The 72,089-nt window shown below is 42.3% G+C and overlaps 1 long non-coding RNA gene and 1 pseudogene across 1 annotated transcript; one reads left to right on the forward strand and one right to left on the reverse strand.

The window, feature by feature from the left end:
• Positions 1 to 18,296: 18,296 nt before the first annotated feature.
• On the forward strand, positions 18,297 to 18,364 carry LOC149119965 (U6 spliceosomal RNA; annotated as a pseudogene).
• Positions 18,365 to 21,115: 2,751 nt separating this feature from the next.
• On the reverse strand, positions 21,116 to 44,650 carry LOC149119966 (uncharacterized). Its single transcript, XR_016227077.1, has 3 exons — positions 43,985 to 44,650; positions 43,368 to 43,500; positions 21,116 to 21,246 (listed from the first exon to the last, which is right to left on the reverse strand). It is a non-coding gene; the product is annotated as an uncharacterized LOC149119966 (long non-coding RNA).
• Between the last annotated feature and the right edge of the window lie 27,439 nt (positions 44,651 to 72,089).

Genomic DNA, 72,089 nt, shown 5'->3' on the forward strand with positions numbered 1-72,089 from the left:
TGTCATTTTCCAAAACACAGAATCTCATCTTGGTTGTGTTGCCTATGGATTTCTAATCATGAATGGTAAATTTGCTGTGTTTTTTTTTTTCTTTCATAATGGCTACTCTGTCCAAAATTTTACTTGTATTGCATCAGAATACAAAATTTGGGAAGGAAGAAGGCAAAACCAACTCAGACCCAGAAAACATTTAGGAAATTGCCACACAAGAAACCACAAATCAGCTGAGGCACCCAAAACAATGACAGCAAGCCAGAAGTGGAGCAAGCCAACAGCTGTGCCCTGATTGAAAAAGAACCTTCCTCTTGTGTCCTGAACTCAATATGCCAGCCTCAAAACCAAAGCTCACATCAGAAAATTCATTACAAACCATGATAAATAAGAAAAAAGAGAAAAAAGCCAAAAAAATGCAAGAATCCATAATGATAGTGGGCTTGATTTAGTTGCTAGGAAACCGGCTGTTCCCAGATTCATCCACCCCTCCAGCTGACTGCCTGTGGAATTCTGACTGAATTAACCTGACAATCACTGTGAAACTCAGTTTGGAGGCCATTAATATCTGTCACCTCAGCCAAAGTGTTCCATTTTATTTTCATAAACACAAAAACTCACCTTGGTCATGTTACCTGTAGATTTCTATGCTTCAAACACCTATTTGTTGTGTTTTTTCTTTCATAATGGCTATTCTGTACAAACTCTACTTTGCATTGCATCAGAATACAAAATTTGGGAAGGAAGAAGGCAAAGCCAACTCAGACCCTGAAAACATTTGGGAAATTGCCACACAAGAAACCACAAATCGGCTGAGGCACTCAAAACAATGACAGCAAGCCAGAAGTGGAGCAAGCCAACAGCTGTGCCCTGATTGAAAAAGAACCTTCCTCTTGTGCCCTGAACTCAATATGCCAGCCTCAAAACCAAAGCTCATATCAGAAAATTCATTACAAACCATGATAAATAAGAAAAAAGAGAAAAAAGCCAAAGAAATGCAAGAATCCATAATGATATTGGGTTTGATTTAGTTGCAAGGAAACCGGCTGTTCCCAGATTCATCCACCACTAAAGCTGACTGCCTGTGGAATTCTGACTGAATTAACCTGACAATTGCAGTGAAACTCAAGATACCAAATTTCAGCTGAGGCACCCAAAACAAAGACAATAGCCAGAATTGGAGCACACCAACAGCTGTGCCCTGTTTGAAAAGGACCATTCCTCTGTTGCCCTGAACTCTATATTGCAGCCTCAAAACCAAAGCTCACATCAGAAAATTCATTACAAACCATGATAAATAAGGGAAATGTGAAAAAGCCAAAGAAATGCTAGAGTCCTTTGTGATATTTGGCTGGATTTAGACACAAAGAAACTGGCTGTTTCCAGATTCATCCCCCCCTTCCACAGATTGACTTTGGAATTCTGATTGAATTCACCTCAAAATCGCACTCACACTCATTTGGGAGGGAATTAGAATCTGTCCCCTCAGCAGAAGCGTTCTATGTCATTTTCCAAAACACAGAAACTCATCTTGGTTGTGTTGCCTGTAGATTTCTAATCCTGAAAGGGCAATGCGCTGTGTTTTTTTTTCTTTCTTTCATATTGGCTACTCTCCAAAATCTTGCTTGTATTGCATCAGAATACAAAATTTGGGAAGGAAGAAGGCAAAACCGACTCAGACCCAGAAAGCATTTAGGAAATTGCCACTCAAGAAACCACAAATCGGCTGAGGCACCCAAAACAATGACAGCAAGCCAGAATGGGAGCAAGCCAACAGCTGTGCCCTGATTGAAAAAGAACCTTCCTCTTGTGCCCTGAACTCAATTGCCAGCCTCAAAACCAAAGCTCACATCAGAAAATTCATTACAAACCATGATAAATAAGGGAAATGTGAAAAAGCCAAAGAAATGCAAGAGTCCTTTGTGATATTTGGCAGGATTTAGACACAAAGAAAGTGGCTGTTTCCAGATTCATCCCCCCCTTCCACAGACTGACTTTGGAATTCTGATTGAATTCACCTCAAGATCGCTCTCACACTCCATTTGGAGGGAATTAGAATCTGTCACCTCAGCAGAAGCGTTCCATGTCATTTTCCAAAACACAGAATCTCATCTTGGTTGTGTTGCCTATGAATTTCTAATCCTGAATGGCAAATTTGCTGTATTTTTTTTTCTTTCACAATGGCTACTCTGTCCAAAATTTTGCTTGTATTGCATCAGAATACAAAATTTGGGAAGGAAGAAGGCAAAACCAACTCAGACCCAGAAAACATTTAGGAAATTGCCACACAAGAAACCACAAATCAGCTGAGGCACCCAAAACAATGACAGCAAGCCAGAAGTGGAGCAAGCCAACAGCTGTGCCCTGATTGAAAAACAACCTTCCTCTTGTGCCCTGAACTCAATATGCCAGCCTCAAAACCAAAGCTCACATCAGAAAATTCATTACAAACCATGATAAATAAGAAAAAAGAGAAAAAAGCCAAAGAAATGCAAGAGTCCTTTGTGATATTTGGCAGGATTTAGACACAAAGAAACTGGCTGTTTCCAGATTCATCCCCCCCTTCCACAGACTGACTTTGGAATTCTGATTGAATTCACCTCAAGATCGCTCTCACACTCCATTTGGAGGGAATTAGAATCTGTCACCTCAGCAGAAGCGTTCCATGTCATTTTCCAAAACACAGAATCTCATCTTGGTTGTGTTGCCTATGGATTTCTAATCCTGAATGGTCAATTTGCTGTGTTTTTTTTTTTCTTTCATAATGGCTACTCTGTCCAAAATCTTGCTTGTATTGCATCAGAATACAAAATTTGGGAAGGAAGAAGACAAAACCAACTCAGACCCCGAAAACATTTAGGAAATTGCCACACAAGAAACCACAAATCAGCTGAGGCACCCAAAACAATGACAGCAAGCCAGAAGTGGAGCAAGCCAACAGCTGTGCCCTGATTGAAAAAGAACCTTCCTCTTGTGCCCTGAACTCAATATGCCAGCCTCAAAACCAAAGCTCACATCAGAAAATTCATTACAAACCATGATAAATAAGGGAAATGTGAAAAAGCCAAAGAAATGCAAGAGTCCTTTGTGATATTTGGCAGGATTTAGACACAAAGAAAGCGGCTGTTTCCAGATTCATCCCCCCCTTCCACAGACTGACTTTGGAATTCTGATTGAATTCACCTCAAGATCGCTCTCACACTCCATTTGGAGGGAATTAGAATCTGTCCCCTCAGCAGAAGCGTTCCATGTCATTTTCCAAAACACAGAATCTCATCTTGGTTGTGTTGCCTATGGATTTCTAATCATGAATGGTAAATTTGCTGTGTTTTTTTTTTCTTTCATAATGGCTACTCTGTCCAAAATTTTACTTGTATTGCATCAGAATACAAAATTTGGGAAGGAAGAAGGCAAAACCAACTCAGACCCAGAAAACATTTAGGAAATTGCCACACAAGAAACCACAAATCAGCTGAGGCACCCAAAACAATGACAGCAAGCCAGAAGTGGAGCAAGCCAACAGCTGTGCCCTGATTGAAAAAGAACCTTCCTCTTGTGTCCTGAACTCAATATGCCAGCCTCAAAACCAAAGCTCACATCAGAAAATTCATTACAAACCATGATAAATAAGAAAAAAGAGAAAAAAGCCAAAAAAATGCAAGAATCCATAATGATAGTGGGCTTGATTTAGTTGCTAGGAAACCGGCTGTTCCCAGATTCATCCACCCCTCCAGCTGACTGCCTGTGGAATTCTGACTGAATTAACCTGACAATCACTGTGAAACTCAGTTTGGAGGCCATTAATATCTGTCACCTCAGCCAAAGTGTTCCATTTTATTTTCATAAACACAAAAACTCACCTTGGTCATGTTACCTGTAGATTTCTATGCTTCAAACACCTATTTGTTGTGTTTTTTCTTTCATAATGGCTATTCTGTACAAACTCTTCTTTGCATTGCATCAGAATACAAAATTTGGGAAGGAAGAAGGCAAAGCCAACTCAGACCCTGAAAACATTTGGGAAATTGCCACACAAGAAACCACAAATCGGCTGAGGCACTCAAAACAATGACAGCAAGCCAGAAGTGGAGCAAGCCAACAGCTGTGCCCTGATTGAAAAAGAACCTTCCTCTTGTGCCCTGAACTCAATATGCCAGCCTCAAAACCAAAGCTCATATCAGAAAATTCATTACAAACCATGATAAATAAGAAAAAAGAGAAAAAAGCCAAAGAAATGCAAGAATCCGTAATGATATTGGGTTTGATTTAGTTGCAAGGAAACCGGCTGTTCCCAGATTCATCCACCACTAAAGCTGACTGCCTGTGGAATTCTGACTGAATTAACCTGACAATTGCAGTGAAACTCAAGATACCAAATTTCAGCTGAGGCACCCAAAACAAAGACAATAGCCAGAATTGGAGCACACCAACAGCTGTGCCCTGTTTGAAAAGGACCATTCCTCTGTTGCCCTGAACTCTATATTGCAGCCTCAAAACCAAAGCTCACATCAGAAAATTCATTACAAACCATGATAAATAAGGGAAATGTGAAAAAGCCAAAGAAATGCTAGAGTCCTTTGTGATATTTGGCTGGATTTAGACACAAAGAAACTGGCTGTTTCCAGATTCATCCCCCCCTTCCACAGATTGACTTTGGAATTCTGATTGAATTCACCTCAAAATCGCACTCACACTCATTTGGGAGGGAATTAGAATCTGTCCCCTCAGCAGAAGCGTTCTATGTCATTTTCCAAAACACAGAAACTCATCTTGGTTGTGTTGCCTGTAGATTTCTAATCCTGAAAGGGCAATGCGCTGTGTTTTTTTTTCTTTCTTTCATATTGGCTACTCTCCAAAATCTTGCTTGTATTGCATCAGAATACAAAATTTGGGAAGGAAGAAGGCAAAACCGACTCAGACCCAGAAAGCATTTAGGAAATTGCCACTCAAGAAACCACAAATCGGCTGAGGCACCCAAAACAATGACAGCAAGCCAGAATTGGAGCAAGCCAACAGCTGTGCCCTGATTGAAAAAGAACCTTCCTCTTGTGCCCTGAACTCAATATGCCAGCCTCAAAACCAAAGCTCACATCAGAAAATTCATTACAAACCATGATAAATAAGGGAAATGTGAAAAAGCCAAAGAATTGCAAGAGTCCTTTGTGATATTTGGCAGGATTTAGACACAAAGAAAGTGGCTGTTTCCAGATTCATCCCCCCCTTCCACAGACTGACTTTGGAATTCTGATTGAATTCACCTCAAAATCGCTCTCACACTCCATTTGGAGGGAATTAGAATCTGTCCCCTCAGCAGAAGCATTCCATGTCATTTTCCAAAACACAGAATCTCATCTTGGTTTTGTTGCCTATGGATTTCTAATCATGAATGGTAAATTTGCTGTGTTTTTTTTTCTTTCATAATGGCTACTCTGTCCAAAATTTTACTTGTATTGCATCAGAATACAAAATTTGGGAAGGAAGAAGGCAAAACCAACTCAGACCCAGAAAACATTTAGGAAATTGCCACACAAGAAACCACAAATCAGCTGAGGCACCCAAAACAATGACAGCAAGCCAGAAGTGGAGCAAGCCAACAGCTGTGCCCTGATTGAAAAAGAACCTTCCTCTTGTGCCCTGAACTCAATATGCCAGCCTCAAAACCAAAGCTCACATCAGAAAATTCATTACAAACCATGATAAATAAGAAAAAAGAGAAAAAAGCCAAAAAAATGCAAGAATCCATAATGATAGTGGGCTTGATTTAGTTGCTAGGAAACCGGCTGTTCCCGGATTCATCCACCCCTCCAGCTGACTGCCTGTGGAATTCTGACTGAATTAACCTGACAATCACTGTGAAACTCAGTTTGGAGGCCATTAATATCTGTCACCTCAGCCAAAGTGTTCCATTTTATTTTCATAAACACAACAACTCACCTTGGTCATGTTACCTGTAGATTTCTATGCTTCAAACACCTATTTGTTGTGTTTTTTCTTTCATAATGGCTATTCTGTACAAACTCTTCTTTGCATTGCATCAGAATACAAAATTTGGGAAGGAAGAAGGCAAAGCCAACTCAGACCCTGAAAACATTTGGGAAATTGCCACACAAGAAACCACAAATCGGCTGAGGCACTCAAAACAATGACAGCAAGCCAGAAGTGGAGCAAGCCAACAGCTGTGCCCTGATTGAAAAAGAACCTTCCTCTTGTGCCCTGAACTCAATATGCCAGCCTCAAAACCAAAGCTCATATCAGAAAATTCATTACAAACCATGATAAATAAGAAAAAAGAGAAAAAAGCCAAAGAAATGCAAGAATCCGTAATGATATTGGGTTTGATTTAGTTGCAAGGAAACCGGCTGTTCCCAGATTCATCCACCACTAAAGCTGACTGCCTGTGGAATTCTGACTGAATTAACCTGACAATTGCAGTGAAACTCAAGATACCAAATTTCAGCTGAGGCACCCAAAACAAAGACAATAGCCAGAATTGGAGCACACCAACAGCTGTGCCCTGTTTGAAAAGGACCATTCCTCTGTTGCCCTGAACTCTATATTGCAGCCTCAAAACCAAAGCTCACATCAGAAAATTCATTACAAACCATGATAAATAAGGGAAATGTGAAAAAGCCAAAGAAATGCTAGAGTCCTTTGTGATATTTGGCTGGATTTAGACACAAAGAAACTGGCTGTTTCCAGATTCATCCCCCCCTTCCACAGATTGACTTTGGAATTCTGATTGAATTCACCTCAAAATCGCACTCACACTCATTTGGGAGGGAATTAGAATCTGTCCCCTCAGCAGAAGCGTTCTATGTCATTTTCCAAAACACAGAAACTCATCTTGGTTGTGTTGCCTGTAGATTTCTAATCCTGAAAGGGCAATGCGCTGTGTTTTTTTTTCTTTCTTTCATATTGGCTACTCTCCAAAATCTTGCTTGTATTGCATCAGAATACAAAATTTGGGAAGGAAGAAGGCAAAACCGACTCAGACCCAGAAAGCATTTAGGAAATTGCCACTCAAGAAACCACAAATCGGCTGAGGCACCCAAAACAATGACAGCAAGCCAGAATTGGAGCAAGCCAACAGCTGTGCCCTGATTGAAAAAGAACCTTCCTCTTGTGCCCTGAACTCAATATGCCAGCCTCAAAACCAAAGCTCACATCAGAAAATTCATTACAAACCATGATAAATAAGGGAAATGTGAAAAAGCCAAAGAATTGCAAGAGTCCTTTGTGATATTTGGCAGGATTTAGACACAAAGAAAGTGGCTGTTTCCAGATTCATCCCCCCCTTCCACAGACTGACTTTGGAATTCTGATTGAATTCACCTCAAAATCGCTCTCACACTCCATTTGGAGGGAATTAGAATCTGTCCCCTCAGCAGAAGCGTTCCATGTCATTTTCCAAAACACAGAATCTCATCTTGGTTTTGTTGCCTATGGATTTCTAATCATGAATGGTAAATTTGCTGTGTTTTTTTTTCTTTCATAATGGCTACTCTGTCCAAAATTTTACTTGTATTGCATCAGAATACAAAATTTGGGAAGGAAGAAGGCAAAACCAACTCAGACCCAGAAAACATTTAGGAAATTGCCACACAAGAAACCACAAATCAGCTGAGGCACCCAAAACAATGACAGCAAGCCAGAAGTGGAGCAAGCCAACAGCTGTGCCCTGATTGAAAAAGAACCTTCCTCTTGTGCCCTGAACTCAATATGCCAGCCTCAAAACCAAAGCTCACATCAGAAAATTCATTACAAACCATGATAAATAAGAAAAAAGAGAAAAAAGCCAAAAAAATGCAAGAATCCATAATGATAGTGGGCTTGATTTAGTTGCTAGGAAACCGGCTGTTCCCGGATTCATCCACCCCTCCAGCTGACTGCCTGTGGAATTCTGACTGAATTAACCTGACAATCACTGTGAAACTCAGTTTGGAGGCCATTAATATCTGTCACCTCAGCCAAAGTGTTCCATTTTATTTTCATAAACACAAAAACTCACCTTGGTCATGTTACCTGTAGATTTCTATGCTTCAAACACCTATTTGTTGTGTTTTTTCTTTCATAATGGCTATTCTGTACAAACTCTTCTTTGCATTGCATCAGAATACAAAATTTGGGAAGGAAGAAGGCAAAGCCAACTCAGACCCTGAAAACATTTGGGAAATTGCCACACAAGAAACCACAAATCGGCTGAGGCACTCAAAACAATGACAGCAAGCCAGAAGTGGAGCAAGCCAACAGCTGTGCCCTGATTGAAAAAGAACCTTCCTCTTGTGCCCTGAACTCAATATGCCAGCCTCAAAACCAAAGCTCATATCAGAAAATTCATTACAAACCATGATAAATAAGAAAAAAGAGAAAAAAGCCAAAGAAATGCAAGAATCCGTAATGATATTGGGTTTGATTTAGTTGCAAGGAAACCGGCTGTTCCCAGATTCATCCACCACTAAAGCTGACTGCCTGTGGAATTCTGACTGAATTAACCTGACAATTGCAGTGAAACTCAAGATACCAAATTTCAGCTGAGGCACCCAAAACAAAGACAATAGCCAGAATTGGAGCACACCAACAGCTGTGCCCTGTTTGAAAAGGACCATTCCTCTGTTGCCCTGAACTCTATATTGCAGCCTCAAAACCAAAGCTCACATCAGAAAATTCATTACAAACCATGATAAATAAGGGAAATGTGAAAAAGCCAAAGAAATGCTAGAGTCCTTTGTGATATTTGGCTGGATTTAGACACAAAGAAACTGGCTGTTTCCAGATTCATCCCCCCCTTCCACAGATTGACTTTGGAATTCTGATTGAATTCACCTCAAAATCGCACTCACACTCATTTGGGAGGGAATTAGAATCTGTCCCCTCAGCAGAAGCGTTCTATGTCATTTTCCAAAACACAGAAACTCATCTTGGTTGTGTTGCCTGTAGATTTCTAATCCTGAAAGGGCAATGCGCTGTGTTTTTTTTTCTTTCTTTCATATTGGCTACTCTCCAAAATCTTGCTTGTATTGCATCAGAATACAAAATTTGGGAAGGAAGAAGGCAAAACCGACTCAGACCCAGAAAGCATTTAGGAAATTGCCACTCAAGAAACCACAAATCGGCTGAGGCACCCAAAACAATGACAGCAAGCCAGAATTGGAGCAAGCCAACAGCTGTGCCCTGATTGAAAAAGAACCTTCCTCTTGTGCCCTGAACTCAATATGCCAGCCTCAAAACCAAAGCTCACATCAGAAAATTCATTACAAACCATGATAAATAAGGGAAATGTGAAAAAGCCAAAGAATTGCAAGAGTCCTTTGTGATATTTGGCAGGATTTAGACACAAAGAAAGTGGCTGTTTCCAGATTCATCCCCCCCTTCCACAGACTGACTTTGGAATTCTGATTGAATTCACCTCAAAATCACTCTCACACTCCATTTGGAGGGAATTAGAATCTGTCCCCTCAGCAGAAGCGTTCCATGTCATTTTCCAAAACACAGAATCTCATCTTGGTTGTGTTGCCTATGGATTTCTAATCCTGAAAGGGCAATTTGCTGTGTTTTTTTTTTTTCTTTCATAATGGCTACTCTGTCCAAAATCTTGCTTGTATTGCATCAGAATACAAAATTTGGGAAGGCAGAAGGCAAAACCAACTCAGACCCCGAAAACATTTAGGAAATTGCCACACAAGAAACCACAAATCAGCTGAGGCACCCAAAACAATGACAGCAAGCCAGAAGTGGAGCAAGCCAACAGCTGTGCCCTGATTGAAAAAGAACCTTCCTCTTGTGCCCTGAACTCAATACGCCAGCCTCAAAACCAAAGCTCACATCAGAAAATTCATTACAAACCATGATAAATAAGAAAAAAGAGAAAAAAGCCAAAGAAATGCAAGAATCCATAATGATATAGGGCTTGATTTAGTCGCTAGGCAACCGGCTGTTCCCGGATTCATCCACCCCTCCAGCTGACTGCCTGTGGAATTCTGACTGAATTAACCTGAAAATCACAGTGAAACTCAGTTTGGAGGCAGTTAATATCTGTCACCTCAGCCAAAGTGTTCCATTTTTTTTCCAAAACACAAAAACTCACCTTGGTCATGTTCCCTATAGATTTCTAAGCTTCAAATGCATATTTGTTAGGCTTTTTATTTCATAATGGCTACACTATACAAACTCTTCTTTGCATTGCAAAAGAATACAAAATTTGGGAAGGAAGAAGGCCAAGCCAACTCAGACCCTGAAAACATTTGGGAAATTGCCACACAAGAAACCACAAATCGGCTGAGGCACTCAAAAGAATGACAGCAAGCCAGAAGTGGAGCAAGCCAACAGCTGTGCCCTGATTGAAAAAGAACCATCCTCTTGTGCCCTGAACTCCATATTGCAGCCTCAAAACCAAAGCTCACATCAGAAAATTCATTACAAACCATGATAAATAAGAAAAAAGTGAAAAAGCCAAAGAAATGCAAGAATCCATAATGATATTGGGTTTGATTTAGTTGCAAGGAAACTGGCTGTTCCCAGATTCATCCACCACTAAAGCTGACTGCCTGTGGAATTCTGACTGAATTAACCTGACAATCCCAGTGAAACTCAAGAAACCAAATTTCAGCTGAGGCACCCAAAACAAAGACAATAGCCAGAATTGGAGCAAACCAACAGCTGTGCCCTGTTTGAAAAAGACCATTCCTCCGGTGCCCTGAACTCTATATTGCAGCCTCAAAACCAAAGCTCACATCAGAAAATTCATTACAAACCATGATAAATAAGGGAAATGTGAAAAAGCCAAAGAAATGCAAGAGTCCTTTGTGATATTTGGCTGGATTTAGACACAAAGAAACTGGCTGTTTCCAGATTCATCCCCCCCTTCCACAGACTGACTCTGGAATTCTGATTGAATTCACCTCAAAATCGCACTCACACTCATTTTGGAGGGTATTAGAATCTGTCCCCTCAGCAGAAGCGTTCTATGTCATTTTCCAAAACACAGAAACTCATCTTGGTTGTGTTGCCTGTAGATTTCTAATCCTGAAATGGCAATGCGCTGTGTTTTTTTTTTTTTCTTTCATAATGGCTACTCTCCAAAACATGCTTGTATTGCATCAGAATACAAAATTTGGGAATAGGAAGGCAAAACCGACTCAGACCCAGAAAACATTTAGGAAATTGGCACTCAAGAAACCACAAATCGGCTGAGGCACCCAAAACAATGATAGCAAGCCAGAAGTGGAGCAAGCCAACAGCTGTGCCCTGGTTGAAAAAGAACCTTCCTCTTGCGCCCTGAACTCAATATGCCAGCCTCAAAACCAAAGCTCACATCAGAAAATTCATTACAAACCATGATAAATAAGAAAAATGAGAAAAAAGCCAAAAAAATGCAAGAATCCATGATGATATTGGACTTGATTTAGTCTCAAGAAAACCGAATGTTCCCGGATTCATCCACACCTCCAGCTGATGCCTGTGGAATTCTGTCTGAATTAACCTGAAAATCATAGTGAAACTCATTTTGGAGGCAATTAATATCTGTCACCTCAGCCAAAGTGTTCCATTTGATTTTCCAAAACACAAAAGCTCACCTTGGTCGTGTTACCTGTAGATTTATATTCTTCAAATGCCCATTTGTAATGTTTTTTATTTCATAATGGCTACTCTGTCCAAACTCTTGTTTGTGTTGCGTCAGAATACAGAATTTGGGAATGAAGAAGGCAAAGCCAACTCAGACCCAGAAAACATTTAGGAAATTGCCACACAAGAAACCACAAATCGGCTGAGGCACCCAAAACAATGACAGCAAGCCAGAATTGAAGCAGGCCAACAGCTATGCCCTGTTTGAAAAAGACCATTCCTCCTGTGCACTGAACTCTATATTGCAGCCTCAAAACCAAAGCTCACATCCGAAAATTCATTACAAACCATGATAAAAAGAAAAAAGAGAAAGAAGCCAAAGAAATGCAAGAGTCCTTTGTGATATTGGGCTTGATTTAGTTGCAAGGAAACCAGCTGTTCCCGGATTCATCCACCCCTCCTAGCTGACTGGCTGTGGAATTCTGATTGAATTCACCTGAAAATCGCACTCACTCTCGATTTGGAGGAAATTAATATCTGCCCCTCAGTGGAAGGGTTCTATGTCATTTTCCAAAACCCAAAAACTCATCTTGGTCATGTTGCCTATGATTTCTAATCATGAAAACCCAATATGTTCTGTTTTTCAATTTCCTGATGGATCCTCGTTCTAAACCCTTGTTTGTATTGCATCAGAATACACAATTTGAAAAGGAAAAAGGCAAAACCAACTCAGACCAACAAAGCATTTAGGAAAAAGTCGCTCAAAATGAAAAATTGCCTGAGGCACCCAAAGCAATTACAGAAAGCCAGAATTGGAGAGAAACAACAGCTGTGCCCTAATTGAAAAAGACCATTCCTCTGGTTCCCTGAACTCCTTAAGCCAGCCTCAAAACCACAACCCACATCAGAAAATTTATTACAAACCATGATAAATAAGAAAATGTGAAAAATGCAAAAAAGAAAAAGAAATGCAAGAGTCCTTCGTGATATGGCGCTTGTTTTAGTACAAGGAAACCAGCTGTTTCCGGATTCATCCACCCCTCCCAGATGACTGACTGTGGAATTCTGATTGTATTCACCTGAAAAGAGAGAACATTTATAAGTATATTGGGACTGTGGAACCTGTCATTTACCAATCACATGTTAGACTGAATCATAGACCAAATATAGGGAAGAAATCCTATGCATGTAAACCTTGTGGGAATTCATTCAGTATTAAATACCCTCCATCACAGCACTCATATTGTGGAAAACCCTCATGTGTGTAATGATTGTGTGGAAACCACTCACCAGAAGTCAGATCTCATTAGACATCAGAGAATTCACACAGGGTTGAAATCTTACAAATCTAATGACTGTGGGAAGTTCTTTGGCCAGAAGAAACACCTCATAAATCATCAGAGAATTCACACAGGTGAGAAACCTTTTGAATGTAATGACTGTGGAAAATCCTTTGGCCAGAAGGCAAACCTCATAAATCATCAGAGAATTCACACAGGTGAGAAACCTTATGAATGCAATTACTATGGAAAATCCTTTGGCCAGAAGGCAAACCTCATAAATCATCAGAGAATTCACAGAGGGGAGAAACCTTATGAATGCAATCATTGTGGAAAAGCCTTTGCTGAGAAATCAAAGCTCACAAAGCATCAGACAATTTGTACTGGGGGAAACCTTATGATTGCAATGACTGTGGAAAAACCTTTGCTGAGAAGTCAAACCTCAGAAAGTATCAGAGCCTTCACACCATGGAGAAAGCTTATAAATGAAATGACTGTGGAAAAGCCTTTGGTCCCATCCTTGCATACCAAGGATAAATCCCACTTGGTCTGGGTGGATGATCTTTCTGATGCATTGTTGGATTCAATTGGCCAGAATTCTGTTGCAGATCTTTGCATGTATGTTCATCAGGGAAATTGGTCTATAATTACTTTCTTTGTTGCACTTTTTTCAAGTTTAGGAATGAAGGTGATGTTGGCTTCATAGAAAGAATTTGGGAGAATCGCCTCTCTCTCAATTGTTTTGAATAACTTGAGAAGAATTGCAGTTAGTGCTTTAAATGTCTGTTAGAATTCAGCAGTGAAGCCTTCCAGTTTTGGGGTTTTCTTGGTAGTGATGGTCTTTATTACTGGTATCATTTCCATCTGGTTATGTGTGTGTTTAGGTTTTCTATATCTTTGTTGCTCAATTTAGGTAGGTTTTATGGATGGAAGGATGGTGGAAAGCCTCTTTGCTGTACTTCATAACTCATAAGATATCAGAGTATCCACACAGGGAATTTTCTACTTGACCTTTTTGTGCAAGTTATATCTCATGAAATATTAGAGAATTCACCAAGGGGAGAAATGCATGAATATAATACATGTGAATAGCCTTTGTGGTGCAAATCAGACCTCATCAAACATAAAAGAATTCTCATGGGGAGCAATTTTATGAATGTAATGACTCAGAGCCTTTTACCATAATTCAGCCCTCATTGTACATCATCAAATTCATATAGGGAAAAACTCCTTTGAAAGTAAAATCCCTTTAATTAGAAGCCATACCTCATAAGACAACAGGGAATTCACGTGGGAGAGAAACCTTATGGGTGTAATGAGTGTTGGAAAGCTCTGCCCAAATCTCTCCTTATATCAGAATGCACAACATATATATCTAATGAATGAAATAAATGTGAGAAAGTCATTTCACATAGGTAATGCCTCATAATCCATCATGGAATTTGAACAAGGGAGAGACCTTAACAATATAATGAATGTGGAAGAGCTTTTCTCCAAAATTCATGTAAGTATTGTGACAAAACCTTTTGCTGGAAATCACATCCTATCCAACAGAGACTCATGTAAAGGAGAAAGCTTATAAATATTATTAGAGTCAGAAGTCAATGGTACATCAGAGAATTGACACAGGTGGTTTCTTAGGCGTATACTGATTGTGCAAAAACATTTTCTTTATTTCAGGCTTGTATAGACACAGAATTCACAAAAGGTGATAGTCTTTGCATGCTGTAAATACAATAAAACCTTTAGCCAGAAATTAGACATCAACAGACTTCAGAGAATTCATAAGGAACAAAAGTCTATGCAATGAATTTGGAAAATGTATTTCTGTTATAAATCAGTCTTCAATTCCCATGAATAGACTCACAAATGAGAAAACATGCATGCATAGAAAAGTTTTGTACCATAAATTATCTCTAGATGGTAAACTAATATATCACACAAAAGAAATATCATGAGTGTAATGGAATTGGGAAACCCTTTGCTATAAGGCCGATTTCCAGAAAGCTTAGCAAGATTACAGAAAAGTCTCTGAAAATGTAACATGTCTGAAAGATTTGTTGGCATCACAAACTGGAGGATAGCTCAAGTGCATGTGTTTTTGTGCCTGGCATCCAAATTGATATCTCTTTTTCTTTGATGAATTCCTTGTTTATTTATTTAGCAGATTTAGAGACAAAGGATTCCTGTCCATTGATTTACTACTATATGCCCACAATTGCCATGGTAAAGTATATGGCAAAAACTGAGTGCTGGGGGCTGTGAATCTGATTCATCACTGATAACATTGAAGACATTGGTTCCTGGTTCTTATGCTGCTATGCATGGAAATGTTTCTCTAATTTCATTTTCAAATAGTTCATTGTTAATATAAAGAAATGCTTCTAATTTTTAAAATTTCATTGAAATAATTTGTGATTAATGTGTCCTAGTCATGCATTATTACAGGGTGTAGTGCAATATTTGCACACATTTATGCAGTAAAAAGTGATCAAGCTAAGCAACTACAGTTTTATTAAGTTTTTAAAGAGTTATTTATTTGAAAGACAGAGTTACAGAGAGAAGTAGCAGCAGAGAGAGAGAGAGGCCTTCCTCTGCCGGTTCACTCCCCAGATGGCCACAATGGCCGGAGCTCTGCCAATCTGATTCCAGGAACCAGGAGCTTCTTCCAGATCTCCCACTTGGGTGCAGGGACCCAAGGACTTGGGCCATCTTCTACTGCTTTCCCAGGCCATAGCAGAGAGTTGGATCAGAAGAGGAGCAGCCAGGACTAGAACTGGTACCCACAGGGGATGCTGGTGCTTCAGGCCAGGGTGTTAGCCCACTGTGCCACAATGCTGGCCCCCAAGCAACTACAGTTTCTAATTCTTCTCCATGATTTGAGACTACCAGCTCCTCTCCTTCAGTTCTTTACACAGAACCTAATATGGTTGAATGTAGTCATCTCATTATATTATGGAACACCAGAAGTTCTTTCTGCCTCTTTGATTTTTGATACCTATTATCCAATCCCCCTCTATCCCTAGCTGCTTCCCTTCTCAGCCTCTAGTAATCACAGTTCTGTGTTCAGATCCATTATTTTCTTTCACTTCCACATGTGACAAGGACCAGGTGACATTTGTGTTCCTGCTTCTGGCTTATTTCAATTAATTTAATAATATTTTGTTCTTTTTTTGTATCTAAAAGAGGTTGCCCTGTCCATTGTTTTTCACTGATGGACAGCTAGATTGGTTTCACATCCTGGCTGCAGTGAACTGTGTTATAGTGGCTGTGTTATGGGAAAATTGCTGTATCTTTGATATGCTCTCCTCCTTTCCTTCTAATAAAATTTCCTTATTCTATATAGCCAAGAGCAAGATAACTCTCACATGGTAGGTCAATTTTTATCTTAGTTTAATTTTTGTTATTTATTTGAAAGAGTTACAATAGAGGTAGAGACACAGAGAGGTCCTCCATTAGCTGGTTCGCTCTACAGATGACTACAAAGGCCAGAGTTATGCCATTCTGAAACCTGGAGACAGGAGCTTCCTCTGGGTCTCCCTCATGGGTGCATGGGCCCAAGGACTTGGGCCATCTTCTACTGCTATCCCAGGAGATAGCAGAGAGCTGTATTGGAAGAAGAGCAGCTGGAACTAGAACTGGCACCCAAATGGGATGCTGGCCCTTCAGGCCAGGGCTTTAACTCACTGCACAACAGCGCCAGCCCCAATTTTTATCCTTTTTAAGGAATGACCATACTGTTCTGCATAACATCTGTACTAACTTGTGTTTTCACCTACCATATATGGTGGTTTTCTTTTCCCATGTGCTCTCTAGCATTTGTTATTTTTTATCAGTTTGGCATAAAAATGATATAGTATTGTTCATGTTTTTGTGTATTTTGAAATCAGTTAATTTGTTTATTAAATCTTTATTATTTGAAAGGTGGATTTAGAGAGAGAGGGAAAGACATAGATAGCTTTCATCTGCTGGCTCACACCCCAGAGAGTTTCAACAGTTGAGCCTGGGGCATGCTGGAGTCAGGAGCTTCATCCAAGTCTCCCACATGAGTGGCAAGGACCTGAGTCCTTCGTCCATCTTCTGCTGGTTTCCCAGGTGTTTAGCAGTGAGCTAAATTGGAAGTGGAGATTCCTAAACTCAAAGTGGAACTCAGATGTTATGCTGGCCTCACAGATTGCAGCTTTCCCCACTTGGCCACAATGCCAGCCCCTCTATCAATTTAATTCCTCAAAAATAGCTCAGTAATGTTGGCATCTATCTCATTTTGTTTTTTCTCTGTTATTATTCAACTTATTGATGTCTTATTTTTGTTCACATTATTCCTCTCAATTGCTCTACCTGAGGTGAGTAGGGCTGCTGTGTTGCTTAAATGAAGTGTATGCTTTAGATTACTCATTTAATGAGTGCATGTCATTCACATAGCACTTCACTGAAGTTCTACTATGTCCCAAATCCTCTTCTAGGCACAGAATTTAGACCACTTTTCTCTTAGGCCCAGATCTTGCCTTTAACATACTACTTGGAATTTAGTAGCTCATGAAATCTGCAGACTGCATAAATGAATGAATATTTTGAGGGCTGTGCTTTTGTGGAGGAACTTCATAGGAGACCGAAGGAATAAAATAAATCAAAAGTATCCACAGTATATAGAATGTATACTATTTTACAAGTCACAGAGAAGAAGAAGAAGAAGAAGGAAAGTAGTAAGACTAGAAAGTTTGTGGCAAGACTAACAGGCGCTGGTCAAGAACTTAATAAGCACATTAGGAAAGCAGTAAGGTTTCTTTTTTTTTTTTTTTTGAGGAAAAGTTTTTATTTCTAGTGATGAAATTGGCTACAGAACATTATGAAAGTTTAAAAATACAAAGAGAAATTGTCTATAATTAATAGATTCAAAATTTGACAATCAGTGAATATCATTATTAGTCATTACCAACAACAGTTATTGATTTGAAAGGCAGAGTGACAGGAAGAGGGAACCACTGCTTCACTCCCCAGACACTTGCAATAGCCAAAGCTTGACCAAGCCAAAACCAGGAACTGGGAATTCATTCTGAATGTCCCATTTGGGTGCAGGGACCCAAGCACTTCTGCCATCCTCCGTCTCCTCCCAGGGTGCACACTAGCAGAAACTTGCCTCAAAGTTGAGAAGCTACCACTCAAGCCAGGCATTTGTATATGGGATGTGGGTGTGTGGTGGTGATAGCAAGCCCTCATGGATAAAAAAAAAAAAAAAAAAAAAAAAAAAAAAAAAAAAAAAAAAAGTTATTTCTATGCCAAGGAAATTACTCTGTAGTCTTTCTCTTATAAACTACGTATTGCTGAACCTAGATAATTTTTCCTTTATTTAACAATGACATGAAAATGTCAGTTGAGTTGGCTTTCCTGAAGACCTTGTTTCTTGAATATTAGTGGCTAGCTGAGATAAATTCTTTTCATCTCTTTCTCGCTTCGGCAGCACATGTGCTCGCTTCGGCAGCACATATACTAAAATTGGAATGATACAGAGAAGATTAGCATGCCCCTGCGCAGTAAGGTTTCTTTACCTCCCTGTAGGCTCTGCTCTCCAGAGGTGAACAGGGTCCTCTAAACCCACTTGCTGCACACACAAACACCTGAGTGTTGTATTCTCCCACAGGTGTTGGAGACTGATATGGTGTTCTGATTTATATTTACATAATGGCTAGTGACATCGGGCATATTCACATGTTTTGACCATGTACATTTCTTCTGAGAAATGTCTATTCAGATCCTTGCCTGTTTCTTCACTGTATTTTTTGGAGTTTTTCCAATTCATGTAAATGTTCTGGAAATCTGTAAACATTCAGAGTTTTAATTTTTCCTGCCATCTGTTCATTGTATCTACACTCTGATGTTTACTTTGTTGTGAAGAAGTATCTTAGTTGGATATACTCAAATGTCTCTGTTTTTATTTTTGTGACTATTGCTATTGGAATCTTACCCAAAAGCTATTGTGTGTTGACAATATTTAGAGTTTCCCTATGTGTACTTGGGTTTGGGTCTTATGATTACATTTTAATTCACTGTGAGTTCACTTTCACATAGTGTAAGAGATGTTGGAGTCTCTTTTCAGGCTTCTACATATGGATAATCAAGTTCCTCTGCACCACTTGTGAAAGAGATTCTTCTTTCTCCAGTTCATTTTAGTTCCTTTGTTAAATATGAGTTGCTGGTAGAAATTTGGGTTTATTTCTATGCTACCAAGTCTTTTCCATTGAACTATGTGTCTGTTATTATATCAGTGCTAACACTTCTTCTTTTTTTTTTGCAGTATATTTATTTGAAAGGCAGAGTTACAGAGAGGTAGAGGCAGAGAGAGAGAGAGGTCTTCCATCCACTGGTTTACTCCCCAAATGGTCACAATGGCCGGAGCTCTGTTGATCTGAATCCAAGTGTCAGGAGCTTCTTCCAGGTCTCTATGCAGGTGCAGGGGCCCAAAGACTTTGGCCATTTTCTACTTTTTTCTCAGGCTATACCAGAGAGGGGTATAAGAAGTGGAGCAGCTGGGAAACATACTGGCACCCATATGAGATGCCGGCACTGCAGACGGTGACTTTACCTGCTTTGTCATAGTGCTGACCCCTGTAATATGTCTTAAAATATGGTGTGATGTCTCCAGCTTTTTTTTGCTTTATAATATTACTTTAGATGTTAAGCATCTCTCATGTTTCTATGTGAATTTTAGCATCATTTTTTCTAGCTCTGAGAACATCGTTGGTATGTTGATTGGGATTACATTGAATTTGCAAATTGCTTTTGGTAGTATGGATATTTTGGTATTATTCTTCCCATTCACAAACATAAGTTTTCTGTGAGACTGTCAAAAAGCCTTGACAAAAATTGGACTTTATTACACAAAAATTCATCACTTTTTGGGATCATTTAAATCCATAATTTTGCACTAATATTTGATAAATAATTAAAGACTTTGAGCATTTTAGTAGGAGAAATTAAAATATTTATCAATTTATTCAAATATTGTTTAGATGTGATATTCAAATATTGTTTAGAGCCATTGTCTATATTCCCTCTAAATTACGATCTTTTTGCTTTTTGCCTGTTAAACTTGTCCCTTGATTCAAGAACCCTTTTTAATGTAATGTAAACTGAAAATGTCATTTCATAAGCTAAAAAAAATGACAAAGAAGGAAAAAGAAGGGAGGGAGGTTGAGTATATAATTATGTTCTCCGAATTTTTTCTATAAAACATATTGAATCATTTAAAAGCTAATTAAAATTAAACTCAAAATTGGACCATTATGACCAATACTTAAAACAAGTGATTAAAAACTGTAGATGTCTTCAATTTTGATTATCATTCTTCTTTAGAATATCTGAAAGAAATCCGGCTTCTCACTTTAAAATATACCAGTGTGTTAGAATTCAGTATTAAATGACTTTGTTTAAAAGTTTTATTTAATCTATTGCTTTAAGTAGTAATACTATGGCCATTGTAAAACAAAATCCTTATCATTTTTCATAAAACAGAAAGGGCCTTTAAAACATCATCACTAAAAATATTAAGAGACCTAAAATATAACATTCTTAAAACCCAAGTGATACCATTCAAAATTTTCAAATATGCAGGGATAGTTCATGTCAAGTAACTAAATAATTGTTAAGTGTATATATGGAATAGCTTCTATAAATTCTTTTGGCAAGGGCTGGCACTGTGGCATAGTGGGTGAGGCTGCCACCTGCAGTGCTGGTATTCCATAGGGGCATCAGTTCAAGACCTGGCTGCTCCACTTCCTATCCAGCTCTCTGCTATGGCCTGGGAAACACTATAAAATGGTGCAAGTCCTTGGGCCCCTGCACCTGCATAGGAGACCAGGAAGAGGCTCCTGGCTCCTGCCTTCCAGTCAGCACAGCTCCAGCCATGGAGGCCAACTGTGGAGTGAACCAGTGAATGGAAGACCACTCTCTCTGCCTGTCCTTCTCTCTCTGTGTAATTCTGACTTTCAAATAATATAAATAAATCTTTAAAAATTCTTTTGGCAAATAGATGAAGCTACTTGTTATACATTTCAAATAAATAGCAAACATACTAGAAAAATATATTGAATAAAATTTAAGCAACTCATAGCTATACACAGAAATTTCTCACCATAACAACATAGCAACCACTAAATTTCCAAATTCAATTTTCCACAACTTAGAATCTTTAACTCCAGAAGGAGTACAAAATTGACAGAACAGTGGCCTATGTATCAGGATACCTAATGCTAATACAGAATTATCCCTGCCACAACTTACCTATGTGACCTTGAACAATTCACTTTACTTCTCTGGGCTTGGCATTTAGCATCCTCATGTGATAAAGGAGGCTTGGATAAGATCAGTTGTACTCTATCTTGAGACTTCAATGATCTCTCAGTTTCCAAACAGGCACCTTAAGGGAAAGTAAACCTTTAGATCAAAGCTTACATTTTTAAATATAAATATATTTTAAACTGTTTCTACAACTAGTACAAAACAACACATTCAAATGTGTACCATGCCACTTTTCAATATTTGGGAATAATTAATGCATCATTTTAGAGCATTGTCTTGAGGCCAGTGCTGTGGTGTAGCTAGTAAAGCCACTGCATGCAGTGGGGGCATCCCATATGGAGGCCGGTTCAAGTCCAGGCTGCTCCACTTTCCATTCAGCTGTCTGCTATAGCCTGGGAGAGCAGTAGGAAGTTGGCCCAAGTCCTTGGGCCCCTGAATCTGCATGGGAGACCCTGAAGAGGTCCTGGCTCCTGGTTTCAGATTGGCATATCTCTGACCTTTTAGGCCATCTGGGGAGTGAACCAGCAGATGGAGGACCTCTCTCTCTCTCTCTCTTCCTCTTGTTCACTATCTGTGTGACTCTGACTTCCAAATAAATAAATAAATAAATCTTTTAAAAAATCAAAAGAATATTGTCTGGCACACAGTGAACCACTAAGTACAAGATATTATTAGGAATATTAGATTGAAATATTGAAATAAACTAGGCAATAAGCCTTAAGATGCAAATTAATACCAAGAAATATAATCTCAAATTTCTGTGTTCAACAAGGTAGTCTCTTTTCACTACTAACTTTATACTAAATAAGATATTTTGATATTTTGTTAAGAGTAAATTTATCGGGGGCCAGCGCCGTGGCTCACTTGGTTAATTCTCCACCTGTGGTGCTGGTATCCCTTATGGGCAAAGTGTTCTAGTCCTGGTTGCTCCTCTTTCAGTCCAGCTTTCTGCTATGGCCCGGGAAGGCAGTAGAGGATGGCCCAAGTGCTTGGGCCCTGCACCCGGATGGGAGACCAGGAGAAAGCACCTGACTCCTGGCTTTGGATGGGCACAGCTCCAACTGTGGCAGCCATCTGGGGACTGAACCAATGGAAGGAAGGCCTTTCTGATTTCTCACTGTATATAACTCTACCTGTCAAATAAAAAAAATTATTAGTTTTTCATAAAAACTGCAGTATTGAAAAAGTTCTAAAATCCCTCTAATTCTAAATGTCTGTGACTGCTAACTCATTAGCACATATTGCATTCTTTACATCTGGGTAATCATGACAATTCACTTTTAAATGATTAACAGATCTGCTGTTATATATAAATACATGCTTTTCCGAAAATCATACAATAAGCAGGCTACATACTTTACTTCAAGTAGAACTGCCATATCCAGTCCTACAATTGTAAATAAGACAGTTTCAATTGTTCAGCATTATCAATTATAAATTCCAATCGTGTAGCAATACTCATAAGAATTTAGGGGGCTGATGCTGTGGAGTAGCAAGTAGAGCTGTGGCTTGCAGTGCTGACATTCCAATTGGGTGCCAGTTCAAGTCCTGGCTACTCAAATTACTATCCATCTTTTTAGGCAAGTAAGACTTACTATCCAGCAGTAGAGGATGGCCCAGGCCCTTGGGCTCCTGCACCTGCATAGGAGACCCAAAAGAAGCTGCTGGCTCCTGGCTTTGGATTGGCAGAGCTCCAGCCATTGTGGCCAAATGGGGAGTGAACCAGCGGTTGGAAGACTGCTCTCTCTCTCTCTCCTTCTCTGTGTAACTCTGATTTTCAAGTAAAATAAATGAATTTTTTTAAAAAAAGGATGAAATAAAAAGGAAGATGAAGATTACAAAATTGTTTAATTTTTTTTAATAAATATAAATTTCCAAAGTACAGCTTTTGGATTACAGTGGCTTCCCCTCCCCCAAAACATCCCTCCCACCCATAATCCTCCTATTTCCTGCTTCCTCTCCCATCCCAGAAGATTACAAAATTGTATGAAGGACATTTGTACAGTAAACAAATATACTGATTTCCAATGCAATATTTGAATACTTGAAGCAGGAACGCTAAGTACTTCTTTGCCAAAATAACATGTTTTCTCCAGTGTAAAACCCATTTGCCATCCCAATACAAAAAGGGATTTGGGGCAAGAAGGAAAAAAGAAGTCCACACATGCGGAAATTTTAAGCAAAACAAAATAGAGAATGTATTTAGTTTCATGTAAATCACATGAGAATTAATAGTATTCTACCAATTTGCAACAAATATTTTTAACTTTAATGAATGAATGAATTTTCAGTTACATAGCAGGAAACTTCTACCCTCTCCCATAAAACTGAAAGAGAAACTTTTTAAAAGTAAAAACTGATGAAAGAATTCTGCAATACATGTTAATGTTAAGTAGCCCAGCAGAGTTTATTTAGAAATACAAACACACACACAGAAAATAAATACATTAAAATCTTACTGAATAGGTCAGTAATAGTTCAGGATCCAATATGTGTGCAAAAGATTCTGGATTTCCCAGTCACTTTGTATAGGAAATGATGTGCTTTGCTATGTAGCATGTAACTTTAGATTCCTGAACACCTCCACTTTGCTTCTTACCCTGAATCCCAGCAAATACAGGAACACAGCTGTTGAGTCATTCATTTTCTGGATTTGGGAATATCAAAGAATTAATGAGTATAGAAAGTTGTACAGCAAAGACCAAGAATATCCAAGGGAGGTCAGGAAAATCAATTGAACAAGTCAAAATACTATGAATGTATACTGAATGCTCTGTTTTTAATATGTCTTACTTACCTAAAAAGACATGAGGGCTATTGCTCTCTCTCTTAATACAACTAAGGAGAAGATATCACCAATGCTCAAGAAAAATGAATACACAGCAGAGCTAATACAAAATCCCCAAATTCCAAAATAGAAAAACTGGATATGCACTCCTTACACACACCCTGAAGTGGCAATGAAGTAGAACAAATCTAAAATTAGAAAAAAATCTTTTTTTAAAAGATTTATTTATTTATTTGAAAGTCAGAGTTGCACAGAGAGAGGCAGAGAAGAGAGAGGGGTCTTCCATCCACTGGTTCTCTCCCCAGTTGGCTGCAATGGCCAGAGTTGTGCCAATCCAAAGCCAGGAGCAAGGAGCTTCTTCCAGGTCTCCCACATGGGTGCAGGGGCCCAGGACTTGGGCCATCTTCTACTGCTTTCCCAGGCTATAGCAGAGATCTGGATCCATATGAGCTGCCAGCACTGCAAGTGGTGGCTCTACCCACTATGCCACACCACTGGCCCCGAAAATTCTTGTCAAATTAAGAACATTTAACCTTTGTTTTAGAGTGCATTATTAAAATATCTAAACTGGGGGAATACATAATTTCTTTCTTTAGAAATCAGAAGAGAAAAAGAACACTTCAAGCCTACTGTGACACCACACAGAAGGAATGGAGAATCATGATCTCAATTAGCCTAGGGACAGAATAAAAGGGAGGGAAATAGGAACAACAGAATTAAGATGAATAAGCTTTGACAGCTGAGGGAATCTGAATGTAAAGAAAAGGCATGCAGTTAACTGAAACAATAGAGATAAGTCTGAGAGGAAAAAACATTGTTAAGTCATATTAATGGGGCCAGAGCTGTGACTTAGTAAAGTAAAAAAAAAAAAATCTAAATTTTGTTTTTAAATTATATAATTAAAAAAGATAAAAAAGATGTTCAATCTTAAGTCTCTACAGCATAAGATATACATCAATTTTCCCAGGTTCTATTTGCATTTATTAACAAAGTTTCATGGGTGTAATCACTAAAGTGGCTCCAATAAGTCTTTTTATAAAAATTATTTTTTATTTTGACAGGCAGAGTGGACAGTGAGAGAGACAGAGAGAAAGGTCTTCCTTTTTCTGTTGGTTTACCCCCTAGTGACCGCTGCGGCCAGTGTGCTGCAGCTGGCACATGGCGCTGATCCAAAGCCAGGAGCCAAGTGCTTCCTCCTGGTCTCCCATGCAGGTACGGGGCCCAGGCACTTTGGCCATCCTCCATTGCACTCCTGGGCCATAGCAGAGAGCTGGACTGGAAGTGGAGCAACTGGGACAGAATCTGGCTCTCCCAGCAGGACTAGAACTTGGTGTGCCTGCACCGCAGGTGGAGGATTAGCTTATTGAGCCATGGAGCCTGCCTCCAATAAGTCTTAACCTGGGATGCAACTAAATTTAACAAGGATACTCAATAGGAATTTTAGAAGAATTCCAAAATATGTATCAGAATAAAAATAAATACTTTACTTGGTACATCTCATTTTAACTATACTATTGTCTAAATTTCCAAATATCAGATGTACTAAAAAAATCCCCAAAGCAGCAGAGTTGGTCCGACATGATGAGGAATAAAATAAAGAAAATGAGAATTCGCAGATCCCAGATTAAAATAACCAAGAAGGCCCAATAAAAGAAAACTCAATGTCTTCATACACTAACATTTATTACCTCAGATTTATTTAACAAAAAGGTGATTATTCCAGCTACATCCCATTAGGTAGCCCAATTTTACCTGCTAAATCCATTTAAAAAAAGCACCTCATGATATATTACTAAAATCATATTGCTATATGCCATCCACCATGTCCACTGTACCTTATACCTAATGTTAACAGATCTGATGAAAATCAGTAGATAAATGATGTGTCTTAACCACGTGTGGGAAATGTCTTTTGTTCAACGTTTTTCCAAAAACCCCTCAGTCTCAGTTTGCCTTCACATTGAAAAGACACTTCTGAGGTTTACTAATCAGTCCAGCTTCTTCGGGCCTCCCTCCAATGAAAGGGGCTAAAATCCATCAAAATAAACTCTAGGCACTGTCCTTGTGCTCCCAGTGACTTTTTCACTCTAGGGGCTCACAAACCTTCTAAATTCTTTAGATCACCTGTGATGTCCATTAGTTCTCAAAGACTATGATGCAAGTAATTTCCCCTCTTGGAACCTTGTTATTAACTGTGCTGTATGAGAAATGAAGTCTCCTACACACCTTGTGCTTACGATTCTCCAAACCATGTTGCCTGCTAGGACTTTGGCCATGAATATAGGACAGCAATACCTGAACATGATTACTGAGATCTCCTTAATAAAGGATAGACTGGGGCCAGCACTGTGGTGCAGTGGTGTAATCCTTTACCTGCAGTGCTGGCACCCCATATGAGCACCAGTTCTAGTCCCCATTTCTCCTTTTCCCATCCAGCTCTCTGCAATAGCCTGGGAAAGCAGTAGAAGCTGTTCCAAGTGCTTTGGTCCCTGCCAAAATATGGGAGACCTAGAAGCTCCTAGCTCAGATTGGCCCAGCTGCAGACATTGCAGTCATTAGGGGAGTAAATGAGCATATGGAAGACCTTTCTCTCTGTCTCTTCCTCTCACTGTCTGTAAGTACACCTGTCAAATACGTAAATAAATTCTATATATATATATATTTACATTTATTTATATATATTTATGTATATAAATATATTCATATATAAAATATATTATGCTTTATCATATATTATATAATATATAATAATTATAAACAGATAATATTATATAATTTATTATAACTATTATATATATCATATATATATATTATTGAGATGACTTCAATAGCCAGAGTGTGGCCAGGTTGAAGCCAGGAGCTCCTCCTCCAATGTGTGTGGCAGCAACCCAGGCACTTGGACCATCTTTCACTGGTTTTTCAATCCATTGGTATGGAGCTGGATCAGAAATAATTATATATTTATATATAAATAAATTCATATATAATATTTATATATAATTATATATTATATATTTATGATAATTATATGTAATTCTATATTATGTATAGAAATATATAATATATATTATAATATATAAATATATATATGATGGATCAAAATGCGGCATTCTCCATTTGGCAGAAGAGACAGGCTCCAATATCTACTGTCTATGTCAGTATGTCAGTATAATGCAGGAGGTAACCCCTCTACCAAATAAGAAAAGCTATTTCAGTTCAGCTGGACATCATTCTGCTGACTGTTGACCTTATTACTGTTAGTCTGGATGCTTTCATTGGTTACAATCCAGAGACCCAATTTTCCCATAGATATAAACATCAGCAAACATGAAAATTTGGTAAGAAAAGCTTAAACTGAGAGTTATGATTAATAACTATTTTAACAAAATTTCTCAGAACCCATCTAATCCAAACCTTGGACAATTGGGAGCTGTTGTACTTGGCCCACCCATAATTGAAATGGATTCTAAATCCTTCAACTGCAAGGAGAGTATCATAGACATTAATGCTCCAAACGGATCCAGTTCCCTGCTAATGTGTCTGGAAAAGCAGCACAGGGTGACTCAAATATTGGGGCTCCTGCACCCATGTGAGAGACCTGGAAGAAGCCCCTGGCTCCTGATATCAGTCTGGCCTAGCCACAGTCACTGCAGCCATTTGAGGAGCGAACAAACCAGGAGGAAGATCCATCTCTCCCACTCTCTCTTTCTAGTGCTGCCTTTCAAATTCATAAATAGACCTTTAAGAAAGTCGATCACTTCAATAAATTTGTCATTGCTCAGTCATGATTACTTTTACTACCTTAAATTCTTTTTCAAAAGATTTATTTATTGGAAAGGCAGAAAGAGGAGCTGGTGGTTGTGGTGCAGTGGACAAAGTTGCTATCTGTTACATTGGCATCCTCTACGTGCACCAGTTCAAGTACCAGCTATTCCATTTCTGATCCAGCTCCTTACCAATGGACTGAAAAAGCAGGGAAAGTTGGCCCAAGTGCCTGGGATGCTGCCACGCACATTGCAGGAAAAGCTCCTGGCTTCAACCTGGCCACACTCTGGCTATTAAAGTCATCTCAAAAATGAATTAGGTGGTGGAAGATTTCTGTCTCTCCCTCTCTCTGTAACTCTTTCAAATAAGTAATTAAATATTTTAATATGATAAAAAATGGCAGAGAGACACAGAGACAAAGAGAGAAGGAAAGAGAAGCAGAGAGATCTCCCATCTGCTGGTTCACTTTCTATATGGCTACCACTGTGCAAGACCAGGTTTCAAGTCCCCATTGAGGTTACAGTTCTCCAAATTAGATGACAAGAAGGAAAGAATTTGAGCTATTATCCATTGCTTCCCAGGGATATTAACATGAAACTGATTTGGAAGTGGAGTACCCAAAACTCAGATTAGCACTGCAATATATGATGCGGGCATCTGTTGTGATGGTTAACAAATTGGAAAACCTAGAGGAAAAATCAACAGATTCCTGGACATACACAATATACCAAAATTGAGTCATGAAGACACATAGAAAAGCTAAACAAATCAAAAACCAAGACAGAGATTGGATGAGTAATAAAGACCCTCCCAACAAGCAAAAGTCCAGGATCAGACAGCCTCACTATTGAATTCTACAAGTCTTTTAAAGAACTAATGCTTCTCAAACTATTCAACACAATTGAAAGAGAGACAATCCTCTCAAACTCCTTCTATTAATCTGACAATGACTCATTCTATCATTTATTTATACATAATGTTGAGAAAATCAGAAGTATTTGTTAGGACTTCTGCTAAAATGCACTAGATTTATAATTTTTAAATACATCTTTCCTAGATGTAATGCAGTCCTTTGCTACTTTAGAGTATCAGAAATTTAAAATGTTGGACTGGTGCTGTGGTGGAGCAGGTTAACACCCTCGCCTGAAGCTCCAGCATCCCATATGGGGGCCGGTTCAATACTCAGCTGCTCCACTTCTGATCCTGCTCTCTGCTATGGCCTGGCAAAGTAGTAGAAGATGGCCCAAGTCCTTGGGCCCCTGTACCGATCTGGGAGACCTGGAACTAGCTCCTGGCTCCTGGCATCGGATCAGCACAGCTATGGCAGTTGCAATCAATTAGGGAGTGAACATCAGATGAAAGACCTCCCTCTTTCTCTCTGGTTCTCCTCTCTGTCTGTAACTCGACTTGTAAATAAATAAATAAATAAATCTTTAAAACAATTAAGAAATTTAAAAAGGGAAAAGTTTTTAAAAAATGTATTTATTTATTGTGAGGCAGAGTGACAGATATAGAGAGCAAGAGAAAGAGAGGTCTGCTATCCACTGGTTCACCCCTAAATGGCCAGAATGGCTGGAGCTGGGCCGATCTGAAGCCAGGTGCCAGAAGCCAGGAGTCAGCAGCTTCCTCCAGGTCTCTCACATGGGTGCAGGGGCCCAAGCACTCAGGGCATATTCCACTGCATTCCTAGGCCATTAGCAAAGAGCTGGATTGGAAGTGCAGGAGCAGGGACTCAAACTGGTGCCCATGTGGGATGTTGGTGCTGCAGGTGGATGCTTAATCTACTATGCCACAGAGTGGGCCCAGGGAATGGTTTTAGGAAGACATCTTTCATGTAGACTAGGCTGCAATATTGCAAGGTAAGGTTTAGCTTTTATTTCCACACATCAGTATTCATCTTTTAGCAACTATAAATACTGAATATCATACATATAGACATAAATATAGGTAACTGAAGATTTTGTTGTCATTCTTTCTAATTCTCTTTTAATGTCTGCTAATAGGCCATATTATGGATTATTATATTGATGTTATCTGTACACAACCATCAGGCATTTCCACTGTTGAATGTGTTTATGTGTACAGGTAGTTTTGTTTGTGTGTACATGAATGCACATTTGATGGAGATAGCACTGACAGTAATAATGTGAGAAATCCTAATGCTGATTTCAAACTTTCTATCCTCCGCAGAGATGGCTGTCATTGAAGTAGACCACAGGGCCCCTTTGCTGTTGTGGACTGAAATGTGCCTCCCTAAAACTCAAACACTGAAGTGCTAACCACCAACATAACTCTACCTGAAGAAAGTGCTTTTAAGCAGATCAAATGATAGATGTGTCTGTCACATCAGAGAAGGGCTTCTGGAAAAATCGAGCCTATTAGCACCTTGATCTGATATTTTCAAGCTCTACAACTCTGAGAAGTAAAATTCCATGATTTAAATCATATTCTCTGTGGTATTTTCTTAGCAAATTAATATATCCTCATTTCTGCTAGCATTTTCTGCTGTCATCTAGAAGGTCCTCGTGATTAACAGAGAAATATAGAAAGTAAAAACTATGATTTTAGATTACCAAGTACCTACTAACATAAAAAAGATATCCCAGAAGCAACCTACTACCATCCTCCAGGACCCAGAAAAAAAAAAAAAAAACAGGAATGAGTCAAGTTGTGGGGCAGTAGAAAAGTGAATAATGAAAGATCACAGCAGAAGTAAATAAGGAAGGGTTTGATGCTGTGGTGTAGTAGGTTAATGCCTTGTCCTGCTGTGCATGTATCCCATATGTTGTTGCTCGAAGACCAGGTTCTCCACTTCCAATCCAGCTCCCTACTAATGCACCTGGGAAATTGGTGGAAGATGGACCATGTTCTTGGGTGCTGGCACCCACATGAGAGACTTGGAAGAAGCATCTGGCCTTTCAAATAAAGAAATCTTAAAAAAAATAGAAGCAGTGTTAGCACTGTTGGAAAAACAGACACATAGTTCAATGGAAAAAATAGGCAGCTGAAATAAACTGACTTTTCTACAGCCAACCCCTATTTAATAAAGGAAAGAAAACAAACAGGAGAAAGAAGAATCCCCTTAGCAAATGGTTTAAAGGAAAGTGATTATCCATATGTAGAAGCCTGAAAAGATACCCCAACACCTCATACACTATGTAAAAGCAACTCAAGGTTAATTAAAAGTCTAAATATAAAACCAAAACCTTGAGAGCTTGTTTTGAGGTTCTAGCAGGGGAGCGCAGCTACTCGTATACCCTTGACCGAAGACCGGTCCTCCTCTAGCGGGGAAGGTCGTCCTCTTCGACCCAGCACGCAGCTTCAGGAGGGACGCACATGGAGTGGTGAGGGAGGAAGGGGACACCCGCCTAGCCAGCCAGATCAGCCGAATCAACCCTGGCGATCAATGGGGTGACAGATGTCGCAGCCAGATCGCCCTCACATCCTGAGTTCATGCCGGAGCTGAGGGAAGGAAGCAATGCCGTCGGATCTGGCCGCTCTGCGGGAGTCTGAGGAACAACTCACACCAGGTGGCCGCCGTTCCGTCGTCATGGGTAAAGGAGACCCCAACAAGCCAAGGGGCAAAATGTCCTCCTATGCCTTCTTTGTGCAGACGTGCCGGGAAGAGCACAAGAAGAAACACCCTGACTCTTCGGTCAATTTCGCAGAATTCTCTAAGAAATGCTCGGAGAGATGGAAGACCATGTCTGCAAAGGAAAAGTCCAAGTTTGAAGATATGGCAAAAAGTGAAAAAGCTCGTTATGACAGGGAGATGAAAAATTACGTTCCTCCCAAGGGTGATAAGAAGGGAAAGAAAAAGGATCCCAGTGCTCCTAAAAGACCACCATCTGCCTTCTTTCTCTTTTGCTCTGAACATCGCCCAAAGATCAAAAGTGAACACCCTGGCCTGTCCATTGGGGACACTGCAAAAAAATTGGGTGAGATGCGGTCTGAACACTCAGCCAAAGATAAACAACCATATGAACAGAAAGCAGCTAAGCTAAAGGAGAAATATGAAAAGGATATTGCTGCATACCGTGCCAAGGGCAAAAGTGAAGCGGGAAAGAAGGGCCCTGGTAGGCCCACAGGCTCAAACAAGAAGAATGAACCTGAAGATGTGGAGGAAGAAGAGGAAGAAGAAGAAGATGAAGATGATGAGGAAGAGGATGAAGATGAAGAATAAATGGCTATCCTGTAATGATGAGTGTGGAGTGTGCGTGTGTGCTCAGGCAGTTGTTTTGCTAAGAATGTGAATTCAAGTGCAGCTCAATATTAGCTTCAGTATAAAAAAACTGTACAGATTTTTGTATAGCTGATAAGATTCTTTGTAGAGAAAATACTTTTTTTAAAAAATGCAGGTTGTAGCTTTTTGAGGGGCTACTACATACAGTTAGATTTTAAAGCTTCTGATGTTGAATGTTCCTAAATATTTAATGGTTTCTTTAATTTCTTGACTTGTGTATGGTAGCGCAGCAAAGTTGTAGGAATTAGTATCATTTGTAAATTTGGATTTTTTGTTAGGATGTTGCATTCTGTGTTGTTTTTTTAAAAAAAATTTTGTAATAAAATTATGTATGTTAAAAAAAAAACCCAAAACCTAAGTAAACATATGAGAAACTGTAAAACATTAGCAGAGACAACAGTTTGCATAAGATTCCAAAAGCACAAGTAACAAAAATAAAATATACAAATTTGAGCATATCAAATTAAGATACATCTTCACAACAAAGTAATCAACAGAGTGAAGATACAATGGACGGAATGGCAGGAAACATTGAAAACTCTGACTATGACAAAAGATTGATAGCCAGAACATACATATATAGAACTGGAAAAACTCCAAACAAGAAGCAAAATGTACACGTAAGAAATGGGCAATGATCAGAATAGATGTTTCTCAGAAGAAGAAATCTCAATGGTCAAGACATAGATGAACATGCCCAATATCACTAGCCATTAGGGAAATGTAAATCAAAACCAATAGCAGACTCCATCTGTGGGAGAAGACAATGCTTGGGTTTTCATTTGTGCAACAAGTGGGTTTAGAGGACCCTGTTCACCATTAGAGGGCAGAGTCTACATGGAAGTAAAGAATCCTTAATACTTTCCTAATGGGAGAAGAGGAAGCCTGAGACCTCGCAAGCGGGAAGTGGTCCAGAAACTGCTCAGGTGTGGGTGTAGGTGGCTGAGCAACAGGCAGTCCTGCCTTGATTCCCCACAAAGATACAGGGGAAACCCTTCTGGATGGAGCAGGCGTGAATCGGAGGACCTACTGGGAGAACAAGGTCGCCCACCGCGCGGAAGCCAAGTCGCGGGACCCAGACGCAGAAGCCCCAGGGTCTGCGCAACAGTGCTCCAAGGGGAGTGCATGCCACACAGACAACAGCGGGGAGACTTGGGACGCTCAGGGCTCCGAGTCCACACATCGGCGCTGGAAGGGGAGGTGAGCTCAATAACCCGAGACATTGGTGGGGAAACGGGGGTCAGAATCTAGAGGGGGGCCGGAAAGTGCAGCAAACTCACTACCGGAAAGAAGGAAAAAAAAAAGCTTTGGGGTTTCTCTTCCCCCTAACCTTGCAAAGGTTACAAGGCTGCAAGGCTTGAAGAATTCCCAAGAGACAAAGAGCAGGCCTCCTCTTTGGATTTACATATCAATGGGGGAGAGTTAAGGAACTGAGTCACTACAATTCAGTAGCCTAGCCAACCCAGTGGGAGTCCAGAGGAGCCAAAGACTGGAAGCTAAATACCATCAATTCTGCACAGCCCTGCCCTGCGGTGTTACTTACCCCCTGAATAAATAAAATAAATAAATAAATAAAAAGAGAGAGATTTACCACGCATAACCTGAGGGTGTCACCTTTGCACACCCTTAACCAGGAAGAACCAGGCAGCGCTCTCAGGCCGCACCCATCTCAAGCCTCCAAGGCTCCTCCAACAGCAGGCAGTCCACTTAGCACGGACACAGTATAAAAAAAAAAAAAAAGAAAAAAAACGCACAGTGACGCAAGAAGAATTAACTATGCCGAGTAACAAACACAGAAATAGAGGGAGCAAGATCAACGATGACACTATGATGCCTCCAAATAAGCAAAACACCCCAAGCCAAGAGTATGAAGATGATGAGATAGAAGAAATGCAAGATACGGATTTCAAAAAATTTATGATAAGAACATTTAGAAGTTTTCAAAAGCAAATCCTTGAACTACAGAAATCCTTAATGGACAAGATTGAAAATCTCTCTCGTGAAAATGAAATTTTAAGGAAGAGTCAAAATGAAACTCAGAAACTAGTAGAACAGGAAAGTGTAATAGTCAAGAGAAATCAAAATGAAATGAAGAGCTCAATAGATCAAATGACAAACACATTAGAAAGCCTTAAAAACAGAATGGGTGAAGCATAAAAGAGAATATCGGACTTAGAAGATAGAGCACAGGAAAACATACAGTCAAACCAAAGAAAAGAAGAGGAAATTAGAAACCTAAAAAATATTGTTGGGAATCTACAGGATACTATTAAAAAAAACAACATTCGAGTTCTAGGAGTTCCTGAAGGCATGGAGAGAGAGAAAGGATTGGAAGGCCTTTTTAGTGAGATACTAGCAGAGAACTTTCCAGGTTTGGAGAAGGACAGAGATATCCTAGTACAGGAAGCTCATAGAACCCCCAATAAACATGACCAAAAGAGATCCTCACCACGACACGTGGTAATTAAACTTACCACAGTGAAACATAAAGAAAAGATCCTAAAATGTGCAAGAGAGAAACGTCAGATTACTCTGAGGATCTCCAATCAGACTCACAGCTGACTTCTCATCAGAAACCCTACAAGCTAGGAGGGAATGGCGAGACATAGCATAGGTGCTAAGAGAGAAAAATTGCCAGCCCAGAATATTATATCCTACCAAGCTCTCATTTGTGAATGAAGGTGAAATAAAGACCTTTCATAGCAAACAGAAATTGAAAGACTTTGTGGCCACTCGTCCGGCCCTGCAAAAGATACTTAAAGATGTGCTACACTCAGAAACACAGAAACACGGCCATCAATATGAAAGAAGGGAAAGGAAGAACACCTACCAGTAAAAGAGCATGGGAAGCTCAAAGCATATACTAGAAAATATTTCCGGGAAAATGGCAGGGCAAAGTCATTACGTATCAATTGTCACATTGAACATTAACGGTCTGAATTCTTCAGTTAAAAGACACCGTTTGGCTGACTGGCTCACAGAACACAACCCAACTATTTGTTGCCTACAAGAAACACATCTCTCTAACAAAGAGGCATGCAGACTGAAAGTGAAAGGTTGGAAAAAGATATTCCATGCCAACAGAAACCAAAAAAAAAGCAGGTGTAGCCATATTAATATCAGACAAAATAAACTTTAATACAAAAACTGTTAAGAGAGACAAAGAGGGACACTATATAATGATTAAGGGTTCAATTCAACAGGAAGATGTAACTATTATAAATGTATATGCACCTAATTACAGGGCACTGGTCTATTTAAAAGATATGTTAAGGGACTTAAAGGGAGATTTAGATTCCAATACAATAGTACTGGGGGACTTCAATACTCCACTCTCAGAAATAGACAGATCATCTGGACAGAAGATCAACAAGGAAACAGCAGATTTAATTGACACTATTGTCCAAATGGATCTAACAGATATCTACAGAACTTTCAACCCTACATCTACAGACTTCACATTCTTCTCAGCAGCGCATGGAACCTTTTCTAAGATTGATCACATACTAGGCCATAAAGCAAGTCTCAGCAAATTTAAAAGAATTAGAATCATACCATGCAGCTTCTCAGACCACAGTGGGATGAAGCTGGAAATTAGCAACTCAGGAAACCCCAGAAAGTATGCAAACACATGGAGACTGAACAACATGCTCCTGAATGAACACTGGGTCATTCAAGAAATCAAAAGAGAAATCAAAAACTTTCTGGAAGTAAATGAAGACAACAACACAACATATCAAAACTTATGGGATACAGCAAAAGCAGTATTGAGAGGCAAATTTATAGCAATAGGTGCCTACACCAAGAAATTGGAAAGGTACCAAATAAATGAGCTTTCAGCGCACCTCAAGGACCTAGAAAAACTGCAGCAAACCAAACCCAAATCTAGAAGGAGAAGAGAAATAATTAAAACCAGAGAAGAAATTAACAGGATTGAATCCAAAAAAACATTACAAAAAATCAGCCAAGCGAGAAGCTGGTTTTTTGAAAAAATAAACAAAATTGACACCCCATTGGCCCAACTAACTAAAAAAAAGAAGAGAAAAGACCCAAATCAATAAAATCAGAGATGAAAAAGGAAACGTAACAACAGACACCACAGAAATAAAAAAGAATCATCAGAAATTACTACAAGGACCTGTATGCCAGCAAACAGGAAAACCTATCAGAAATGGATAGATTCCTGGACACATGCAATCTACCAAAATTGAACCATGAAGACATCGAAAACCTAAATAGACCCATAACTGAAACAGAAATTGAAACAGTAATAAAGGCCCTCCCAACAAAGAAAAGCCCAGGACCAGATGGATTCATTGCTGAATTCTACCAGACATTTAAAGAAGAACTAATCCCATTTCTTCTCAAACTATTCAGAACAATCGAAGAAGAGGGAATCCTCCCAAATTCTTTCTATGAAGCCAGCATCACCTTAATCCCTAAGCCAGAGAAAGATGCAGCACTGAAAGAGAATTACAGACCAATATCCCTGATGAACATAGATGCAAAAATCCTCAATAAAATTCTGGCCAATAGAATACAACAACACATCAGGAAAATCATCCACCCAGACCAAGTGGGATTCATCCCTGGTATGCAGGGATGGTTCAACATTCGCAAATCAATCAATGTGATTCACCACATTAACAGACTGCAGAAGAAAAACCATATGATTATCTCAATTGATGCAGAGAAAGCATTTGATAAAATTCAACACCCTTTCATGATGAAAACTCTAAGCAAATTGGGTATAGAAGGAACATTCCTCAATATAATCAAAGCAATTTATAAAAAAACCCACAGCCAGCATCCTATTGAATGGGGAAAAGTTGGAAGCATTTCCACTGAAATCTGGCACCAGGCAGGGATGCCCACTCTCACCACTGCTATTTAACATAGTTCTGGAAGTTTTAGCCAGAGCCATCAGACAAGAAAAAGAAATCAAAGGAATACAAATCAAGAAGGAAGAAGTCAAACTATCCCTCTTTGCAGACGACATGATTCTGTACTTAAAGGATCCAAAGAACTCTACTAAGAGACTATTGGAACTCATAGAGGAGTTTGGCAAAGTGGCAGGATATAAAATCAATGCACAAAAATCAACAGCCTTTGTATACACAAGTAATGCCATGACTGAGAAAGGACTGCTAAGATCAATCCCATTCACAATAGCTACAAAAACAATCAAATACCTTGGAATAAACTTAACCAAGGACGTTAAAGATCTCTACGATGAAAATTACAAAACCTTAAAGAAAGAAATAGAAGAGGATACCAAAAAATGGAAAAATCTTCCATGCTCATGGATTGGAAGAATCAACATCATCAAAATGTCCATTCTCCCAAAAGCAATTGATACATTCAATGCAATCCCAATCAAGATACCAAAGACATTCTTCGCAGATCTAGAAAAAATGATGCTGAAATTCATATGGAGGCACAAGAGACCTCGAATAGCTAAAGCAATCTTGTACAACAAAAACAAAGCCGGAGGCATCACAATACCAGACTTCAGGACATACTACAGGGCAGTTGTAATCAAAACAGCATGGTACTGGTACAGAAACAGATGGATAGACCAATGGAACAGAATTGAAACACCAGAAATCAATCCAAACACCTACAGCCAACTTATATTTGATCAAGGATCTAAAACTAATTCCTGGAGCAAGGACAGTCTATTCAATAAATGGTGCTGGGAAAACTGGATTTCCACGTGCAGAAGCATGAAGCAAGACCCCTACCTTACACCTTACACAAAAATCCACTCAACGTGGATTAAAGACCTAAATCTACGTCCTGACACCATTAAGTTATTAGAGAACATTGGAGAAACCCTTCAAGATATTGGCACAGGCAAAGAATTTCTGGAAAAGACCCGGGAGGCACAGACAGTCAAAGCCAAAATCAACTATTGGGATTGCATCAAATTGAGAAGTTTCTGTACTGCAAAAGAAACAGTCAGGAGAGTGAAGAGACAACCGACAGAATGGGAAAAAATATTTGCAAACTATGCAACAGATAAAGGGTTAATAACCAGAATCTACAAAGAGATCAAGAAACTCCACAAAAACAAAACCAACAACCCACTTAAGAGATGGGCCAAGAACCTCAATAGACATTTTTCAAAAGAGGAAATCCAAATGGCCAACAGGCACATGAAAAAATGTTCAAGGTCACTAGCAATCAGGGAAATGCAAATCAAAAGCACAATGAGGTTTCACCTCACCCCGGTTAGAATGGCTCACATACAGAAATCTACCAACAACAGATGCTGGCGAGGATGTGGGGAAAAAGGGACACTAACCCACTGTTGGTGGGAATGCAAACTGGTCAAGCCACTATGGAAATCAGTCTGGAGATTCCTCAGAAACCGTTCGACCCAGCCATCCCACTCCTTGGAATTTACCCAAAGGAGTTTAAATTGATAAACAAAAAAGCGGTCTGCACCCTAATGTTTATTGCAGCACAATTCACAATAGCCAAGACCTGGAACCAACCTAAATGCCCATCAATGGTAGACTGGATAAAGAAATTATGGGATATGTATTCTTTAGAATACTATACCGCAGTAAGAAACAACGAAATCCAGTCATTTGCAACAAAATGGAGGAATCTGGAACACATCATGCTGAGTGAAGTAAGCCAGTCCCAAAGGGACAAATACCATATGTTCTCCCTGATCAGTGACAACTGACTGAACACCAAAAAGGAAACCTCCTGAAGTGAAATGGACACTATGAGAAATGGTGACTTGATCAGCATAGCCCTGACTGCTAATGGACAACTTAATACATTATCCCTCATAGTATTTTTTTTTGTCTGTTCTACTTAATATGACTGGTTTAATTCTGTAATTATCACACAGTTATTCTTAAGTGTTGAAAATTAACTGAAATGTGATCCCTGTTAAACATAAGAGTGGGAATAAGAGAGGGAAGAGATGTATAATTTGGGGCATGCTCGGGCTGACTTGCCCCAATTGGTAGAGTTGGAAACATACCAGGGGATTCCAATTCAATCCCATCAAGGTGGCATGTGCCAATGCCATCTCACTATTCCAAGTGATCAATTTCAGTTCACTATTGATCATAATGAAAGGACTAAGAGTCAAAGGGAGCACATAAACAAGTCTAGTATCTGCTAACACTAACCGATAGAATAAATAAAGGGGAGAGTGATCTAACATGGGAAGTGAGATACTCAGCAGACTCATAGAATGGTGATGTCCTAAATAGCACTCTGGCCTCAGAATCAGCCCTAAAGGCACTCGCATCTGGCTGAAAAGCCCATGAGAGTATTTCAGGCATGGAAAGCCAAGACACTCTGGCAAAAAGATCTCTGTGAGTGAGATCCCAGTGGAAAGAACAGGTCTTCAAAGAGGGAGGTGCCTTTCTCTGAAGGGAGGAGAGAACCTCCACTTTGACTATGACCTTGTCTAAACAAGATAAGAGTCGGAGAACTCAAGGGGCTTCCATAACCTTGGAAACTCATGACTGGTGCAAAGGGAGATTACTGATGCCATAAACAGGAGTGTCAATTTGTAAAGTCAACAACAGGAGTCACTGTGCACTTACTCCTCATGTAGGATCTCTGTCCTTAATGTGCTGTACACTGAGGCTTAATGCTATAACGACTACTCAAACAGTATATTTCACTTTGTGTTTCTATGGGGGTGCAGTCTGGAATAGTTTATTACATCCAGCTTGTCACTTTGGAAATTTTATGATTAGACACTAATATACAACAAATTTTGAATCCTTACAGACAATATAGAGCACCCTAGGCCCTCCCAAGGGCAGAAAACAGACCAAGAGCTCATAGACTAGCTGCAACTGCAAGAAGCAGATGAAGATATCGTCAGAAAGATACATATTCCTGCAGTGTGGCTGCTGAGCAGTTCTGCCCTTATGGATCTCATCTCTGTTTCAGATCATTAAAGAAAGTTACATGCTTTCTGACATTTCTAAAGATTTCAATAATGAGAATCTAATATATGTTCACTATGCTAAGAGCTTCAGAACAGCCCAAAGATGTGGGCCATCTATTGCTTTCCCAGGCCATAGCAGAGAGCTGGATCAGAAGAGGAGCAGCTGGGACTAGAACCGGAGCCCATATGGGATGCTGGCACTTGAGACCAGTGCTTTAACCTGCTGTGCCACAGCACTGGCCACAACGTAGTATTTCTAATAGAAGAGATGGTTAAGTCATTAACTCCTCTAAAATACAAGTTAAGTATTAGTTTTGAAACTCTGATTCATTCATGAGAAAAACAAAAGGTTAATTTTCACTCTTTGCTTCTGGGTATGTAAATTTTCTTCTAAGAAATTAATCATGACTTTTACATTTCAGACCCTATTATGAGTAAGTAGAGAATATTGTGGGGTCATACGCTCATTCTATCAAAGGAACATTTCTCCAATTAAAGAAAACATTATGGGCATCCCATATGGGCACTGGTTTGAGTCCTTGCTGCTCCACTTCTGATCTAGCTCCTGGCTATGTCCTGAGAAAGCAGTAGAAAATGTCCCAAGTGCTTGGGCCCATGCACATGCATGGGAGAACTTGAAGCTTTTAGCTCCTGGCTTCAGATCAGCGCAGCTCCAGCCATTGCAACCAGCTGGGGAGTAAACCATCAGATGGAAGACCTCTCTCTCTCTGTGTGTGTGTGTGTGTGTGTGGGTGGGTGTTTGTAACTCTTTCAAATAAATAAACAAATCTTTAAAAAAAAAAAGCCAGGGGTCAGGGAAATTTCATCGAGGTCTCTCGCTTGGGTGCAAGACTCAAGGATTTCTACCATATTCTACTGTTTTCCCAGTATGTTTTCAGAGACCTGCATCAGAAGTAGAACATGCAATGGTGCCCATAGAGGATGCTAGTGCTGCAGGTGTTGCTATAACCCATTTTGCCACAGTGCTGGCCCTGTAACAATTTTTAATTCCTAGGAATTAACAGGGAAGAAAGAAGTATGGCAGGATACCTTTTTTAAAAAAAATATTTTATTCATTTGAAAAAGTTATATGGAGAGGTAGAGAGTGAGCTGATCAGAAGCCAGGAGCCAGGAGCTTTTTCTGGGTCTCCACATGAGCAAAAGGGCCCAAGGACTTGGGCCATCCTATAATGTTTTCCCAGGTGCATTAGCAGGAGGCTGGACTGGAAGTGGAGCAGCTGGGACTCTACCAGCACTCATATGGGATGCCTGTATTTCAGGCCAGGGCTTTAACCTGATGTGCCATAGTGCTAGCTCCAACAGGTGACCTTTTACGCTCAATAATCTCTTCTTGGTATTGGCAGCAGTTTGTAATTTTTTGTTTATTTGCCTTCTTCTTAATCTATATTTTTAAAAAAATTACAAAAAGTTCCAGCACCCTGAGAACCTCCATCACAAGGGCATACAATCAGATGTTTGTCCAGAAAAGGGTGGTGTAGATGCAACGTGGAAAATGCAAGGTGAGTTGATTCATCTTTCTCAGGCTGTGGTTTCCATGGGCAACTTTTACAACCAACTGCCTTATTTGTTCCTCTTCCACAGAGTGGAAAACACGTTAAGTCATCCTATTTAGCCAAAAGCCAGTGGCAGCACTTCAATATGTCATCAATCCAGGGCCAGCGTTGTGGCACAAAGGAGTAAGTTGCCAATTGCAACAGCAGCATGCCTTATGGCACTGCTTTGAGACTCACCTCCTTCACTTCTCGTCCAGCTCTTTGCTTGGGAAAGCAGCAAAGATTGCCCAAGTGTTTGGGTTCCTGCACCCCCATGGGGGACTGGGGCAGACTTCCAGGGTCCTGGCTTCGGCCTGGCTCAGCCCCAGCTTTTGTGGCCATCTGGAAGTGAGCCAGCAGATGAAAGATAGATCTCTCTCTCTCTCTCTCTCTCTTCCTTTTACCTAAACATACATTACATACATAAATGAAGATGCATCAATGTAGCAACTTTTTGAGGAAAAGTCTTCTGATTATTGCAGGTACTGTCTCAATGCATAAAAATATTCAGACACAAAAATTATAAACTGATTTATATTTATATTTCTCAACCACATACTTTTCAGAAAAAATTGTCTGCCACTCAGCATCAGGTATCAGTCTGAAAGCATTCATTAAAAAATCAAGTAATTTAACTAAACACAAAAACCTCTAGTATAGGCTGCATATAAACCAGTGGCTTCCATGGGTATACACAGATTGATTTTTGTTAATTTACAGGGATCACTGCACTTCCCTGGCACGGAGCTGTCTGAAGAGTTTAAACACTGATGGGTGTGGCATTATTTCTGATATTTGCTTATTATCCAGAGTGCATTTATTCAATATCTATCATGAACTCCACACTCTATATATAAATCTATTTCAAATATGTTGATATTTAATGGTACTTACACACTTAAAAACTGAGCTAATCCTCCTAACTTCTCTCTGGAATAGCTATGCCTTTGACATTGCCTTTTTTCACACATATGGAAATGCATATATGCTTCTGTATGGTACTTCAGAATTTATAAAAGGCTTTTCAGGTAAAATTTACATAACATCATGTGAAAGTGGCCAAAGGACACAGTCTTCTCATTACAGAGGGGAGAGGTATGAAGTCACTCTCTGAACAGTTACTCAGATTCTGTCAATCAGGTTCAGAACCTTATTAGGTATCAGATACACATCTAGATTTTTTCCCTACTGTCTCTTTGTCAGAATTCCCAGCTTATGAGTGAACTTCAGTCTGAATGAATGCTAATATTCAAGGTTCTAAGTGAAAAAATTACTGAGGTTTGTATTGGTGAGGAAAGCATGTATCTAAATGTTACTTGTATTTAATAATAAGTATTGAATCATGAAACTGAATATAAGATTATGCAAATTTTTAAGATGAAGAGCATATATTTAAAACCACATTCTTACATTTTGCAAACGTGTTGAAACAGCTTACTGGAGCATGTGTTTGGCATAGTGGTAAAGCCTTCCACATCCCAGTCAGAATGCTCAGGGCTCAAGCCCTAGCCCTGCTTCTGCTTCTGGCTTCCTGCTAACAGAACCCTGGGAGGCAGCAGCTGATGGCTCAAGTACTTGAGTCCCTGCCACCTGTGTGGGAGACCCACACTGAGTTCCTGGCTTCAGCCTGACCCAGCTCTGGTTGGTGCAGACATTTGAGGAATGAGCAATAAATGGAAGGGCTCTCTCTGCCTTGCAAATAAACAAAAATAACTATACAGACATTTCCTTAAGGTGTCTTGCTCACTTTTAAATGATTTCCCTTTTCACAGTAAAATGCCTTACTGTCCTCTTTAGTTACAATGCATGTTTTGCTCTCCATGTCCACTCCTGAGCTCCAAGTACTGGCAGCTCACCCTAGCATGCTGACTGGTTCCAATGTTCAAGTACTCATCTCCCATTCTCTTTTGGTGGGTCTACTGGAAAGAAAGGAGAGTATCTACAGTAGTTAATATCTTACTGTTGCTCTTGCTGTCCACCTGCAGGCCTGAAGGATGATCAGCTGAATACACACTGTGATGTTCTGGACGTAGTTTCCAAACTTCAGTCACTTTGCAGTGGAGGGACTCTGTCCTCGTCAATCACCTGAAAGCCTGCAGGAGTAGGGAGAAGCTGTGTTTGAAGAATTCACAAATACAGTGCATTGAAGCCAACCACTACCACCCCCACCACACCCCTACTTCAGGTTCTGGAAAATCCCAAACCAGGAGTTTGGGACCAGCAGTGGTTCAGGAGGTGACCTCAACTCCTTACTCTGAACAGCTCCAAAGTGCCTGGTGCACCCAGCGGGAGCTCAGCGCCTCGACCTCCCACCCTCCTGCCCTTGCCACCAGGACGCCCAGCTCCCAGAGCCTCCAGGAGGCCTGCAGCAGACCAGCAGGTCCAGGCGCGCTGGGTTGTGCATCCAGAGCAAACCCAAAATACAGGCCCAGCTCAAGTGTCACCTCCCCACAAAGTCTCTGTATCCTACTCCCTCCCGGAAGGCTGCGGGCCAGCACTCAGAACTGGGAGTCGCGGCATTTGGGGTTCACCCATGCTCCCATGAAGGAAGATGCCCCCATGGGAACCCCGCTCCACCTGTGGGCAGGGCTGGGGAAGGAGGGCTGAGTAAGCCTCCACCCTAGGACTGCAGCCTGGGAAAGTCCAGGGCCCCAGCGCCCTTGCCGGGCATGGGGTCTCACTAAGTGTGCTCTGAGCCAGGGCCTCAGCCATCAGCAGCTCTCTTGCTTCCAGAATCTGCTGCAGGACAGCTCAGGCTCCACCCAGCGGGGAACCTCGGGCCAATCCTTCCTGCCCTGGGGCAGGACCAGTGCTGCCAGACCCGCCCCATGTAGGCTGGCTATAAAGGCGGTGGTCATTGTTGGGCAGCTGGTAGTTGCCACCTCTCCCGCTGGCCCTGCTGGCTGAGGCTTGCAGCACGTGCTGCGCTTGGGGAAGTAATGAAGGCCAAGTCTCATCAGGAAAACCAAGTGCGCGGTGCTGATTTACTCACTGACACAGCATCTGTGTGGTCTGTATGGGCAGACAGGGGGAAGGGTTTCGTAGGAGGGCGCTGTTGGCACACTGGGCCTCATGCAGCTGCCTGCTATAGGCATCCAGGGCAGCAGAGTCCTGCAGGATCCCTAGAGTCCTGGCCATGCTGTGCCTTCCATCATCCACCCTCCTGCACTGATGCTGGGGGAAGTGCTTCTGCGGTTGATATCTCATTTGAATCCATGGTCATTTTCTCATGATGGGCTGATCTCACACAGTGACAATCATGGGACAAATCACTGTTCTGCAGCATCTTCCTACCAGGAGCATTGCAGGTAGACAGGGGGCCACGGGTGACCAATGGCACCTCCTGTGCATGGTCTCTGGCCCATCCAGGACTAAAGGTGGAAAGGGAAGGAGAGGAGTAGGCTCAAGGCAGTACTGCTGCAGGTTCCATCAGGTGCAAAATGTCTCCCAATTGTGATTAACCTTGCAGGGAAACTGTCTCCTTTTGTGGGCCAGAGACAGCATCTGCCTTATTAGCTGTGCAGTGTATTGATAATTAAAATTTGGGCAGTCCTATCTTTAGTGCTCACAGCATAGTTACATTCTGAGGAACTGATGAAACTGCTTAGTACTTCGGGGCTGAGTGTAATATTAGGTGGGTAAGCCTGTTGTTGGCTTTTGGTTTATAGCTATTGGGCGACTTTATTTGGTAAAAATGCTTTCAGGCTCAGTAGTGTATTCAAGGATGACCACTTACTGAATTGTCTTTTTTTTTTTTTTTTTTTGTAAGAATAAGAGTACTGAAGACCGGGTTGAGCTACCTATGGCAAAACTCCACCATTCCTGGGAAGGCCACAATTGGCAAGAAAAGCAGGTAGCAAGCTTTCATCAAGTAAGTTGAGATTCCTGTGTTTGCAATCTGAAGAGCTCACTGCTGAGCTGGGAGGGGAACTGCTCTGAGCACAACTCATTAGAGAACTGCTCTTGCAGACCTTCCCCGAAGGAAGCACTGTTGTGGTCAGAAGCATTCCAGGAGCTGCTGGCCAGCAATTGTGAATTAGGCTTGAATTGAATCCATTGCAAGTATCACAAGAGTGCAGAAAGGCTGTGTCCTCAAATCAGCAGCTCAACAGGGAGAATTTGACTTAACCTAGAAGGTCTGTTTATCTCCGCTTATTTCTCAACATATTCACACCAGGTGGGGAAGATAAATCACCCTTCAGCTCTGCAATGGCAGTGCTCTTGGTTGAGGCTGAGGATGCTTTTCATTGCATGCAGTATTTGCAAGAGACTTAGTTCCCTGAGGATTTATGCCTCTCCTGTAAATACATTTTTGGCACTAAAACAAACTGAAGTATTTCTGTTTTAGTAGTATGGAACCAATGAAGTATTTTGCCTACAGGCATCTTTGTCTTTAAAGAGCTAAATCCGCAGGATTACAGGATTGAGTAAAAACGAGAATAGCTAATCCTAGTACTAGAAAAGTACAAGGGATTATTTGATCATTAGCTTCCTCATATTCCTCATGTTTCTTTTTATTTTTCTGCCTGCTCTTCCCTACATACAGATGGTCTGGCTGTATTGGAGGCTTTTCTAAAAACTGAATTCTGTGAAGAAAATATAGGCTACTGGCTGGCTTGTGAAAACTTCCAAGAAAGATCCACCCACCCCAGAAGCCATCCTTATATGCAAGAAAAATATATACACTCTTCTTAGAAAAAGGCCCAAAAGAGGTAAGACACAATTCCTCATTTCAGCATAAAGAGTACACTCTTGACATCAAGAAGCAACAAAAGAAGTAAAGACATAAGACTAAAGCAAGGGCCAGGGAATCTGTAAAGCTTCCTCTCCTGGTATCCTGTCTTTCAAATAAGTCTCCCCAGACCTGGCAGGTGGAGCTCATCACACATTACCGCTTCTAATTTTCACTTTCAAAGAGCAGAGCCCCCTTCTCTAACAAAGGATAATGAGTGATCTTTGTCTCAGATGAACATGCTTTCAAACCAGAACTCTTATTATCCAAAATATAAAAGAAGCTATGACTCCCAGCTTTACAACTGCCTGTAAAAGGGTGTATTACTTGATGGAGAATAACTTTTTGAAGTTGTATTTATTTGCAAGGCATAGTTACAGAGAGAAAAAGAGAGGAAACACAGAGGTCCATCTGCTGACTCACTCCCTAAATGGCCACAATGGCCAGGGCTGGGCCAGGCTGAAGCCAGCAGCTTCCTCCAGGTCTCCCATGTGGGGGCAGAGGACCAAGTGCTTGGGACATTCTCTGCTGCTTTACCCAGCAAGGAGCTAGGGAAGAAGTAGAGCAGCTGGGAGTCAAACTGGCATCCATGTGGGATGTTAGTGCTGCAGGCAGCAGTGTAACTTGCTATGCCACAACACCAGCCCCCAGAAAGAACTCTTATCCCTGGTCTTTCTTTTGAGTCAGAATGCTACCAGGATTTGTGTTGAAAACCACAGATCACCACAGAACCCCATGAGAAGAAAAAGGAGCCCCAGAGTAGAGGACATGTTCTGTTTCCTAAGGCAGAAGTTTTTGACTGCCAGAGACGAACATTCAGTTCAGCCTGGGTGTTTGGGAAACATCCCTCACAACTGTTGATTCCAGTTCAGGTAGTAAATCAGGAAGCTGGTGACTATCCAGGAGATGCCTGTATCAGAACAGCTTCCACCACCGTGAAGACACAGGCAGGAAATACATGGTCTGAGTGGGGTGGGTCTCACTGGAAAAGCAGGACTCTGAGATGGAAGATAATGCAATGGAATGCTGTTGTTCCAGACTCACTTAAAATCAATAGGTCTGGGATTCTGTGGCCTTAGCTACCTAGCTCTACATCTTTCCTTAAATCCATCCATATTACCACATGGTTTTAGTTCTAGGTTTTAAGTCCAAACTAATGTAACATGTTTATTATGTAGAATCATCCATTCTATTGTTGTGTATTGCTGAAGCTGAAGTGATGTTTGAATTGTTAAATGGTATATAAAATAGTGAGTGCTCATGTGTAGAAAACCACAGTGGCTGTTCCAGTGCCAAAAACTCTTGAAGGCAGTTAAGCTTTGAAGTGGTCTTTGAATATTTGAATACATTTATTTTGATAACTAATGTCATTGAATACTCAGAGTCCAGGTGTGAGTTGATTTGATTTTGGTAACTGGAAATATGACCAACATAAGATCTTTGTAGTAGAGAAGAAGCATGCATTACTGAATCTGTTCAGGGATCACAAAGTGACCTGAATTGACCAGTTTGGGGTGGAAATACCTGAGGCACCACTGGAGCCTGGGCCGGGCTGCTGTGGGTGGGGCAGAAGGAGAGGGGAGATGCCTGGGACCTGCGGGCCAAGGCTGCAGGTGTTCCTATTGGCCCCTGGTCACCCGTGGGGCCTCAGACCCTCTCACAATGGAACCGCACATGCACCTCAGATCGTTTTTACCCCTAATTCCACTTTAAAGAAAAGTTTATCAAGGCTGGCACCATGGTTTGGGGGTGCAACCAGAACTGCAAGGCCTGCATCACAGTTGCTGATTCAAATCCCTGCCGCCCAAATTCCTGTCCCACTCCAGCCAACAGGTGCAGTGGTGATGGACAGGTGCTTGGACCCCACACCACATGGGAGAACTGGAAGGGGGCTCATCGGCCTTCAGCCTCACCCAAACATTGGGGGATCAAACCAGCAGATGGAAGACCCCTGTCTCTATGCCTTTCAAATAAATCTCTTAAAATAAATAAAAAAGAAATGCAAAAATAAAAAAGAACCAGCTAAATAGAAGTGAACTGTATGGAGACAAACACCAATATTACATTACTCAACTCTCCACTGCTCCAATGAACAAAGAAGACAAATAAGAGGGATATAGGCCTCCCCTTTTTTGTTATGCTTCCCTTGGTTCTAACTAGCATGGGCTTCCAGAAAATGCACAAGGAATCCATTCTCTTCTGTGGTCAATACATGATCTCAGAATTTCCCTTATTCATTTGCCTAACAGATTTTGATTATGTTACTCTAAGGAAAGGGAAGGCAACAAAACTGCCCTTTTCCCCCATTTTAAAAATCTATTATTTATTTGAAAGGCAGAGTTACAAAGAAGTGGTAGAGACAGATCTTCCATCTGCTGGTTCACTTCCCAAATTGACCTCAGCTGAGCCAATCTAAAGCCAGGTGCTTCTTGTAGGCCTCCCACATGAATGCAGTAGTTCAAGCACTTGGGCCACCTTCTGATGCTTTCCCAGGCACATTAGCAGGGAGCTAGATTGTAGGTGGAGCAGCTGGGACTTGAATCAGCACCCATATGGGATGCTGGCACAGCAGGCCATGGCTTTACCCACTGTGTTGGTACTGTGTGTGTTTGTGTGTGTGTATGTATTTTTATTTCAAAGACTCATTTATTTATTTGAAAGGCAAGGTTAGAGAGGGAGAGACATAAGAAAAGAGATCTTTCAACCTCTGGTTCACTCCCCAAATGTCCACAACAGCAGAGGCTGGGCCAAGCCAAAGCCTGGAGGCTGAACAGCAGATAATCTTTAGTTATTAATTTAAAATGAATAGGCTGTAGCTGGTGCTGTGGCATATAAGGTGAAGCCACCACCTGCAGTGCTGGCATCCCCTATGGGCACTGGTTCATATCCCAGCTGCTCTGCTTCTAATCTAGCTCCCTGCTAATGTGCCTGGGAAAGCAGCAGGAGATGGCCCAAATACTTGGGCCCCTGAATCCATGTGGGAGAACTGGAAGAAGCACCTGGCTTTGGATTAGCCCAGCTCCAGCTGCTTGCAGCCACGTGGGGAGTAAAACAGCAGACAGAACATCTCTGTCTATTTCTGTGTCTCTCTCTATAATTCTGTCTTTCAAATTAATAAATAAATCTTTAAAAAGGGTTTATTAACATATACTATAATCCAATCCAGGAACAGTAAGAGAAGCATTAAATATTGCTACCTATATTTTTATTTATTTTTTTATTTTTAAATTTTTTAAACTTTTATTTAGTAAATATAATTTTCCAAAGTACAGTTTATGGATTACAAAGGCTTCCCCCCCATAACTTCCCTCCCAACAGCACCCCTCCCATCTCCCACTCCCTCTCCCATTCCATTCATATCAAGATTAATTTTCAATTATCTTTATACACAGAAGATCGATTTAGTTTATATTCAGTTAAGATTTCATCAGTTTGCAGAACACAGAACATAAAGTGTAAAATACTGTTTGAGTACTAGTTATAGCATTACTTCACATTGGACAACACATTAAGGACAGAGATCCCACATAAGGAGTAAGCACACAGTTATTCCTGTTGTTGACTTAACAATCTGACACTCTTGTTTATGGCATCCGAAATCTCCCTGGGCTCTAGTCATGAGTTGCCAAGGCTATGGAAGCCTCTTGAGTTCACTGAGTTCGATCTTACTTAGACAAGGTCATAGTCAAAGTGGAAGTTCTCTCCTCCCTTCAGAGAAAGGTACCTCCTTCTTTGATGGCCTGTTCTTTCTACTGGGATCTCACTCACAGAGATCTTTTATTTAGGTCCTTTTTTTTTTCTTTTTTGCCAGAGTGGCTTTCTGCTGCTCCTCCGCACGCGGAGGAGCCACACCGGACCGGACGCTTGTTGTTCCCTTTTTTTACAAGTCCTTTCTATAGTAAAGTAAGAATAAGTAAACAGCAAACTCCCAAAGCAAGAATGAGTATAGAGAAGTGAGAAAGAATGAAGTAACGAACTTCCCCGCGAACTCTCCAATGCACTCTCCAACCAACCCACACCACCATGCCATCTCTCTCCTCCTATATAGTCCTCTCCACCAATCCGTGCTCTGCTACCCACACGCCGAGCGTGCCGCTCTCCTCCAATCAGGAGCGGCTCTTGCAGCTTATCAAGTTGGTAAGGGGCAGCTGGGTAGAAGCTGTACGCTCCTCTCCCAGCACCACATTGTGGGAGAGCAGATGCATAGAATAAGTCTTAATTCCAGTAACAGTATAGTCTGAGTTGCTCCCCACAGATCCCCCTTTCTTTTTAATTTTTTGGCGTTGATACGCGCCTGTGTAAAGTTCAGCGTGATCTTCATGCTATTGACTGTCTTGTTTGTCATGCTACTTCAGAGTTCCTTGAAAAATGTCCCATATTCAAGATCCCAGGGATTGGTTATTCATTGTTTTTCTTCCTCAAATAGAGTTTTTTTCTTCTAGCTCTTCTGCTGGTAGGTTTACCAACCGAATTCTTCTCTCAGGGGTCCATATTGGTTGTGCCGCACCCTGTGGAAAAAAACAAACGGCGCCTCGTATTCTTCTGAGTAAGGGGAACGGGCCTTTCCATTGGTTGTCCTGTAAATCCTTCCACATTATCCACTGTATTGATTCCTTATCAGCTGATTGAGCATGCATTTCTGCAGGTGTTTTACCGTTCTTTTTCTTGTTCAAAAAATTAATTGTATAAAGAGCTAGGGCCAAGGCATCCTTGTTGGATGTGGCCATTTCCCCTATTCCCCCTTTTTGTTTAATTATTAAATTTTTTAAATATAAGTGAGTGCGTTCTACCACAGCTTGCCCTTGTGGATTGTATGGAATACTGGTAATATGGGAGATTCCGAATTCTTTCAAAAATGCAGCAAAACGAGTTGATGTATACGCTGGGCCATTATCCATTTTGATCACATGAGGAACTCCCCAGGCTGCAAAAGCCTGCAAGCAGTGTTGGATTACTTGTTGTACTCCTTCTTTATTCATGGCTGTGGCCATAACTACACCTGAATATGTATCTACAGTGACGTGAACACAGCTTTGTCGCCCAAAAGAGGGGATATGTGTAACGTCCATCTGCCAGATATGTCCTGGTTTAAGGCCACGGGGATTGGCTCCCGCAGGAATCTTTGGAACTATGGTAACAACGCACTTTTCACAGGATCTAATAATATCTTCTGCTTGCTTGCAGGGAATATTAAATTTAAAACTTAAAGTGTGGGTGTTAACATGCCATTTAGAGTGATATTCTTTAGCTTGTTCCAAAGCGGTGCATGCAAGCAAGAATCTTGAATAATGATCTGCCATCATGTTTCCTCGAGTAAGTGGGCCAGGTAAATTAGAATGAGCTCTTATGTGGCCTATGTAAATAGCATGCTCTCTTTGATTTAATAACCCCTGAATTTCACTTAAATAAGAATAGACTGAGGAGGATTTAAGAATAAGGCACTGTGTAGCAAGCATCTGAACTGCATTCACCACATATGCACTATCAGACAAAATATTCATGGGTGCGCTCTCTCTGCGTAATACTGTTGCGATAATAGCTAATTCTGCATGTTGTGGAGAAGGGGATGCTGTTAAGACAAAATATCGTTGATTGTTAAATATAGCTGTTCCTGTTCCGCCTTTAGCTCCATCCATAAATATGGTAACTGCCCCTTGAATTGGATCCCTTCGCACCTTCTGCACCCGTTTTATTGAAACCTGTGTGCAGAAGTTAACAAATGGATGGCGAGGGTAGTGATTGTCAATCTCTATTTGTAGAATGAGAACTATGTATGCCCATTGCCAGCATTCCCTTGTAAAGGCTTCTACTGCCTCTTGAGCAAAGGGAACTACACATCGCTTTGGAGTCTTCCCCGCCATTTCTGTCACCTTTTTTATTGCTGTTAATATCAAATCAGCCACTGCTATGCCTTGGGTGTATAGTACACGCGGTGCATGTGAATGTGGGTATACAAACAACAAGGGTTCTCCTTGCCAAATGACTGCAAAGGGATACAGCTGTTCCATAAAAATTAATATTTCTAGGGCTTGTTGTGGATCACATCTTTCCATCTGCATTGCTTTAATTTGTTTTTCGATTTTCTGTAACGCCAAGCGGGCTTCTTTTGTCAATCTACGAGGGGAATCAAGCTGGGCATCTCCTTCTAAAATATTGAATAATGGCATCATATCTTCGGTGGTTAATTTACAATAGGGCCTCAACCAATTTAAATTGCCACATAATTTTTGGAAGTCATTAAGGGTCTGCAACCCATCTATTGCAATTTCAAATTCTAATGGGGTCACCTTTTCAGAAGTTACTTTAAGCCCTAAGTACTGTACTACTTCCCCTTTTTGTATCTTCTCTGGCGCTACTTGTAACCCAACTTTTTCCAAATATAATAGCAGCAGCTTATATGCTTCCATAAGGTGACTTTCACTTTCAGCCGTTATTAACAAGTCATCCATGTAGTGTAAAATTTGTACTTTTGGGCACTGTTGTCGAACCGGCTCTACTGCCTGGTCAACATATAGCTGGCATATGGCAGGACTGTTAGTCATTCCTTGGGGAAGCACCTTCCATTCATATCTTTTGTCGGGACCTTGATGATTAATGGAAGGTACGGTGAAAGCAAACCTCTGAATGTCTTGTTCATGTAGAGGTATGCTAAAAAAGCAGTCCTTCAGATCGAGTACTATTAATGGCCAATGCTTTGGGATCATAGTAGGAACCGGGAGTCCAGGTTGTAATGCCCCCATGGTTTGCATCTGCTGATTAACAGCCCGTAAATCATGCAACAACTGGTATTTCCCCGATTTTTTCTTTATCACGAATACTGGCGTATTCCATGGGGAGGTTGATGGTTGCAAATGGCCTGCCTCTAATTGTTGTAACACTATATCATTTACCGCAGCCAACTTTTCCTGGGTAAGGGGCCACTGTGGTATCCACTTTGGCTTGTTGTCCAGCCATGACAATGGTAGCGGCTGCATCTCAGTGGCCCCCACGAAAAACCCGTGTCCTGTCTTTTAAAATCGCCTTTGGGCTGGGCTAGGTCCCTTCTGCCTTCTCTGGAGCCTAATCCTCTCTCCTGATATCCCTTTTTATACATAATACGCCGTCCTGTAGAACTCTCCAATTGGTCCTCATTTGTTAATGTCAGTCCCAATTGTTCTAAAATGTCTCTTCCCCATAATGTGATGGGGAGTGCACTAACATAAGGTTGCACATTTCCCTTGTTCCCTTCTTGATCCTGCCAATGAAGCACCTGAGCACTTCTTGATGGTGTCATGGCTGCACCTAGGCCTACTAAAGTATTATCTCCTGGCTGAAGGGGCCATGACTTCGGCCAATCATTTTCTGAAATTATACTTACATCTGCACCTGTATCTAGCAGGCCCTGAATCGACTTTCCTCTAATGGTTAAGGTCCACAGAGGTCGATCTGCTAAAGATAGGGACAAGGCTGTAAATTTCTCCCCTTGGGGTCCATGAACATCCTGCGCTCCAATCATGATCAGCATTTGAGCCACAGGTTCTTCTGGCTTGATTTGAATAATACCCTTTGTAGATTGTATTAGCACTTTTAACTTATCAAAAGGTAATTGAATGACTCCGGTAATGACCATTAGGCCTCTTAAAGCATTTGTTTCTTTTCCTATGATTATTCCAAGTCCCTTATGCTCCGCTGAAATTGTTTCTGCCCTCGCCTCTATGGCTTGTGGCCCCATTTGAGGTGTTAGTACCGAATATTCGGTGGCTCGTAACTCTGCACAGTAAATATTTGGTTTTTGTATTGTTGGGACCGTGGCACCCACCAATTGTTTTGGCCCCAGGGTGCAGGGGCCCACATTCCGTTTTTTTGCTGTTGTCCATATACACCTGATCTTCTTATGGGGCCCGGCTCATTTGGCATCCTCAGGGGATTGCCTGCGCTATTCATTTTAAAGTAACATTCACTGACCCAATGATTCCCTCTTCTACAGCGTGGGCAAAGGCCTGGTCTTCTCGAGTTCTCTATGCCCTGCCGATCTCGGGCTGGAAATTTCACCCTACATTCCCTCATTAGATGCCCTTCTCAACCACATCTAAAGCATATTCGTCCCCTCATGTTCTGTCTAAATTGTCGGGTTACAGCTACTGCAGCATGTGATCCAGAAGCTACATCATCCATGACATCCCTACAGATTTTCAAAAAGGTAGGGATGTCTTTATGCTGCCATGGTCTAAGAGCTTCACGACATGTTTTATTGGCCTGTTCATACGCCAATCTTCTGACTAAGGGCATTGCTTCTTCCACAGTTTCAAAAATGTTTCCTGCTGCTTCCATTAATCTGTTCACGAAGTCAGCGTAAGGTTCAGTAGGGCCCTGTACTATCTTAGTTAGGCTGTGTCTTATTTCTCCTTTTCTGGGTATCACCTTCCAGGCTCTTCTTGCTATCTCTCTCACTTGTAAGAGGACAGCTGTTGGTAATCGGGCCTGCTCATCAGGATTGGCAAATCGCCCTTCTCCATTTAACATTTCCTCATCCCATGCTTGATTCCCTGCTTGATAGTTCTGCTTTGAATATTCTCGCGCGAATTCTTTATAAGCAGCTAACCATAAGAGGAAGTCACCCCCACCCAACACCGCCTTTACTAAGTTTCTCCAATCCTCGGGTATTAGGCCTTGCTGCCCAATGTTATCAAGGATTGCCTGAGTGTAACTTGCATGGGGCCCATACAATTGTACTGATTGTTGCAACTCTTTAAGTAATTTATGGTCAAGAGGTGTCCAACCCCTGTTTTCCTGTTGATCCTGAATTACAGGAAACACCTGGCCTGGTTCCTGGTACTGCTCCCAAGCAGGTTTTCTATAAACAGCTCCCCTTTGCTTGCTTTCGGTTCTCGGCCTTTCTATCTCCTCCTGCATACCTACTCCCTCCATCACTCCTTTTTCCTCCTCCCACTCTTCTTCAATCTCATGTGGAAAAAAGGGGCTTTTCTTTACAGGAGGAAACTTTGGTAGTACTAATGGGCGATACCGGGGTGGTGATTCATCCTTTATGGTTGAATTTGCCAGCCTTGTAGGGCCAGGATATATTCTTGGCATCTCTCTCGGGGGCGAGGTTCCCTCTTCAGCTTCCTTCTCCCCCACGTAAGCTTCCTGGCTCTCTAAATCCTTCTTTGATTTTCTTCTCACCTGTTCATTACAATAGCTGCTCTCCTGGCTGCCCTGCCATAATTCTTCCTGCAATTCACTCCCCTCATTAAGCAACAACTCGATCCCTTCCGTGGGGTCCTGAAGCACCTGATCAACGAGTTGCCACAGCTTCAGCACTTCTATCGATTCCCCAGCCTCGCGTAATTTCCATCCCACCTGCCTCCACTGCTGTAGAAACCAGGGGGACATCTCCACGACTGCTCTTACGAAAGCATGAATTTTCCTCCCCCCTCGTTTCCCTCGCTTAGAAGAAAAGCTGCGAGGAGGTGGGGAGTAGGAAGAGAGAGAAACCACATTCAGCCCACAATGGATGATCTTTAGGGAGAAATAGAGAATGGTGCCTAGCAGGAGGAAGAGGTAGCCAGTGGGCAAAGAGTAGCCAAAGAACTCCATTGTCTGTACCGTCTGTGACATGTTGGAGCGGTGGGCGTAATGGAAGACTGAGTCTCCCAGACGTTCCCAGTTAATACCTCTTTCCTAGCTTCTAATTTTCTTCCCCCACGGCTTTTTTCCTGGGTTCTAACTAGCTTTTCACCGGCACTCTTTCCGTCTGGCCTTCCCCTAGGCTCTTTGCTAGTCTCTCTCTCCGGTAATTTCCCACTTCTTCCCGTTTTTTCCCTCCTAGGTTTCCTATCTGAGTCACGGCACCATTTGCTGCTCCTCCGCATGCGGAGGAGCCACACCGGACCGGACGCTTGTTGTTCCCTTTTTTAACAAGTCCTTTCTATAGTAAAGTAAGAATAAGTAAACAGCAAACTCCCAAAGCAAGAATGAGTATAGAGAAGTGAGAAAGAATGAAGTAACGAACTTCCCCGCGAACTCTCCAACGCACTCTCCAACCAACCCACACCACCATGCCATCTCTCTCCTCCTATATAGTCCTCTCCACCAATCCGTGCTCTGCTACTCACATGCTGAGCCCGCCGCTCTCCTCCAATCAGGAGCGGCTCTTGCAGCTTATCAAGTTGGTAAGGGGCAGCTGGGTAGAAGCTGTACGCTCCTCTCCGAGCGCCACATTGTGGGAGAGCAGATGCATAGAATAAGTCTTAATTCCAGTAACAGTATAGTCCGAGTTGCTCCCCACAGCTTTCCATACCTAAAATACTCTCATGGGCTCTTCAGCCAGATCTGAGTGCCTTAAGGGCTGATTCTGAGGCCAGAGTGCTGTTTAGGACATCTGCTATTCTACGAGACTGCTGTGTATCGCACTTCCCATGCTACCTATATTTTATATAGTCTAAGTATTGTATAAACTAAAATATACAACACTAGGAGTATGCTATCAGTAATTACACTACCAATCTCAGTGATTATAAATAAGAATGTTAGCAACTATACTGATTCTGAACAGTGATTCAATGTTTCTGTTTTTAAATTTAAAAATGCCCATGAACTTGAATGTTTCTGTGTAGCTCCTAATAGAACTACAAGCCTTAGAAGTTCTATGCTGTTTAACATTTCATCTTCAGTGCCAACTTGATTATTACACTGCCAGTTTATAAAACACTTCACAGTCATGTGAACCTTACCATAAGATAGGACTGTGTAGAATAAATCCTTTAACTACAAAGACAATCTTATCTCACAAGGGAGGAAGATCCAGAGGGGTCAAATGACTTGCTAATGTCACTTAGCTCTGTTGGCACAGAAACAAGGAAAGCTCTCAGCTTCCTGCCACCTCCCCTTACACCACCTGCCTCAACTAGACGAGCCTGTAATTTTAAGGATGCTCAGGTCCCATGAGTTTAAATGAATTTTTCAAGGTTACATGACAAGTACCAAAGCCAGAAGCAAAAATTATTGCTTCCATCTTTCTCTTCCTTGTCCACAATGGAAGTTTGATGTACACTTATGCATTATTCAAATATCATTTACAACCAAGAAGCATTATTTTTCCCCAAAAATAACAATGACACTACTTTTTCCATTGAGGAAGTTATTTTAATGGATGATGCAAACATACTTGTTTTGTTTTTTACTTTGAGATGCAAAGAAATGAACAAGTAGACAGAGAAGTGGTATTCACCCTCTAGTTAACTGCTGAAATGTCCACAGCGGTCAGGGCTGGCCCAGGAGCAGGGAACCTAATCATCTGAACCATCACTTGCTAGCTACCAGGGTCTACATTATCTGAAAGTTGGAGTCAGGGGCTGGAACCGGGAATCAAACCCAAAAACTCCAATGTGGGACACAGACATCTGAACCATAAGGCTGCACCCTGGCTTCCAGACTTGTTTTTTCACCAGTCCTCTGAAAAGGAAAGTTAATTACAACCTGAAATCCAAGACTCTGGAGTCCTCAGGTGTGTGTGTCTATGCATGAGAGTTAGTTGGGTAGATCAAGAGTCTGCAGTTTAGAGAGAACAGAAGAGTGAAACATGTGTCAGAGGATGTCAGCATTGGAGAGGTGGCTGTGCTCTAGTCAGAGGCTGAGGAGGACAAGTCCACAGAGAGCAGCAGCACCAAGGGAGAATGCTATACTAGCAAGTAAGGAGAAAAAATGTTGAAAAATAAATATGTGAAAAGGATTTATTTATCTGGAAGATGGAGTTATAAAGAAGGAGAGACAGGGAGGGGGAGAGAGAGATCTTCCATCTGCAGGTCAACCCACCAAATGGACACAATGTCTGGGACTGGGTCAGATCAAAGCCAGGATCTGGAACTCCACCCAAGTCTCCCTCATGGGTGGCAGGGACTCAAGAACTTGGGTTGTCTGCTGCTTTCTCAGATGCATTGCCAGAGAGCTGGATGGGAAGTACAGCAGCTGAGACACAAACAGTGGCCATATGGGATGCCAGCATCAGTGGCAACAGATTATCCTAATGCATCACAACACTGGCTCCAACAAATGAACTTAGGTAAACAAGTCCAAATGCCAGGGAAACATCAGATAAAATGCCAAGGATGAGCATTGTGGTGCAGCAGGGTAAACCACTACTTAGGAGGCATACCTCATTCTTAAGTATGAGGATGTCTTTTAACCACTTTTGTACAAGAGAGTACAAGCCAGAACACCATAGCATCTTCCAGATTCGGCACTGCCTGTTCTCAGGGGGCCCCCCACAAACTCCTGTGCTTCCCCTGGGCAGTTTGTTTTGGCTGAAGCCAGCCAGAACCCTGGGGTCATTGGAGTAGGAAATGGGATTAAAGGATTTCATGCTGCAAAACTGCTCCAAGCCAGTTTTTTCACTGAGAGACAGAGACCCAGAATGACCTCCCCGGAGCTCACAAGACCATGCCTGGACACCTGCCAGGGAAAAAGTTGGAAAAAAAAAATCCAGATTCTGGAATCTTCTGGAACATTCTAGAATATTCTAGAATTTTCCCAGAATGTCCTAGAGATTTTGTAGGATGTTCCAGAATGTTCCAAAATGCCACCTAGTTATCCTAGGGGGATTCTGGGATGCAGGTCTGAGTGGAAATTCCCCAGCCAGGTGCAGCGGGTGTCCTGGTGCTGTGCCCAGCCCGGCTGACATTTACACAGCGCACATAGCCTAAGCACCTGCACACATGGGAGGGGAGTCAAGGGGGTGTGGCCACTCCAGGACATCCTGTGCTGATCTCTGGGGGCCGTAGTAATTTCCAGCCCATCAGAAGAGGTTCTCGGCCCCCCAAGATGGTCACTGGGCAATCTGGAATGTTCTAGGACATTCTACAAAAATCTAGAAATACTGAGAACATTCTAAAAAATTCCAGGACCCCCAAAGACTTTCACTGCATGTTCTGGGAACATTCTAGAAAATTCTGAGAATATTCACCATTGTTTCTAGAACATTTCTAAAACCCCAATGATGCCTACCTGGTGTTCAGGAAAAATTCCAAGAACATTCTGGAAACATTCTGGAAAAATTTCTGAGAGCATTCTTGAAAATTCTGAGTGTATTCTAGAACGTTTTAGTAAATTCTATGACCCCCGAAGACACTCAGCAGGTATTCTAGAAAAAGTTCTAAGAACATTCTAGAAAGTTCTAAAAAAAAACTCCATAAAATTCTAGAATATTCTAAGACCTGAGAAACACTCGCCTAGTGTCCTTGAAACATTCTAGAAAATTCTGGAAAATCCCTAGCCCCAGAGAATCCATAATGGAAGCTCATGGAAGCTCCTGGAACATTCTGGAATGCCCCGGGACCTCATCCCATCCCAGTGCCACCTGGATGTTTGCACAACCTCAGCCCTGCCCACTTCTCCCAAGCCCTGGCTATAAAGAGATGCCTGGTAGCAGCCGGTTCCAGACGACGAAAAGACGATGATGATGAAGGCTCTCATTCTTGCCCTTGTGGTGGGCGTGGCCTGTGCCCAGGTATCAATTACTCGCATCATTTGTGCAATGTTCCATAATGTCCTAGAATGTTCCAGAATGTTCCAGATGATTGCAATAGACTCTCTAGCAGGCCCTACGGGAGCAACTGGAATGTTCCAGAATATTCCAGGATGTTCTAGAACACATCCAGACAATTCCACAATGTTCTAGAATGTTCCAGAATCTTTCCAATTTTGTTTCTAACAATTCTAGGATGTTCTGGAATGTTCTAGAATCTCTCCCCCAGAATATTACAGAACATTCTGGAATGTTACAGACAGTCCCAGTAGACTCTAGCAGGCCCTAGGGAAGCATCCAGAGTGTTCCAGAAAAATTCCATAATGTTCTAGAATGTTCCAGAATGTTCTAGAAAATGCCTCTGGAACGTCCCAGCATGCCCCAGGATGTCCCAGCATGCTCCACAATGCCCTGAAACATTCCACCATGTTCCAGCATGCCCTGGCACACCCTGAATGCCCACCTCTCCCCCTGAAGTTGAAGGCCAGAACTACTTCAAGTTCCTGGTGCAGGAGAATGGCCACATCTTCTTTCTCAATCAGAATGTGGGCACCGATGGCACTGCCACCTGCGTCACCCTTACTGCTGGTGAGCCCCCTGCACACACATGTGGATACAGCCAGCACCTGCTAGAAAGAGAGTCTGACCCTGACTGTATACACAGACCCTGAGTGTATGCAACCAGTCCAGAGCTTGACCCTGACTGTATACATGGATCCTGAGTGTATACAGTCGGCTCCTACTAGGGACACACATTGCAACCTGAAAGCCTGACCCTGCTGTATACAGTTAGCACCCACTAGAGAGAGATACATTCTGACCGTGACTGTATACAATCAGTGCCTACTATGCAGAATAACTTTGACCCTGGTGCATCCTAGAGGGGCTTGGCCAGCTGTATACTGGTGGCACACACTAGAGAGAGAGCCTGACCCTGGCTGTGTTCAGGCAGCACCTACTAAATACAAGATCCTCAACCCCAGCACACCCTAGAGGGGGGCTCGGCCAGCTGTATACAGTCAGTGCATACTAAGTAGATCCCATCCTGTCCGGGGTGGGCTTGGCTGACTGTATACAGTCAGCACCCACTAGATGGGGCAAGCACATACAGTCAGCACCTACTAGATATCTGGGGCAGGTTTTGCTGAATGTATACAGTCAGTGCTTACTGAACAGAACCATCCCAGCCCCATCCTATCCTGGGTGATTTTGGTTGACTGTATACAGTCAGCACACACTAGAAGGAGCCATCCTGACTGTGACTGTATACAGTTGGTGCAGACCCAGTGGTAGTTAGTGGGCACCCTCTAGACAGAGGCACCCTCGGTGTACACAGCACGGAGCCCATGCTGCCTGAGGTGCGTCTGGCTGGCTGTATACAGTCAGCGCCCACTAGACAGGGCAAGTGTATACAGCTGGCGCCACCCACAGCCCAGGACCAGGAGCTGAGCGATAAGCACCTGGCACAGTTCTTGGTGTTAATGAAGGAGAACGGGATCCCCGGGAGAACATGGAGTGTGTGGCCAGCATGGGTGAGCTGGGGGTGTGGCCAGTGTGGAGGGTTCATGGCCAGGATGGGCATGGCTGTCACGAGTGAGCCAGGGGTGTGGCCAGGGTGGAGGCATGGCTGTGAGCTGGGGGCATGGCTGACATGGATGAGAATCAGGTGTGGTCTGGGTGGAGGGGAATGAACTGGTGGGTGTGGCCTGGGTGGAACATTCCAGGGGGTTCCAGAAAAATCTAGAAAACTCTAGAACGTTCCATGGAGCCACCAGGCCATCCCATGCTGACTCAGCCAATTTCTCCTCCCTGACAGACACCTGTCCCCAGTGATGATGCTGACGCCCAGGTGAGCAGTGTGGTGCCAGCCAGTCCTCACACCTTCCCAGGGGAACATTCTAGAGTGTTTCCGAAATATCCCAGAATGTTCTAGATGTTCAGGCAACAGGAATATTCTGGAACATTCCAGAGCATTCTGCGACATTTCCAGAATGCTCCACATTTTTTTTCTCCTCCCCAACAGGTAAAAAGCCAACGTCTCCCTGCCCCTCACTTGCAATCTCTGCTGGAAGCTTCTGGAATGTTCTGGGATGTTTTCAGAATGTTCCAGAATGTTCTGGAATGTCCCATAAGCCTCTGTCCCCAGCTCGCTCTCAGTTTCTCTTTCTCATTGATGTCATAAACTGATTGCACACGACTGTGGATTCTGTGGTCTCTCTGGAATGCTCCCACATCTGGCTCCCAGAGGCCCTTGGGGCCCCCATGTCTGGCTCAGAATCCCCTGGGAGAAACCACGCCCTCACTTCTGGCTCCCAGAAACCCCTAGGTCCCCTACTCCAGCGCCATCTTCCCCACCACCCACACCTTGTGGGAACATGGGGTTGGGGATCAGGACTATCAATCACCATAGCCCTGCCCATTTCCAGGCCCCAAGCCTGCACCAGGGGCTGCATTGGTGTCTCTAAAGCTCCATACAGGTCTCCATCTGGGTCTCAAAGGCTCCATATGGGTCCCCAGGGGCTCCATACGGGTCTCTAGGGCTTCATCCGGGTCTCCAGAGCTCTATCCAAGTCCCCATGGCTCCATCCATATCTCCAGGGGCTCCATCCAGATCTCTAAGGTTCCATCCAGGTCTCTAGCAGGTGCATGGGCCCACCAGGAGCTCCATCCAGGTCTCTAGGGCTCCATCTGGGTCTCGGGGGCTACAACCAGTTCTCTAACAGGTGCACAGGGCTCCATCCGGGTCCCCATGGCTCCATCCATATCTCTAGAGGCTCCATCTGAGTCTCTAGCAGGTGCCTGGGGCTCCCAGGAGCCCCATCTGGGTCTTTAGGGCTCCATCTGGGTCTCCAGGGGCTGCATCTGGGTCTCTAACAAGTGCACAGGGGCTCCATCTGAGTCTCTAGGGGCTCCATCTGGGTCTCCAGGGATCCATCCAGGTCTCTAAGGCTCCATTTGGGTCCCCAAGGCTCTACCCATATCTCTAGGGGCTCGATCTGGGTCTCTAGGGGCTCCACCCAGATCTCTAACAGGTGCATTGGGCCCCAAGGAGCTCCATCCAGGTCTCTAGGGCTCCATCTGGGTCTCTAGCAAGTGCCTGGGGCTCCCAGGAGCTCCATCCAGGTCTTTAAGGCTCCATCCGAGTCTGCAGGAGCTCCATCTGGGTCTCCAGGGATTCATCCAGGTCTCTAAGGCTCCATCTGGGTCCCCAAGGCTCTACCCATATCTCTAGGGGCTCCATCTGGGTCTCTAGAGGCTCCATCTGGGTCTCTAGCAGGTGCCGGGGGCTCCCAGGAGCTCCTTCCAGGTCTTTAGGGCTCCATACAGGTCTCCAGGGCTCCATTGGGTCTCCAGGGGTTGCATCCAGGTCTCTAGCAAGTGCACCGGGCCTCCATCTGGGTCCCCAGGGCTTCATCCAGGTCCCCAGCAGGTGCCCAGGGCCCCCAGGAGCTCCATTTCCAGTCCAGCTGGAACCCTCCCCCCAAAGCTGGGGACCCCCAAGGCCCCTGGGCCAGAACCGTGGAAAATGCAGAGACTGTGGGAACATGGCTAGGCAACTCCATGAAGGCATCCTCCACGCCTCTGGCTTTCTCTCGTTGCTACGCAACCCCGTGCAGGCTTGCCCGGGGCTGCGGGGCTTAACCCAGTTGCTAGGCAATCCCTCAAAGGTGCGTTCAGGGCCTCTGGCTTAAGCAAGTTGCTAGGCAATCCCACTCATGCACACTAATTATTTAATTATTTTTAAATTAATTTTAAAAGAATTTTAATGAATTTTTTTTTATTTTTTGACAGGCAGAGTGGGCAGCGAGAGAGTGAGACAGAGAGAAAGGTCTTCCTTTGCCATTGGTTCACCCTCCAATGGCTGCTGCCGCCAGCGCGCTGCGGCCAGTGCACCACGCTGATCCGATGGCAGGCGCCAGGTACTTCTCCTGGTCTCCCATGGGGTGCAGGGCCCAAGCACTTGGGCCATCCTCCACTGCACTCCTGGGCCACAGCAGAGAGATGGACTGGAAGAGGGGCAACTGGGACAGAATCCGGTGCCCCGACTGGGACTAGAACCCGGTGTGCTGGTGCTGAAAGGCGGAGGATCAGCCTAGTGTGCCGCGGCGCCGGCCAATTTTAATGAATTTTTAAATGGAATTTGAATGTCTTTTTACATTTTTAATTTTTACTTAATTTTTAATTTTTAATGAATTTTTAAATGAAATTTTTAAGAAATGTATTTTTAGATTTTCTGATGACAGCCATATTGGAGTCTGGCAAATTCTCGTTCTGACATCAGCAGCAGAATGTTGGATCCTGGCAAATTCTCATTATGACAGGAATGACAGGCATCTTGGAGGCTGGCAAATTTTTCTGACAGGAGTGGCAGCCATGTTGGAGTCTGGCAGTGTGTTTTCTGATGTCAGTGGTGGCCATCTTGGATTCTGGCAATTGTTTTGACAGGAGCTATAGCCATATTGGATCCTGACAAAATTTCTCTGACAAAAACTCAAGGGAGTCCCTGTAAGAAAAGGTGTCTTTCGGACCCAGGACCAATTTGCTGAGAGAAACTTGTATGAGAATTAAAATGTTTTTCCTGAGTGACAGGTCTATTCTGAGTGATGGACAGGTTTCTGAGTGATGGACAAGGGTGACTGGGTGATGGACAGGTGTCCCCGCCAAGAGCCCTGGGACCCCCAGAGACCCTCAGAGACCCCCAGAGATGCTGAAAGACCCTGAGAGAACCCCAGAGACAACTGGGACCCACAGAGACCCCCAGGGACCAACAGAGACCCTCTGGGAAGTGACTATAAGAACCTGGAAGTACACCAGAAGTACCCAAAAATGGGTATAAACAGAACCAAAGTGACTGAAAATGGGTATACAATGGCCGGAAGTGGACCGGAAGTGACTTAGGAACCCAGAAGTAGACTAAAGTGAGTCTGAGAACCCTGAAGTGACATAAATTAGCTGGAAGTTAGTGACTGTAGGAATCGGGAAGTTGACTGGAATTGACTCTGGGAATGCAGAAGTGGACTGGAAGTGGGTCTAGAATGACCAGAAGTGGGTTTAGGAAATTGAAAGTGGACCAGAAATGAATGCAAAGAGGGGAGGGAAGGAAGGAAGGGATGAGTCATGCTGAGACTCCTGCTGAGTCATCAGGAAATTCTGCTGAATCATCACTAGCACACACCTTGTGAGCCATCATTATACACACCCACTTAATCCTCATTATCCCAGACCTGGTGAGTCATTGAGAAACTTCTGCTGAGTCACCATTTTATACCTGCTGAGTCATTATTACCTACCAGGCATCCTTACCCACAAAGGTAGACAACTACACCTGCCAAGTCATACTCTTAGGCCAGTGAGTCGCACTTCTAAAATTGCTGAATCATGCTTCCAGACCTCCTGAGTTGTGCTTCTAAACTTGGTGAGTCATGCTTCAAACATGAACCCTAACCCAAATCCCATCCCCACCCTAACCTTGACATCAAACCTAACCTGCTGAGTCATGGCACCAGGCCAGCTGAGTCATGCTTCTACCCCTAAATCTAACCCAAGGTTGCAACGAAGGAAGGAGGGGCCCCTTGCACCTGCTGGGACTGGATGGAGGTCCTGAGCACCACATGCACCTGCTGGAAACCAGGATGGAGCCCCTGGGGACCCAAATTGAGCTCTGGAGACCCAGATGGAGCACTGAAGAACCAGATGGAGCCATGGAAACCCAGATGAGGCTCCTAGAGACTGTATGGATCCCTGTGCACCTGCTAGAGACCCAGATGGAGCCCTAGAGACCTGGACGGAGGCCCCGGCACTTGGATGGAGGACCTGGGGACTTGGCTGGTGGCCTGGAGACCCGGATGGAGACCAGGAGATCTGTATGAAGGCCCTAGAGACTGAATGGAGCCCTGGGGACCCAGATGGGGCAATGTATACCTGCTAGAGACTAGGATGGAGCTGCTGGGGACCACCCTATCTCTCAGGACCCCTTGACAGGGCTCAGGTCTCTAAAGAGAACATGTGGGGACCAGGGAGGTGGTAATGATGAGTCAGCAGAAATTTCATGATAACTCAGAAGGTATGGTAATGATGACCCAGCAGAAATTTCATGATGACTCAGCATAAATGGATGGTGCTGACTCAGGAGCGAGGAAATGGATGGACAGGAGGAAGTGGTGGCCCTTTGTGAACTTCTGGCTGTGGGAGACCCTGAGGAAGTGTGCTCCCAGCACTGAAGGATGCAGGATCTCTGTACTTGCAAACTCCAGATAGCTGGGTCTGGGGAGAGTGCAGGGGTGACCTGCGCAGGCCCTGCTGCAGCCACCCTGGGACCTTGAGGCCAACCCATGGGTGCCACAGGGCCCCTCAGGGTCTCTCCCAGCCAGTGCTGTGCCAATCCTCCCTTCTTATCTCTGGCTCTCAACTGATTCTGGGATTTTTCCAACCCGGAGGTGGGGGCACCAGACCAGAGGTCAGGGAATGGTGGGGGGTGAGGGCCACCAGGTGCCCCGCGCACCCTGTGGGAGCCAACCCATGACCCCACCACATGGCTGTGGAGGAAGGCTGGCTGCAGGGTTTCTGGAGGCCCCAGGGCTGGGAGTGAACCCTGGTACACATGACTGCTAGAGGGCACAGAGAATGCAGCTACTCCCCCTCAGTGTGGGGTGACCCTGGCACTTCCCTGCCAAGGGTGGAAGCAGATGCTGAGCTAGTCTTAGAGCACTGCTCTCTCCAGTCCTGTTATCCATGGGTTCTCAGTCTGGGAAGACAGGTTTCAAAGTGTTTTCAGAAGACTTGGCATCCTAAGAACTGCTGGAAACTCACAGTCACAGTCAGTGTCATTCTAGAGCAAAGGTGCATTCGATGTGAATAACCAGGTTTGTGTTTTGAGTCTGCAATCCTTTCAGTCTATATGTTAGGTCCCTATGTTGTTACCTGTTTCCAAGTGATTGCAAGACATTGCTGTGAAAATTAAAAAAAAAAAAAGAAGTGATAGGAAATAAATTGAGATATTAAATTTTGTGTTTTTTATTTTTATTTTTTGGCAAAGTTAGACAGTGAGAGACAGAAAGATCTTCCTTCCATTGGTTCACCCCCCAAATGGCTGCTACGGCCAGTGTGCAGCACTGATCCAAATCCAGCTGCCAGATACCTCCTCATGGTCTCTCATATGGGTGCAGGGCCCAGGCAGTTCGGCCATCTTCCATTGCCTTCCCAGGCCACAGCAGAGAGCTGGACTGCAAGAGGAGCAGCCAGGACTAGAACCCGGTGCCCATATAAGATGCTGGCACTACATGTGGAGGATTAACCAAGTGAGCCATGGCACTGGCCCCAATTTTGTGTTTTTCCACACCCCCTGGTCCCTCAGTCTTCCAGAGGCAGTCACAGATTTTGTTATGATTATCTGTACTTCTTACTTCTAAAGTAGGCTTTACGGACACATATTAGCCTCAGAGACAAGGAGTCTGTCACGTGGCATCTTTAAATGGTGGTTGCTCAAAGGGAGGCTTTATCATGACAAACAGACAGTGGAGAAGTAGAATTCTGATGCATGAATGGCCTCCCTAGACACAGTCTTATTCCATGTGCCTTCATAAGTCTCCATCCCCTGTGTCTCCAGCACCTCTTTTTAAAAAAGATTTATTTGAAAATTACATAGAGGGCCAGTGCCATGGCTCACTAGGCTAATCCTCTGGCTGTGGCACTGGCACTCTAGGTTCTAGTCTTGCTTGCTCCACTTCCAGTCCAGTTCTCTGCTGTGGCCCGGGAAGGCAGTGGAGGATGGCTCAACTTACTTGGACCCTGCACCCGCATGGAGACCAGGAGGGAACACCTGGCTCCTGGCTTTGGATTGCCACTATGCACTGGCCGTGGCAACCATTTGGGGTGTGAATCAATGGAAGGAAGATCTTTATCTCTCTCTCGCTGCCTAACTCTGTCCAAAAAAACCCCATGAAATTTAATATCTCAAGTTATTTCCTTATCACATAGAGGGAGAGACAGAGGCATAGAGAGACAGAAAGAGCTTCCATCCTCTGGCTCACTCCCCAATTGGTTGCAATGGCCAGGGTTGGGCCCATCTGAAGCCAGGAGTCAGGCCTTTGGAGCTTCTTCTGGGTCTCCTACGTGGGTGGCAGAGGACAAAACAGTAAGGCCATCTTCCACTGCTTTCCCAGGTCTTTGGCAGGGAGCTGGATCTGAACGGGAACAGCCAGCATACAAACCAGCACCCATATGGAATGCCAACATTATAGGTAGTGGTGTAACCCACTGCACCACAATGCCAGACCCTCCATCACATCTTTCCTTGAGTGTCCATCTGTGCCTGCATCCCAAGCCAGCTGTCAGGTCCTCCAGCCCCTCTGCATGAAGCTGTGATCTCCCATCAGTTATCTGCATCTCTACTCCAGAGTATTATCCTGCTACCCTGGAGTGACTTCATAGCCTGAGCCTTCAGCTCATGGCAGCCTTCAGATACCTCTCTGCCCTTTGCTTGAAGTCATTGTCTTCCTTGGGCTTCTAGATCCCCTATGACTTCAGCCTTGGCTTTTTTCTTGTGTCCCCATGCTAAATGCCTGCACCCTAAACATCTCATGTGTCTTCATCTCCTGTTCTCTTCCCAGGGTCTCCACGCACTTTGAAGGTTTGGTTATGTGGTTAACTGTTGAGGAACAATGTGGTTTTCTATGAGCTTTAGCCATTGTGAATAAAGCTGCTATATATATTTTCATGTCAGCTTTTATCAAGGCATACGTTTTCACACCAGCTCTGTAAATATATTAGAACATGTATGGTGTATGACACGGTATTGGATTCCTAATAACATGCCAAGATGTCTGATAAAGCATCTACCCCATGATGCATTCTCACCAGGAATGAATGAGATGTCATGCTACTCTATCCTTGAAAGCATTTGTAATGTGTGTTTTTAAGTGTAACCATCCTGATACACAGTGTATCCATCTTGTTGCTGTCTAAATGTGCTCTTCCTTTATGTACAGTACATTTCTTTTTCTCAGAATTCTCTAATATTCAGATTGGTTTATATGCTTTTTTATTTATTTGACAGATAGAGTTAGACAGTGAGAAAGAAAGAGACAGAGAGAAAGGTCTTCCTTCCATTGGTGCATCCCCCAATGGCCACTATGGCTGGAACTATGCTGATCCGAAGCCAGGAGCCAGGTGCTTCCTCCTGGTCTCTGATGTGGGTGCAGAGCCCAAGCACTTGGGCCATCCTCCACTGCACTCCCAGGCCACAACAGAGAGCTGGACTGGAAGAGGAGCAACTGGGACTAGAACCCTGTGCCCATATGGGATGCCAGCACTACAAGTGGAGGATTAACCAAGTGAGCCATGGTGCCAGCCCCATATATGTTTATTTTATTATGCATTTTACGTGTGTCTCTATGTATTCTGGCAGTATTTAAATTTGAAGGCATTTATTTTCCTGTTACTGAGTTCTCCAAGTTTTTGTTAAATTTGCATACAATTCCTTCAAGTGTGTATTTTTCTTTTTTATACGATTAATTTATTTATTTGAAAGGAACAGTTACAAAGAGGGAGACACATAGTGAGACAGAGAGACAGATCTTTCATCACTGGTTCACTCTAAAAATGACCACAATGGCTAGTTCTGTGCCAGACTGAAGCCAGAAGCCTGGAACTCCATCTGGGTCTCCCATGTGGATGACAGGGGCCCAAGCACTTGGGTCACCTTCTGCTGCTTCCCCAGACACATTAGCAGGGAGCTGGATGGGATGTGGAGTTGAACTAGTGCTCATATGGGATGCCAGTGTCACAGAGCATGGCTTAACCTGCTGTGTGACAATACCAGCCACTGTTTTGCCTTTGATAATAGGCATTCTAACTGGAGTAACTTGGTGTCTAATTGTGGTTTTGATTTGTATTTGTATTTCCCTGTTAATTAGTGATGCTGAACATTTTTCATGTACTTCTTGGCCATTTGTATGCCTTTCTTTGACAAATGAGCATTTAGATCTAATGCCAATTTTAAAATCTGTTCATTTTTCATTGAGTTTTTAAAATGTCTTAAAGGGTGTATACACCTTAATAGGTGTATATTTTCTAAATATTTTCTCCAATTTCATATTGTCTCTTTGTTATGTTGATTATTTTGTTTGCTTTGCAGAAGTTTTTTAATTTGGTAAAATTCCAGGGCCAGTGCCGTGGCTCACTTGCTGCAGTGCCGGCATTCCATATAGGCACTGGGTTCTAGTCCCAGTTGCTCCTCTTCCAGTCCAGCTCTCTGCTGCATCCCAGAATGGCAGTGGAGGATGGCCCAAGTGCTTGGGCCCTGCACCCATATGGGAGACCACAAGGAAGCACCTTGCTCCTGGCTTTGCTCCTGGCACAGCGCCAGCCATAGTGGCCATTTGGGGAGTGAACCAATGGAAGGAAGATCTTTCTCTTTGTCTCTGTCTCTCACTGTCTATAACTCTACCTGTTAAATAAATAAAAAAGTGCATTTGACTATTTTTGCTTTTTTCTTCTAGTGCTTTGTTGTCGTATCCTTCAAATACTTACTCAATCCAATGTCCTGAAGCATTTTTTTCCTAGTACTTTCAGATCTTACATTTAAGTCTTTAAATAATTTTGAATTGAGTGTAAAATTATTTATTTGAGAGCAGATAAACAAAAAGAGAGAGCTCTCATGTTGATTGACTCCACAAATGCCCACAAAGGACAGGACTGGGCCAAACAGAAGCCAATAGTGTGGAATTCAACCCAGCTTTCCTGCATGGTGGAAGGAACCCAGTACTTGAGTTATCCCTACTCCCTCCCAGTATCTGCATTAGCAGGAAACTAGAGTCAGGAGTCAGAGCTGGGTATCTACTAGGTACTTTGATATGAGACACTAGCATCTTAACTGACATCTTAATGCCTAGGGTAAATGAACACCTTTGAGTTCAGTTTTGTATATGATGAGAGATAAAGTTTAAATCTTCTATGTGTGAATATTCAATATTCAAAGCACCATTCATTGAAAAGACTGTCCTTTCTGCAGTGAATATTCTTAGCATTTCTGCTGAAGATCAGCTCGTAGGAGATGTTTACCTTTAGGCTCTCCAAAATTTTTTATTAATATAAAGAGAACAGATATCATGTATTTTATAAATACAATGCTAAGAAGATATCCATAGTCCCCTCACTCCCTCCATCAATCCCCACTCACCTTTCCTTTTTCTCTATAAGTTTTGCAAAAACATAAATTCAAAAAAACATGATTTCACAATTTTCTTTTGAACCTTGGGTTTAGTGCACCACTAACCATACTATTCAACAAATAAAAAAAAATCCAAAACCACAGTTTGACTAGAGTATTCACAAGGGCTAAAAACAATAATCAAATCATAAATCTATTTCATTCTTATTTATTCTTGTATCCTATATTAATCAGAACTTATCAGGGAAGAAATGACATTCATCTTTCTTGAATTGCTCATTTCAATAAGCATAATGGTTTGCAGTTGCATTCATGTATTGCAAAGACAGGGTTTCATTCTTTTTTATGACTGAGCAGTATTCCATACTACTCATTTTCTTTTTCCAGACATCAGTTAATGGGAATCTGATTTGATTGCTTATCTTAATTATTGCCAATTGAGGTGCAGTAAACATGGGGGTTATAAATAACTCTTCCAAAGCCTGATTTCATCTAGTTTGGATAAATTCCCATGGGTGGGATTGCTGGGTCATATAGTAGATCTATTTTCAGATTTCTGAGGAATATCCTTACTGTCTTCCATAATGGTTGTACTACTTTACATTCCTATGAACAGCGTATAAGTGTGCCTTTTCTCCAACATCCTTACCAGCATTTATTATTTTTTTTCATTTTTGGATGATAGACATTCTAACTGGGATGAGATGAAACTTTATGGTGTTTTTGCATTTCCCTGATGGTTAGTGATGCTGAGTATCTTTTCATGTGTCTGTAGGCCATTTGTATTGATTGCATCCTTTGAAAATTTTCTGTGCATGTCCTTTGCCCATTTCTTAACTGCATTATTTTATTGAAGTTGAGTCTCTTAAGATCTTTATGAACATCAGATTGTTGTACCTGAGTGAGTGCAAACAAAAGAGCTCCACAGATTGATAAAATTTGGTGGTCCTTTATTGCGGGTGGTGGAGAGTGGGCTCATGCCCTAAAGAACTCTCGACCCTGAAGCCCAAAGCAACAGGGTTTACAAAGGCAAAAACCACAAAATCGGGAGGGGAATTCATGCTTGCTAGGAATAGGGGGGAATACATGGTTACTGGTTACTGGTTACTGACCTAAAACCTATGTGAAACTAGTATCAATTATAATCTAGTATCAATAAGCTAGTATCAATAAGCTAGTATCAATTATATTGACAACACCAGTTACAATCTTAACAATTCCAATTATAATCTTGACATTAATCCAGGTATTGGTTTTAATCATACGTAGGACTTAGACA

The sequence above is a fragment of the Oryctolagus cuniculus genome, chromosome 21, assembly GCF_051225735.1.
Source record: "Oryctolagus cuniculus isolate XC-2025 breed Fujian yellow rabbit chromosome 21, ASM5122573v1, whole genome shotgun sequence".
NCBI classification, from domain to species: domain Eukaryota; kingdom Metazoa; phylum Chordata; class Mammalia; order Lagomorpha; family Leporidae; genus Oryctolagus; species Oryctolagus cuniculus.